Below are 63,563 nucleotides of genomic sequence, written 5' to 3'. Positions count from 1 at the left end.
AGAAGAAAAAGGAACAGGAATTGATGTTAAATTATTGAAGATGTAGTAATAGAAAATGAGGTGAAAGTAAGAGAAAGAACAGGTACTCCATGGTAAACACAAGTGTTCTTGGCTTTTACGGCTAGCTAAAGGTTGTAAATAATTTAAGGAATGGGAACTAAAACTGTGATTTCACTGATATATATGGGAAATTCCTGGGTGAAGAGACTCCATCCACTAATACAGGTTGGCATTTTCCCTGGAACATGGAGTTTTAGAATTATCAAGAAGTTGTGACTTGCCTAGAATTATTTGATGAGTGTTTGAGTAAGGCTTGAATCCGAGGCCTCCTGGCTCCAAGAACAATTTTGCCTCTGTCAGAAAAGTGAAGCCTTATGTGAAAATCACAATGAAAATATATTTTGTCATTAGTCATTTTACTTATGTTCGATTCTTCGTGACCCCATCTGGGACTTCCTTGGCCGAGATACTGGAGTGGTTTGCAATTTCTTTCTCTGTTTCATTTTGTAGATGAGGAAATTTTAACTGGCAGGGTAAAAAGACTTAACCAAGGTCACACAATGAGCACAAAGCTGTATTCTAACTCAGGAAGATGAGTGTTCCTAACTCCAGGCCTAAAACGCTATCCATTGCACCACCTCCCTATCCAAAGCTAAACCCATTTCAAAATTAGAAGAAACGCTTTCCTTCCCACCCTCCCATCCCCATCATAAGCCAAGTCTGGTGTCAAGAGGAAGAACAGCATGGGGGGGCTGAATAATTTGCATAACCCCCATGAAGTTCAGGACTGGCTGTTTTCTTGACATGGGGTATGAGGGAAGTCAAGGTTCCCCCCAATTCAGACAGCTTTTTAAGGAGATGCAGTCTTAAAAGCTACAGCAAAACCTACATAGGACGCAAGATTTGTATCCCACTTGAAAATGAAAACCTGTTTCAGGGTTTGGAATCTCTTCTGTATTTATGCTGGTATAAGCAATAATGCTGGGGCTGTGCTTCTTTTCCCCCTTTCTGGGAGGGATATAATTCCTACTGACACTGGGATGTTGGCTGAAATTTACTCTGATCTCAAGTGTATTACATCTCACCAAATGCCTGGAGGTAAGTATCACTCTCATGGGAGATAAAAAAATCCAGGCACGTGATTCATCCAAGGTCTCATATGGTGTCAGCAGGACGGCCAACAGCACAAGTGAGAGATCCTGACCCCCCGGGTCCGTTGCTCTCAAAGTGCAGACCACCCTGGTTAGTTCTGGCAATCTGGTAAACAGGGGAAACTATGATAACCTTGTGATGTAGTTTGGACTCATTCAATCATTTTACAGCTGCACATGAGTCATGGAAAACATTTTATTCCCAAACTCATCTGCTTCAGTTAGCCCGTTTCTGTACCTCACCCCTTGCCCTCCCTGCTAACCCCTACGTGTTCTCCGTTACCATCGACAGGGCAGGAAAACAGGATCTCTCTTCCTGGGGCTTCCCGAGCACCTGCATTCACACCAGCCTTTGTTTAGATGGCTCACAGTGATCAGAGATCACAGGGCATTTTCAGAACTACCCCAGGCATCAGCCACTCTGTCCTAGCAGAATGTTTATTTACTCTTTCTTGATCAAATTTCTACCCTTTTTATCTCCCCACTCTGCAGCTGCTATCGGATTTCCGGCACACACATGCATCAGTGTTTTCCCCCGACCCAGGAGGGTATGGGAAGAAAAGAAATAGAAAAAGGCTCACTACCCCAGAGGAAGAGAATTGCTGGCCTTAGACTAGACAGGCTGGTAGAGTGAAAAGTCCATTCAAGTCCCGTCTGGGCCAGACCATACAATGGGTTCTAGCTAGAGCGACCTATCCTTTCCTTCCACACTTAATACCTTCCTTCCAAACAAGCATTTGCATGGCTTCTTCAGCTGTGAGCACAGTGAATCACAGAAACTAAACTGGCTAGACTCCTTGTGGTAGGATTAAATTCTACCCACCTAACCTCCCAGCTGAAGACCGAGTTCTAACTGTGGATTTGGGAAAATTTCAGCCCCACAATAAGCCACCAGAGGACTGGAGTAAAATAAATGCGAGTTGAATGCTGCAGGGTAAGTGGAGGTCAGGACACTGCCAGAATGGCACATTCAGTGATAGGTGACCCAAGAGAGAGACCAGGGAAGTAAGAGTCTGTATCTGCCAACAAAGCCCTTGGGGTCAATTAAGTGGCCACAAACCAGCTCTGACTCTGTAGCTCTGATTGTGAGACTCAGACGACCACCCAAGGAGAGGAATTAGAGATGGGGGGCCCCCACAACTAGGACTCACTGGGAAGTGCAAGTATTTTCACTCTCACTGTCTTTAGTATGGAGTCAAAAGACCTTAGAGAAAAAGAATCACATCAACTCAAAATAATTTCTGCAAGCTTCTTAGTTGTTTAAAAACAAGACTTTAATTTATATAAAACAAAACATGTATATCACAGTTGAATTACATTTACTGTACAAAGAAATAAAGTCAAATAGAACACAGGAATGGTACAAGTGTCAAAACAGCAGCTAAGAATAGTGTTGATATCATAAATGTCAAAACCATTCCTCAATCCCTTTCTCCCCACACCACCCCACTCCCAATCCCAAGGTCAATTTGATTTTGTTTCAGATTTTCAAAGAAAATAGATTCCATTTTGTCTAGACGTCTGCAGGATCTTCCAGGTTTGACTTGTAGCATAGAAAGGCTAGGGAGAGCATTAGAAATGAGAGAAAGAGGTCATAATGATCCTTAACCATCATCTCATTTCCCCTCTGCTGCTATAAAGGCAAGAAACCCAATCCCTGTCCTCACATAGAAAACTGCAATCAGTTAGTAGATGGGTGTTCCCCCAAATCATAGGATGATAAGAACTCAGAATTCCCCAAGAGGCAGTGAGAGAATGTTCCAGAAAAGGCTCCCCAAATCCAACAACAATCAACTCCCATGACTATCCCAATTCATTCATCAGCCCATGCTTCCCTCAATGTTCGGTTTTGAAGATGATGATTGTCTTCTGCTCCACTGAATTTGAGTGAGTTGATGGCTATGGGGTTCTTAAACATCGATAGCCTTTATTTCCTAGGAAGGCTTAATAAAAAGCCATTTGCCCATAGAAACTAGGCCTATTTATTCTGTCCACGAATTCCATGGATTTCTATAAAGCAGTGGGACTTGATTTGGGAAATTCATGTTTGCAATTTGTTATGGAGAAAGGTAAAGGAGATGAAGATACAACTAGTACACTGAAGGAGGCTCCTGGCCAGCTACCAGCAGCTCTCTGTGGTTGCTGAGGGCAGTCTATGCTCTTCGAAAGGAAGGAGCAGCTGCCCTGTGTGGCCACACCAACACTGAGTTGGGAAATTGAGACAGGAAGAGGTAGAATACAGCACCGATGTGACTCAAGCCCAACACCCCCCAGGCACAGATGTAGATGAGACAGAACTCAGTGGGAAAGGCATAAGAGCAGTGGGAGGAATACAAGAATCAATCACAAGCTGAGGGCAGTGAATGTCAAAATACAATAGGATGGGTTTGGTTTGTTGTTTTTGTGGTCACCAGTCTTTTGGTGACTGGGACATGCAATTAGTTCTTAGAAGGCATCTTCAGTGGTCCTCATGTACCAAACAAAAGAAGCTATTTCTATGATGTTGTAATATTTATCTCCCAAATTCACCCCAGAGAATCTAAAGAGTTGATGTTGTTGAAAAGTGTTGAAAATGGGTGCTCTTTGTTCACAATGCACCAGATTACGTAGAAAAAAAATTTAACTTGCCTGTAAACCAGCGCCCAGAGCCTTGTATACACTCGAGTATTACTATACTATTCGCTGATTTAGGACTGTTTCAGATGGTTGTTAAGCTTATTCTATCGTTTCTGATCAGCAGCAGAGACAAGCAAGTTTTTTTTAGGGAAAAGGAGTGATAAAAATATTAGATTAGTATGCTGAAGCTGTTGAAAAAAACCGAGTCAATTTTATGCATAATTTACAAAGAAGAATGTGTGGCAAGCACATTTACAGTCACAAAGATGGACACTGTCTATATCTCTAGGTCAGATGGGAGTCCAGAATCCAGAATCATGGATTCACTATCTCTGCAAAAGACTAAGCATAAAAGTAGCTCTACTACTCCTAGGCTTCCCCTAATCAAGTATTTAACAACTTTTGAATAGCTTAGGACTTTTCATTCTGGCACAAATTTCATCTAACAAGCAACAAATATGAAGCAAGATTACATTTAAAGAGGGAATGATTTCCATAGCCAGTTTGGAAGCAGCACATTTCTGTAGCCAAAAAAAAAACAAAAAAAAAAAAAAAACACGAGGTCATGGGAGCATATGAGGAAAAGTATGAAAGGTACATTGGAGTAACCCCCCAGATTTTTTCTCACTGTGAAACCTTTCGATTTGGAAACCTGCTGAAGCTCTCAAGCCTTCAGAAGCAGGGGGTGACACACGATGGGTGAAAACTGAGGACAGAATAGAGTCAATGGGATAGGGAAAACTGTAAACAGACGAAATCCAAAATGACTCCAGGATTGAGCCCTGTGCTTCTCTAAGTGCACACCTTCCAGAAAGGACAGCTTCAAGTAACTGTGCTTTTATTCTCTTGCCATGCTTGCATTACCCAATACTGTACGATAGAGGTGAAGAGACCCACAGGAACAAGTCAGTCCAAATGTGTTCAGCATAGTTACCAAAAAGCAGGTAAAGGATGTGCAAAGCAAAGAAAATTCCCAGTCAGCATTCCCCCCCACCCCACTTCCTATTGGCGTCTTCATCTAATCCACAACATTCTTCCTGTTTTCCCATTGGGGTGAAGTGTATTCAAAGAAAGAACATTTCAAGCTTTAACAGTAAATTCCTTATTATCTTTGTGGAAAGAGTACTCAAACATCAAAAATACTTGCCACTGCAAAACACCTGTATCAGTTCATAGCTTTTCTTAAAGTGTTTTCATTTCCCCTTAGCAGATGCACTAGTAATGAGTGCAATGCTTTATCACATGGCTGCATAAAGGTTTCCCTGACTGCTTTTCAAAAATTTACCCAAAAAAGTGAGATATTATATATACTTCTATATAAATAAGTGAAAAAGGCAGGCAAAGCTTCCTTTAAAATCCTTAACAGCCAGCTCCCCAAGAGCTTGTTTGTTTGTTTGTTTTGGCAACAGCAGTATGAGCCACCGCAAAATTGCCATACCCCCAAACCCTTTCAGTCTTTTTTTTTTTTTTTTTTTTTTTTAAATCAAGGACCTCTATAGCACCGGCAATTCATTTATGAGTTTATGGGTTCATGCGGCAGCACAGGTTCCCCTCACCACACTCTTTACTTCTTTAGTCTCCACTATTCTATTCCTTTTGAGACTATCTAAATTATTTTCCCTCTCAGCAATCATATTTTTTCCAACCTCTCTTTGTCTAAGTGAAGAGGCAATCCCAAAGCTTTCTGGGTAGGGTGTAGGGTCCAACACTTTCCTGCCAGTGTCATAAGAATTCAGCCAACCCAAGACTCCAAGCACACCATCAGGAACATTCCCTAAGTGAAATACCCTGGCAAGAGATTAACCAAGGAATAACAGTGGGATCCATTTTTTTCTTTTAAGAGAGTTGAATGTGCAAACCTTTGTACATGGGTGGGTGGGTGTGGGTGTCTTTATGCTCACTGAGTTCTTCATTTTGCTAAGAGATCTTGCAGTTGCTGCGTGAGCAGTTCTGTGGGGGACTCTGTGGAGGACGGATGGATTTAGACCTCTTCAGGCTATTGCCTTTGCTGCTGCTCCCACCCCCGCTGCTAGCTAGGGAATATGAGCGTCCATGCATCATCACTGCATTCATCCCATTGGCCATGGAGAAAGATTTCAGGTGACTTTTGATGGTAACAGGCAGCGGAAGCTTGTCAATAAGATGGACTGGGGTACAGGAGACAATTGCACGACAACAGAGGTCCTGTAAACTGAAGACTGGGGAAAAGCCAAAAGAGAAAAGAAAGTAAATTTCAAGCATCTGCAATATTATACCTCTGGTATGTAGCAAAGATGCTCTGTTTTTTCCGCTACAGAATTAGAAAATGAATGATAAAATTATCAAAGGGAAAGAATTTTTGGATAGTAAAAATGAAGCTTACAAAACACTTTAAAAAAAGAGTTTAAAACTGGCTTACTTAGGAGCAGTGATAATGTGAAAGCAACAAAGAGCAGAACCAGAACGGATACAGAAACACACTATCATATATTTGGAGGTAGCCGATGTGTTAATAGAGTTCTGCTAATCCAACCCATTTTTACAGGCAAGGAAAATGGGGCCCAAGTTCATAAATCAATTTATTTAGTAGATTTCTAAGTTCTTCTAAAAAGTTTTAATCATATCACCTAGTGGTAGAGCTAGGAGTTAAGTTCAGGCTCTCTGGCATTAAATCTCGTTCTCTAATTCCAGTCTTTTTTCTTTTCTTTTTTTTTTTTTTTAGTTAGTACTGAAGCAAAGTCTTCTGAATCTCAGACCAGTATGCTTTATACTACTCCATGCTGCCAAGAGACCATCCTTTCAGCCTACTTTCCTTAAAAGGAAAGTGTTTATAAAAATCAACAGGACAGCTTCAATTGTCCACTTGATGGCACCCCTCTCCTCTTGATCTGTCCAACAATAGAAGGGACTAATGAAAATTATTCTTGGTTCTGAGAAGAGCTGAGAATAACACTGAAACATCGCTTTGCTGAAACAAAGGCTTTTTTATGGACCTGCAGTGTTTTCTTTAAAAAATTAGCTTTCAGTCTTATTTTATTATTTGGGAACTAAATAGCTATAAAGAGATTATATAGATCTGAGCCACAAGAGGTCATAGAGTTTCTTTTCTAGACTTACTAGAAAAATAAACCAAGTATTTTTTCTTTACTAAGAAATAATTTGTGATAATCCTCAATCCTTAATAAATCAAGTATTATTTATAGAAAACCTGTGTGCTGCCACCCAGAGGACAATGGGAATACCTACTGATGTCAAGCAAAAAAGGACTGCTAAATTAGATTTTGTTTTTTGCAGCCTTCTTACAATTTAGGAGGCTTTTAAAGAAGACTGAAAATGCCAATCATTACAGATAGTCCTTGTTTTTTATAGTAACACATTTATGGCAAAAGATTAATAAATACAAAACAGATACTGTTTTCCCATGGGAGTAATGTTATATTTGAAGTTTATGCTCGGAAAGATTTGCCTAAATTGTCACGGGGTTTTCAAGCCAAACGGAACCTTAGCTTATTTACCTAGTTCAACAACCCCTTTTTGAAGCTAAGGAAACTGAAGCCTCAAGAGCTAAATTTTCTCAAAGCCACATTCATTGCTCTTTTTGCTACACTATTGAGATGTTTAAAAATATCACAAAAGGAAATGCGTAATTATAAATTTTGTATAATTTTAGATAGCAAAATACAAAAATGTACTGTATAAACAGATTATACTCAGGATGTCAATGTACTATAACATATGCCACAACTCTATTAAAAATAAGACCTAAAAAGAAGGTACACATTATGAATAAACATCAATCGCACTATTTTGTTTTCTTAAAAACTAGAATGAGTTGGGGGACTCCCTTAACACAAAGTATGAATAGTGGGCTCCATATCTCTCAAAAAAAAGGATTTTAACTGATAGTTTTTTTTTCTTAACAACTTTCCTTGTTGCATATAGAAACATTTGCAATTAGAGCACAGACTTTAGAAGTGTACTTAAAGTTAAGATTTTTTTTTTTTTTTGCTAAAGCAATTGGGATTAAGTAACTTGCCTGGGGTCACACAGCTAGGAAGTATTAAGTGTCTGAGATCAAATTTGAGCTCAGGTCCTCCCAATTCCAGGGCTAGTGCTCTACCCACTGTACCACCTAGCTGCCCCCAAGTTAAGATCATTCTTAAAGCAACCTTTCTAGACATTCATACTATCTATAAGATATAAGTAAAGGGACAAAAATGAAAAGATAGGATGAAAAGTATAGTTGGTAAAAGATAGCACTGAATAAGGTAATTTGTACAAAGCAAAACCACTGCTCCTATTAAAGAATGTGACAACCTGTCAACTAGAAGTTGATATAGCTAAGTTGCCCCTTCTTATGCTTAAGGAAAGGACCCCTTCCCCACCCCCCACCCCACCCCACCCCCGCTGCCCATTTTCAACTCTTATTAATATGATTAAACTAAAGTTCTCAAAGCTTTCCTCACCTCTGTTGGGCCTCCAGATCTTCTCCATGCCATGTCGCATGAGAACAATCCTGGACAGTTCTGTGAAAGACTCAATCACATTGAAGTTACACAGTGGGCTGACCTCAAAGAATGTCATGCAGTTCTTCTCAGCATAGGAGCGGGCTTGCTCAGTTGGTACCTGTCGCTTGAAGGCCAGGTGGAGCCTATTTCCCACTAAAATTCGGGGAACACCAGGAGCATGCTGTAAGAAGAAAACAGAATTCAGATCTGTATCAGGTAAAGGAAGAACTTGGCAGTGAGGCATAAAGAAAGCAGAAGTGATAGCTACTAGTACAAAGCATGGATATTTTTCTGCCATTTTCATTCTAACAGAAATTGATTTTTTTCTACTTTGGTTCTCTCGGTTAGATGGGTTGTAGGAGATAATAACATCTTAACAGGATGTCTATGCCAGACAGCTCCTATCACTGTTCTATGATTCATTTAGATTTTGCTTAAAGGAGGCCATTCTCAAGGGTGGTAGTGACAGCAGCATCTTCCCAAATTGACTATTTTAGAAAATAGTCTTTTCTTCCTGATATGTTTCTATATCCAAAAAACCACACATACTACTTACCTCATCGATTTCCTTTATCCATCGGTCTATGCCATCAAAGGACCAGCGGTTTGTGATATCATATACTAGGAGAATTCCCTAAAATGGGTGTGGGGGTGAGGTAGGAAGGGGAAAGGAGAGAGAAAGAAAAAAATTTTAAATTCCTGCTTTAACCAGCGTCAATACATAAAGATCCTTGGTAACTTACTGACAGCATGGGAAAGACTTTCCTATGATCCTTGTAACCAAAGAAAAGGCTAAAAATATAGTCAACTCTCAATGTGTAATATACATTTCTGTTAATTAGTGGCTACAGACTGGGAACCTTATACTCACATTATTTAATAGTAAAAAATAAGATTGCCCATTTGATTGCATGCTATATCTTCCTTGAGGGAAGGGACCATTGAGGTCCTTGAGGGAAGGGACCATTGTCTGTCTTCTCAGTGCTGTGCTCATAGTAGGTACTTAATAAAAATTTGTTCACTTGAATTGATATCCATGAAAAACTACGAATCCAAGTAAGGGAGATAATAAGCCCACTTTGCAGGCCAAAAAAAAAAAGACAAGATTTTCCTGAGGTCACAAAGCCAAATAATTGGTGAGTCTAGAATTAGCCAGTTGCAGTGATTTTTCCTCTATATTATTTTACCCAAACAGAGGTGGGTAAATCATCTGTGACTTAAACTTATCCACAACACCATTGCTCTATACTGATATATATAAGACTACTTAGGGGCTATTTAATTTTTTACTCTACCTTCAGCATCTAGCAGCATATAGAGAGCATTTTCTTTGCAGAAAGAAGGGAACTATAGTTGAGGAATACTACATGTACTGACAGACTTAAAAAATTACAAAAATCTTTATTTGGCTCAGTTTTCTCATCTATAAGATGTAAAAATGTAAAAAAATCTGTAATAGGACTTACTTTCCAGGATTGCTAAGTATCACAAAAAGATAGCCAAGCAGCATTGAGGTTCTTTTCTTTTTTTCTTTTTGGTGGCAACTGAGATTAAGTAACTTGCCAAAATCATACAGCTGGTATCTAGTTCTGACTCCATGGCTGAGGGAGCCACTGCATTATCTAGTTACTCCAGCAGTGAGGTCCTAATTGAGAATGGATTATATAAATACTTTTGTATGTTCTCATGACTTTTTTTTTTTAATAAGCAATTCTAAGATGGGGAATTTAGATGGATAGGAAGAAAAAGCTAACAAGGGGATAAACCAGTACTGGGATTTCATGGACAGCATGGCAGAATGTCAAAAGAGATTCTATTGTGCTGGTGAAGGCAAAGTTTAGTTTATCATAAAGTTTAGACTGAATAGGTAGAAAAGGACTGGAAGGGTAAGGGCATTAGGAAAATGTCTAAGGTCTAAAGTCTAGATGAAGATAAAGAATAAGTACATTGCCTATGAGGAAATGGTAGACTTGGAAAGCAAGGTTTTATGCAGAAAGTAGAAATCTAACATTAGTAGTTTAAACAGAAATTTTGGTTTCTAAGATACCTTTCTAGTTCTAAATCCTTTAAGTTAGAGAATTCTGAGCGATAATACACTGATGGGTGTAGATATGAAAGTCAGAGGAACTAAAAGCATAAAAGAATTTCAATGTCAAGGTGTTCAGTCACCGATTTAGCTATAGTTACCTCCTTTTCAGAAGTAAAAAAAAAAAAATTCCTAAGTCATATATCAAACCATTGAATGGTACCATCAGAAGAGAATTTTTCTAATTCCTGATTGTAAAGTATCCTAAGACCATGGTTTCACTGTTTGTGACATAAACCATAGTACCCTGAATCATTTAAAATTGCAATATAAAAATATAAAAAAATAGCAGTGTTAGTCCAATTTCTTCATTTTTACAAATGTAAAACTGAAGGGGGGGGGAGGGGGAGGAATCACTGCTAAGGATTCATGCAAGTTATTGGAAGATTGGCTGTCTTAAGTCGTATAATATGAACATAATGGAATATTCTTGTTCTATAATAACAACGTGAAATCAGCAGGCTGATTTCAGAAAAGCCTGGAAAGACTTACATGAACTGATGCTAAGTGAATCAGAACCAAGAGAACACTATACAGCAATAAGATTATGTGATGATCAACTGTGATGGACTTGGTTCTTTTCTTAAAAAGATTTTTATTATTTTTTAAAAACAAAGCCTTATTTTCAAAATACATGCCTAGATAATTTTAACATTCACTGTTGAAAAACTTTACATTCCAAATTCTTTTTTCTTCCTCTCTTACCCTATCTGCTCCCCTATATATATATATATATATATATATATAAGCAATCCCGTATGTTAAACATGTGCAATTCTTTTATATATTTCTACAATTATCACGCTGCACAAAAAAATTATATCAAAAAGGAAAAGATGAGAAAACAAAATGCAAGCAAACAATAACAATAACAAAAACTCAAAATAATAGTATTTATAGTTATGAACTACATATATCCTCTCTCTGGGTAAAGTTGGCTCTCTTCATCACAAGAGCATTGGTACTGGCCTAAATCACCTCACTATTGAAAAAAGCCACATCTATCAGATTTGATCATCGTATAATCTTGCTGTTGCTGTATACAATGTTCTCTTGGTATTATTTATTTCACTTAGCATCAGTTCAGTCTCTCCAGCATTTTTTCAAATCATCCTGCTGATCATTTCTTATAGAATAATACTCCATAACACTTATATACCACAATTTATTCAGCCATTCTCCAACTGATGGGCATCCAGACTCATTTTCTAGTTTCTTGCCACTACAAAAAGAGCTGCCCACAAACATTTCTGTACATGTGGGTCCATTTCCCCCCTTTAAGATCTCCTTGACATATAAGTCCAGTAGAAATACTGCTGAATCAAAGGGTATGAACAGTTTGATAGCCTTTTGGGAATACCTCTACATTACTCTCTAGAATGGCTAGATCATTTCATAACTCTACCAACAAGGTATTAGTGTCCATTAGCACATCCCTTCCAACATTCATCATTATCTTTTCCTGTTATTTTAGTCAATCTGAGAGGTGTGTAGTGACACCTCAGAGTTGCCTTAATTTACATTTCTCTAATTAATAGTTATTTAGAGCATTTTTTCATATGATTAGAGATTCTTTTAATTTCTTCATCTGAAAACTGGAATCGGCTCTGTTCAACAATGAGATAATTCAAGGTAATTCCAATAGAGCTGTGATGAAAAAACCCATCTGTATACAAAAAGTGGACTGAATGTAGATCAAAGCATAATACTGTCACCTTTTGTTGTCTGTTTGATTGTTTTTTCTCTCATTTTTTTTTTCTTCCTTTTTGATCCGATATTTTTTTTGGCATAGCATGAAAAATATGGAATATGGAAAAGAACTACATATATTTAAAATTGTATTGCTTGCTGTCTAGAGGAGGGGGGAAGGGAGGAGAGGGAAAAAAATTTGGAATACAAAGGTTTTGTAAAGGTGAATGTTGAAAACAATCTTTGCATATATTTGGGAAAATAAAAAAAAACTTATAAAATAAAAGAATTCATTTCTATATGAAAAGGAGCCAAGATGGATACTCCTTGGAGATAAAGAGTGCATCTAGTACCTCTTCAAATCCTCAATTCCTAGAACAAATACGTTGAACATAATAGTTGACGTGTTTCATGATGATGATTAAGAAAATGATGATGATGACATTTATGGGATGAAGCTCTATTTTGAGGCTTTGGTCAGCTTAGGCACATAGGTAGGGTACTCTAACTTGCTTTAATGCCAGTTCCAAAATGGGTTAGCAGAGTCACTCTGCAAGCCAGCTCCAAGTTCTTGGTAGCTTGGTCCACACACACTGAACTCTGCCCCCAGGGGCACTCTGGGGATATTTATGCAGAGGTGATCCTGGGTGTTCAAACTAGAAACTTAGAGGATGGGATGTCAGTCACTTCAGGAGCATTTTACTGTGAAACCTTCCAGTAGTTCAGTGGATTAAGATTTGCTACAGGGACTTTTCTGTTATATCCCTCAGAGACCAATTATTCTGAATTTCAGAACTTTGGGATATTTCTAGTCTACCATGGTATCATGTTCACTTCTCTTTTCCTATGCCCCAAATATCAGAAAATTTACACTGTGTCTCAGGAATAATTTTCTATGAAACCAGCAGTGCTAACAAGAAAGTCATCTATAGTTGGTGAAAACAGATGAACAAGGTCTTTATTATACACAGTTCAAGGAACAGTTTAGAAGTAGAAAAATAGGTATACTTTACAATTTTCTCCCATCTCATAATTCTACTTTGAAACAGAATTCAAGAAACAGAAATCAGAGTAAAAATTCATGCTATTTTATCCACAACTCCATTCAACACATATATAGTTTCAAAATTTTCATCTACTTAACATCTCTATTAAAAAGGAGGGCAAAGTAGAAAGTATAACTCAATATAATATTTTTCAAAGATGACTTTTTTCCTTTTTTGGAAAAAGATAATCTTCCACTCCTTTCTACTAAAGTATCCTTCAAATATTGGGAAATTCATGTGTACTTCCTGAGGTCCTGCTAAAATAAGAGAATGCACATAAATCTACCACTTTAGATTCTATTTTTCTAGGTGCTAGTACCAAATTATTAACTAACTACATGTATAGGTCACTTCTTAGAAGAAGTCCATTCAAAATAAGCTGGCTATAAAAACATTATTGCCTGGGTAGGGGTGTGGAAACCCTTGTGGCCTAAAAATTATTGAAAAAAAGAACAACTGGGTTAGTTAGCTCCTTTAAGCACCTCTCCTATATTCCAGATGCATTCTAAAATCATCTCTAAGTCTCTGATGTCCTACTTCTTAACCATACCACTCTATCTGCTTTCCCCTCCCTTCAGCAATCTTTTAGATAAATATAAGATTAGACACCAGGAGACAGACTTTGACACAACAATTTGGCCATCATTCAATAATGCTATTCCTCACCTTAATTCCCAAAGCCAGGCAAAAATGATAATAAGCCCTATTTTATGGAACATTAAGATTCCTATTGCTATTGAGGTTTTAAGCAAAAATATTTGTAAAAATCTCGAAGAAATAGTGATGGTTAAAACACATGAATATACATCAGAATAATACACTGTGGGATTACAGATTTCCCAAAATAATTAATAAATCCCCCCCCCCAAATTTTGTTGCCAGAAAAATATATTGAGTACCTTACCTTATAAACAATATAATCATTCATCTACACACTAATTCATTTATATTTTCTTTATTTTTCGATAACTAATAGAATTATTTATATTATTATAAGAATTATTATAAGTCTTAGGGAAAAGATTCTTTTTTAAATTCTTGATTTCTATTTTTCAAAGAATAGGCATTTATTTTTCTTCTTTCACTCTCCCCCTTCCTTCTTGTAACCAATATTCATGGTCAAAACCCACCCCCATCCCCAAATACCTGCACTGGACATGTCTAAAGATGCATGCCTCATTTTGCATTTGCGTCTCATTTGAAGTATAACAATATCTTCTAATAATGTGGCCAATTTAATTTTATAGCTTTATTTCATTTTCCTCTCCTGTCTGTACCCATGCTTAAAGCAAAATGTATTTACTACTCTTTAAACAATTTTGGTTCTAATACCAATCATTGAATTAGTTTTTCTTGAACAGACAACTTAAAATGTCTCCTACAAAAGATTGGTTTTAACCAAAAAAAATAAGATGGTTTAGCTAGTGGTGGTAGTGGTTTTTGTTTTTTTTTTTTAAATCCATACAGAGGGTACTAAAGAGTATTTAATTGAATTTAAAGCATTTTACTGGCATCTTTACAGATCCATCTGGTATTTATACATTATTTTTTATTACAGTTATATGTATATATCATATCCCAGTTAGTCAGCAAACATCATGAGAATAGATTTCCATTTTCTCTAGCCGTTGGCCCAAATTTTAATCACAGAAGAGATACTTAATACAAAAGTAATATCAGTTTTAATAACTCCTCTAAAATCTACTGCATTTTCCCCAAACATATCACTCTTTTCTGCAATATTAACCTTTCCTAAGGGTCTATAATTCAACAGTTTGTGACACTGACTTAGTCTCTGTGGAATGAGAAAGAAACCATACTTTTTGCTTTTGTCATTAATAACAAACTGGAGTTACAAAGCTAAACGTCCTATTTACCAGTAGCTACTATTCCTTGAACACTAGTGAAGTGTGTACCACTCATTTGAGAAAAAAGTCTCTACTTGTGAGAGACCATTTGTATATACTATGGAAAAGATAATATTCTTAAGTGCTTTAATTTTATCATGCTAGCAATTCAAATTTAAAAGAAAAAGCACTAGAAAATCAATGACAAGAGAAAAATATTTTACTTTTACCTGAGCACCTCTGGAGTAGGATCTGAAAATAGTACAAAATCTCCCCTGACCAGATGTATCCCTGAAACAAAAACAGAATTTGGAAAATTAACTTTATAGATCCCAGCCAATTCTTCCATTTTCATTGATGCTTAACAGAAATAGAAAGTCCATGAACTAAAAAGATCAGCAGTAGGTAAATGGCACAATGGAGATTACTGGCCTTAGAATAAGGAAGATCCGAGTTCAAATCCTGTTCTTGATACTTGCAGTTTAGGTGATCCTGGACAAGTTATTTAAATTCTTTCAGCCGCCATTTCCTCAATTGTAACATCATGTTATAATATTACCTATCTTACAGACTTTTTACAGGATCAAATAAGAGAACATTGTAAGGCACTTTGCAAACTGTAAAAAGTCTTCTATAAATGATACCATTTCATTATTATTATTAGAAATTATTTTACATTTAACTTCAAATTACATTCACAAAGGTGAAAGATTTAATTCAAGTCAAAGTATAGGAAGGATTAACATACACAAGATGGTCCCTAGCTTGTATATTTGTCAGTGATGACAAATCTTGACAATAGACAAATGCTAGTAATATTTGCACTACACCTACCTCACAGGATTGGTTTGAGCAAACTTTATAAATAATGCATATAATCATGATGAATACATATTTAGTGTATCTGCAACAGCTACTTACTGGAATACAGTTCATTAAAAGTATAGGTAACCCCATAGCTCACGTTCTCAGAATGAAGGTATTTGGTGTAATATAGCAATGCTTCTTTTAACACATACTATATGTGGCAACAGAATTGAATTCTTGCTCTTAAATTTTAATTTAAGAAATAAAGCTATTTTGTGCTGTAACCAAACCATCAAATAATTATGAGGATGAAAAATATAGCCTTTTTGGTGAATAAAAACTGTTTCTGGGTAATTAATAATCAATAAATTGATTATCAGTGATTTTTATTAGTAACCAAAAACTCCTAAGGAGATTATGAAAGACCTTAAAACCTTTCTGAAAGTCAACTCCCCTAACATGAAAAACCAACCCTGATTGGTGGGTATTTAAGGAGGAGATGGGCTAAAAATCTTTAGTTCTTCCTTTTGAGAACAAAGCTTGATCATGAGTCAAGTATCTTCATGGCACAGAGGTAAGGGCAGTCATCTACTTTGGGACCTTTCTGGCTAGTTTTTTCCTCCACGAGCTGGGTTATAGTGAACTCTATTGAAGGGAACCAAAAAACTAGGTGTTCCTCCTCCCAGCAAAGGCTCAACCAACCTGGATTCTGTTTATAAGCTAAATTTGGCCTCTCAGTTGGGTGTCTGGCCCAAAAATTAAGGACTAGCAGCAAATCTCATCACTTAGTCATATCCTTCAGAGGTTGACTGACCTTTTCAGGAGTTGGTTTTTTAACAGAAATAAAAGGAAAAGGGGTGAATCATAAATTTCTGTCAATCCCTTTCCTAATTAAAGACTTCTGGGCAACAACTGGTACTGAGCAAATGCTATCATATCAAATACAAATGTTTAGGAAATGTGATTGACCTAAATCAAGTTACTTAATTTTGCTGAAACTAGCCACTAACAATGTCCACTTCCTTAGCTGCTTAAAGACAACTCTTTGGAAATCCCTCTTAATTTTATAAAAATTATTACTTCAAGTCTCAATAGAAGTTTTCTCCCCCAAGAGGTGACACTCTGGGAAGGGTATAAAAGGATACCAAAATTTCTTGAGTTTTTTCTCTCTTTTCTCAAGTTGGATACTTAAAAATCTCTCAACTCTAAAAATCCTAGGATTTTTTTTTTTTGGGGGCGGGGGGAACAATCAGAAGTAGAGCTCTTAACAATCTAACTTTTGAAAACTACTTTCTATAACAAGTACTGGCATTACATATGATGTTTAAAAAACAAGGCCTCATTTTGAATTGCCTCATCTGTATATAAATAAATCTAAATGAGACATCTTATCACCTATGAAATTAGGCCATAAAGTCAAGTGTTATAAAGTTTTACTTCCTAACGTAACTCACCCAATCTTTGTAATGTTATAATATACAGAAGAGCTTTTAACTAACTTTTTTCAGCAATATAAACTCACCAAAGTTCCAGCTTGACCCGTCTTCCATCCAGTAAAATTGTAGTTGTTTTATAGTCTATCCCTGTAAAAAACAAAAAGGAAAAATACAAGTTTAAATGAAGAGAATAGAGCACAAGGGAATCAAGACCCAATGCTTACTAAAAGCATTCTTTATGGGTCTGCAAAAATGTGTGATGATGCAATTTTATATTAGTGGCCTTAGAAATAATGCTGGATTTGGAATGAGGAGAAACTAAATCTAATATTTACTATCTATAAGCAAGTTGTCTCACCTCTCTGGACTTCAGTTTCCTCATTTATATAATGAGAGTTTTTGAGTAGATAAGCTAGAAGCTTCCTTTTTAGCTCTAAATCTTATGAGCCTATTAACAGATATTTCCTCTTCTAACTTCAGATTCTCTCCAATGCACTAGGGAGCATAAACTGATAAAATGACAAAGTCTTACTGAAGAACGTTTTTTTGACTTGAATATTCTAACTATTTACTTTCAGTTACTTTTCTTCAAACAAGACTTTTTTTTTTGATACTACGCTTCTTTCTTAAAAAAAAAAAAAAAAAAAAAAAAAAAAAAAAAAAAAAAGTCAGTTCCAAAGACATTAGTGGGAACAGAAGTATCTGATAATTTACTAAACTAAAAATTAATTTATTGTCAATTCAGAAGTTTGAGTGTTGCCCTCTTACTTATTTCAAAGTTTAAAAGCTCACTTTTAAAAAAATCTTTCATAATATTTGATCCAATGGTCCAAAGGTCATGTTCATTTTCTTTGTTAACATTAATCATTTTTTAAGAACTATATAGGTGGACATTTTTCCTATGTGGCTGAAACCTTCCCTAACATTGGGACTCTCTAAGAACTTTCATATTACTTATTATCTGTACCACTTGTCTGCCACTTAGATTGACTTATTCTTTTATGGGTTTTTTTTTTTGTGTATGTGTCTAAGCTTCAGTTATATTATAAGTGAAGAATCTTATCTAATTTTTTAAGCTGTAAAAGATGTATCTGTTAAGAAGAATAATATATTTCAAATGGTTTCATTTTACAAAATAAGCAAAAAAAAAAAAAAAAAAAAAAGGTAAAAAACACATCATCTTTCTATAAAGGATGTAACTAACTGATATGACAGCCTTTCCTATAGTCTAGAGTTTATACTGAGATCATTATATGTCCAAATTTGACATCTCCCCCTATTGAACAATAAGGGAAACAGTCAAAATCTGTATGTTCACATTTGTCTTCCATATTAAATGATACTAGTTCCAAGTTATTTCTTCAAAATTTTTCACAGAATTATACATTTCATAAACATTTATATATGCCCTATTTACTAGGTTCAGTCACTCAGACTTATACACAGTAGGATACAGTAAGGATAGAATATTGTATTTTAATATGAAATCCTAGACTCTTGAGCCAAAAAAAGCCTTTTTTCTATGGTTCAAACAATATGAAAATATAATTCTTCAACACCAGTGCTATCTTTTTGTGATAAATGGAAGGTACTTAACTAACACTTCCGTTTCCCTCCTGACTCCCCCAACTTTGGTATATCACAAGTATTCAGATCACTGAATGTCCATAGCTAAGTAATTTGGAAGATGTGGCTTTTGTAGATGTAAATATAAGGGTTAAGTTTAAGGATCTACAAAACTCACCTTACACATCAAAACTTATGCTTCTAAGTGCACTTAAAACATTGTATCAGGTTAAATAACAACTTCTCACAGAACGTTAGACATCGATTTTAAATCATGTTTCATCTTGGTAGAGTGCTAGAATTGGAGTATGAAATTTCAGAGACAAGTCCCATAAACTCTCTAAGCCTGTTATATGCTAAATGAAAGTGCTGGACTAGATAACCTTTTAAGATCTTTGCAGTTATATAAATCTAAGATTTTATTATCACTTCCCCTACTCAATTAAGTTCCCAAAGCAAAATCTTTTTGCCAGTTTTTTTTTTAATTAAAGCTTTTTATTTTCAAAACATATGCATGGATAATTTTTAACATTTACCCCTGTAAAACCTTGTGTTCCAATTTTCCCCTCCTTCCCCCCCATCCCCTTCCCTGGAGGTTAAATAATCCAATATATGTTAAACATGTGCAATTTTTCTATACATATTTCCACAAATATGCTGCACAAGAAAAATCAAATCAAAAAGGAAAAAATGAGAAAGAAAACAAAAAACAACAAAAAGAGTGAAAATACTATGTTGTGATCCACACTTAGTTCCTACAGTCCTCTCTCTGGTTGCAGATGACTATCACAAGACCACTGGAACTCTGCCAAAGTTTTATTTTTATTTTACTAAATTAGCCCAACTTTTTGGGACCTAATTTGGGGTTTTCTTGGCAAACACATTGGAGTGGTTTGTCATTTCTTTCCTCTCATCATTTTACAGATGAGCAAACTGAGGTAAAGGGAGTTAGGTGACTTACCTAGAGTCACAGCAAGTAAGTGTCTGAGGACACATTTTTGAACTCAGATACTTCTGACTCCAGGGTTAATATTTGAGCTACTGAACCACCTAACTGCCCAGAAAAATTTTATTGTACCCTAAGAAATGACTATGAAGAACACAGAGAAACATGAGAAAATGTACACAAACTCATGCAAAACAAAATAGGCAGAACCAAAACCAATATAAGTATTAACAATAATTTATATATATAAAAACAACCTTCAAATGTTGTGCAACTATAATGACTTAGGTTGGTCCTAAAGAACAAATGCACAATCTCTCCCTTTGGAATAGAATATATTTAGAAAAGTGACAAAAACAAAAGATATCAATACATTTTAAAGAAGAGATATACTGTTTACAAAATAAATTTGCTAGGGGAAAGCAAACTTCCAATGTGAAGATTCATTTTGCCAACAGATTTAGCAATAGAAAATGTTTTAACCTTTTATTCTTGAATGGAGAAAACTAGAAGTTTTTGAAACTGTATCAAACAAATGTGTATGAATTTGCAGATATTCTCTATCAGGAAAAGTTGTGCAGGGAAACATTTATTTTACTGACAAAGGCTTTTTTTTTTTTTTTAAATGGACACAAAGGATATATTACTACACTACATTGAATGAGAGGCATTCATTAGCTTCAACTGCTTTAAACAGAGAAGTGGTTGATTAGAACTTATGTTTAAGCTTTCATTTACAACAAAACAATAGGGAGGCCAAAAGGTTTTGCCGGAAGGAGAGGGTATAATATATATAATGAAAGGAACCTAATGGGAAGTTCAGCAGGTCCACATCCACCAATTTGCTTTCTCCTTTGGTAGGTACTTGGCCAAGAAAATCTGCTTCCCTACATGCAGCTGGGTAAGGTCAGATGTGGGAAACCATGTTTCAAAATATTGTAAAGTATTTCGAGATCCTTTGACAAAATAGTATAAAATAAGCCTCTTCCTAGAATAGATTAATGAATTTAAAAAACCGAGAGAGACAATAACTACTATACCTTATTTTTGTTTTAATATGTACCTTCAACACAAAATCACTTAAGGAAATAAATTGATTGTATGTATTATAGGGGTTTTGTAAAAAAAAAAAAAAAAAAAAAAAAGATACTTTTTTTTAAATAAAGTAGTTTGGTGTTATCAAGCCAAATAAAATAAAATAAAAATTTAGCCAAACCAGTTGGCTAAATAAAATGGCCTGCTAAATTTTACCAAGAAAACTCAGTTCTGTTTAAGCACAGAAATAAACACAAAGTGACTTCTCCTTAACCATATATGTGCAAGATATTTTGGACATTTAACCCCATCTCTTACTTTACTTTGAAATGAGCACAGATTAGGTGAAATTCTAGTACTTAACAACATATCTAAAGAGAAGATTTTAGTTGCTAAATTTTGCAGACAAGTGGAATGTACGGTAGTAGTCACTAGGCTCCCCCACTAGATATCCTTTCTATATTTGGAATAAGCTTTTTAGAAGAAAGGCACTCAATTTTGAAAGAAAGATTCCTGAGGTTTTTTCGCCTATTGTTCTGACTAATACCCAGCCATCTACTAATAGCTATAAATTTTATTGTCAATTTAAAAAATGGCTTTTTACTTTTTAAGCAATATCAGGAGGGGTCTGCTAAAAGAATTAAAGTGAAGCCCTGTTATTACGCTATAAAAAGCCATGCAACCTATTATCTTAAATTCTAACTACTTCTGGCATTTAATCACAGAGATTGGACAGTTTAAACATTATTTTCAATAAGACAGATTAATCATGTTTTCCTATATAAAAATATATTATTCTTAGAATCCTGGATCCTACCAAAGCCCTAATAAAAGACATCACAAATAACTGCTCAGTTTCATCAATGAGTGCACCCAAATACTTTCTCAGGGAAGGTCCCTGGTCACTTCTCTTTGACAAAACATGTTAAATGAAGTATGAGGTTAGTATAAGAAAACTGTTCTGTTTTACAGAGGTGCCAAATAGGCACAAAAGCTTTCTGCTTTGGAAAGCAATAGAACAGGAACATTTCAGTATGTTCAAGGAATCTTAAAGTTGCTAAAATGCAGGCTACACTGGAACATTATTAGGATATACAAAAGCCAAACTGTTTTTGAAATGCCAAATCCAAAGGGAAAACCAAGGAAACTGGTTGTGGAGCAAGAGGTGCCTTATTGCTCCCACAAAGGCTGATAATAAAGCATAAGAGATTTAAGTGAAATAGAAAGGAGCACTTTCTAATGGTAAGGGCTGCTAAATATTATATTCAGTGAAGAAAGTAATGGCATCTCCTTTGGAGTTCTTTAAAATGGCTTTCATGTCTGTTATACTTATCTCCATACAAAGTATTTCTAGAAAAAGGTTCAAGTAAAATCGCAAAGAAATCTAAAACTCACTCTTTTAAAACATCTTGCGTTTCAAACTTCTCAGCAAAATGATTCAAGCTATTTTCCAAGTTAAAAAAAAAAAATTAGACAAAAAGACTTTTTAAAGCCTGTGATACATTCTCTAAAACCTTAGATTTAATTTCAGAATCTCACATCTCTAGCTAGAACTTGGTGAACAATTAACATATTCCAAGTCTGAATTACTTTTTCCCTTAAGTATTTTGTGAACCTTCTGACACTAAAACATATTTTATGGAATTCTCAAATCAGGCCATACAAAAAGCAACTAGATTTCAGTGACAACTATCACATTTTTCTTGGACAAAAGAGAAAATCAAGATTCATTTCCCAATTTATCCCATTATAGGTTAACACTGTAACATCCCCCTGATGTGTATGCTCAAGCACAAGATGACATTCCTGAAGAAGAGATTCAATTCATTTCATGACAACTGTATGGTCTGTCTGTTTTTCTCTTTTCCTATCCCTGTCTTACATATGGATAATTTGTAGGCAACTATAGAAGTCCCTTTGGGGTTGGAAAGAATGAGTTGAATAATTTAATCCACTAGTTAACCCTTACCAGTGTATCCATTCCCACCTCTTTCTCCTTACTTCTCATAGGAACAGCTGCACTGAGGATGATTAGGTCACTTTTTTTCCCCTCTAACATAGTTGACAAGGCAAGTAAAGTTTCAAACCCTCACTGTTGACATAAAATAAGAGGGTAATTGCTGTAACAGACTACAGTTTCTTCTCCCTCCTAAAGAGCTGCACTGTTTGTCACATAGTAAAACAAGCTCCATTTATAAATCTTCCAATAACTGCCCATAATCACTGTTAATGTACACATGCACCTTACACAATGAAATATCAGACTCCAGCCAAAGAGTACTCCCTTCAAATGAAGAGCAACTATGCTCTATTGTCTATAATTAGATGTTAATTTTCATCTAGCTAAATGCATCATTCACAACACCTTAACAAATCAATCCCTTTTTGCAGCTGTGTCTCAGAGAAAACCATTATGTTCTGCATTTATCACTAGATGTCGCTATTGGAAAATAGCTCAGCTCCTGCTCTATTTTCTCAAGTTTCCTCACAACATAAGCTTTTTCTTTCTTTCCCACCCCAACTCCCACCCAAAGTGCTATCTGCTTCTATTCTGGAGTAACTTTAAAAAAGAAAAATTGATCATTTAGGTGCTATGTTTAAAACATGCTTTTTCTGTGGTAGACTGAATAAGAAGTACTAATAAAAGAATCAGACAAGTCCAGAATTATAGCAAAAAGATACCTTAATCCTCAAATGTATTTTTTGTGAGGCAGGGCCAGACAACCTGAACTTGTAGGAAGAAACAGCTGTTTGCTAGGTAGCTCATGCTGTTCCTCACTGCATCACATTTCCACATCCTTTTCTGGACAAATTATCTTCTTAGACTATAAAAGAATGATGGTGCTATTCTAAATCATGGCAGCACTGAACACTACCAAATGGAGACACATAATATCCATGGGTGCCTCTTTATGTACCTCCTTTCTTGCAAGGTCCAGAGTTCAAAGGAAGAGGGAAAGGAAAAAGGTGGGTGCATACAATACTTGGGGAGAGGTCACCAATAACTGCCAGTTTGTCTACTATCTGGATCAGAGATTTCTAACTTTCAGTCTAGGAACTTAAAATGATATTTTGATAAATGTATTTCAATTTCATTGGTTTCTTTTGTAATGCTATGTACTTTATTTATGCATTTAAAGACACTATTCTGAGAAAGGATCTATACACTTAACCACAAAGGGATTCACAACACAAGGAAGGTTTTAAAATTCATGGTCTAGATCAGAAGCTATCATCAAGAAATGTTTAATGAATAAAAATATAAAACAGATAATATTAGTCTATAATTCTCTAAATCTGTAGACTACAGTACATAGCCAGTCCCTGCCCCCAAGGAGGTTACATTCTTTTGGGGGAAGATAACTTCCACTCTCCATTATTCTATTTCAGAGTCTGATTCTTTTTGTACAGCAAAATAACGTTTTGGTCATGTATACTTATTATGTATCTAATTTATATATTTAACATCTACTGGTCATCCTGCCATCTGGGGGAGGGGGTGGGGGGTAAGAGGTGAAAAATTGGAACAAGAGGTTTGGCAATTGTTAATGCTGTAAAGTTACCCATGCATATAATCCTGTAAATAAAAGGCTATTAAATTAAAAAAAAAAAAAAAAAAAAGATGGAAGGCCAAGATTTGGCAATGGATCAAATATGTGGGAAGTGAACAAGAATGTAAAAGATGACACTGGGATTGCAGAGAATGGTGGTGCCTTCAATAGTAATAGGGAAATTGAAAAGAAGGGAACATTTGGATAAAAAGTTATTAAGTTTTGTTTTGGATGTGAAGAGTCTGGGATGTAGATGGAATATCTACTGCAGGAAATACAAAAGTTGTTGATATGGAGTTGGAAGATTAGAAAAGAGATAGGAGGAGCTGGATACACAGTTCTGGGAATATTAAACTAAAAAAGAAATGGATAAAGGATTTCTTAAAAAAAAAAAAAAAGATAAAACAACAAGCAGATGTCTATTTCTTCAAATAGCAGACAGTAATTAGTCCAGAAGGTGTTTTGTCTAGGACCCAGACATATAAATACTGCAGTGGATTTGGACTTTTCTTAGCTACAGAGATAATAAAGATGAGGACGACCCACTAAGTCCCCAGAGAGGGAACCAAAAGACACAAAGGGATAGATTATTCTTGTTAAGCAACCTAGAAAGCTGCGTTCTTTTCTCTTTGCCAAAAGATAAAAACACTGTGTCTGAATAACTGAGCTACTACTTAAAAGTCAGACAAGGTTAAGAACCTGGAACATAAAGCATCATTTGTTAAGACAGAAGTAGTTCACTTAAAATAGAGCAATGACACACTTGTTCCCCTTAAGAAATGGGGAGAATCAAACTATAAGGATATTTACCTAGAAAAATCTGAAAAGCACAGATGGATACTTTAAATATCAAGATAGTACTTAAGTTGTTTAGGAGCTAATATGAAACATTTACTCAGAAATAAGGAAAATCAAATATGTTTCCTTTTTGCCTAAAATTCCTCTTTTTACCAAACTGGTATCAGTACTAATAAATTGTGCTTTAAATGTTTTAAAAGTTACTTTTTTGGGTACTCTAAAATATAAACACTAATTCCAAAGAGGTTGACAAATCTTTTGAAGATGTTAAGAAATCAGGTTTATGGTTTGCTTAAAAACCATTTGGGGAGAGAGCAATATTCATGATAAAAGTTCCCTTTAGAACAAGTTAGTTTAATTTTGTGTAACTATAAGTCAAAAGAGATCTCTCTCTTTCACTAAATTTAGAAGCATTAGCTCCATTAAATATTCCTTCTAATATAGGGGGAGGGTCGGGAAGGAAAAAAGGCAGCGGAAGAACTGCCTGAGCTCCCAACTCTAATAAGCCATTTAATAGATCAATCAATTCTCAAGCTATTGAGCAAGAATTACAATAATCAATTCCCTTTCTATTCTTTCCTTCTCTCCTCAACAAGTACACAACTTAAAATTCTTATACTCAATCCCTCTTTCCATAATATCTCTCAACTCCAATAATGGTTCTGAAAGAAAATGCAAATCTTTAATGGCATTTCTGAAGAGAGAGTAACAACAGCTGAGAGATGTTGAACTATAAATATATCTCTTGAAAATGTTTGAACATTTGCTTTATTTAAACATTACCTCTCATGAAAAATAAGATATGGGATATATTTAATTCTGCTTCAGCTAGCTGGTGACATCTCCCTTTCCATCTACAGAGTTGCCTTAAAAGAAAATCACATTATTCATTTTAAAAGTAGAAGGTATGTTCATTCTCGTTCCTCCATACTGGGAAGGGTAAATTCTTGACATAAAATTTTACTCATTAAAGAGTTGAAAATCTCAATCAAAATCACTTTTCAAAAAGAATTTTATAGGAAGAAGTCTGGGGAATTTTACTTCACTTCAAGAGAACAATGAATTCAGAGAAAAAAAGATAGGATAGGAAAATAATTTACATTGTAATTTAATAATATACACATTAATCTTATAAATAAAAATAAAAAATAAAAACAATGAATAACAGAACTGAATATTGTATAAAGATCAAAGTTGGCCCAGGGAAGAGGTGAGAAAAGGTTTCTTGTTCTCCCCTGTAGAAGTGGGAGTCTGTAGGTATATAATACTGGATGTACTGCCAGATACCAGAGATGTCTTGATTGGTTTTAGTGAACCGTTTTCCCCTCTTTTAAAAATCTTAATTACAAGGGAAGGTTTAGCTGCTGAAGCATATAGGTAGATAGATATAAAAAATAATATATATAAATATATATATATATATATAGAGAGAGAGAGAGAGATAAATAGATAATAGATATATAAATAGATATAATATATAATATTATAATATAATAATATATATAATATATATATAAATATATAATATATAAATAGATAATAGATATAAAAAAATAATAGGTCTCAAGAAAGAAAAGAAAGAAAGAAAACTACCAGAGGTAGGCTTTATTAACTTTTAAAATATTCATAAAGATTTTAAAGAGGGCAGCTAGGTGGTACAGTGGATTGAGTACCAGTCCTTTAGTCAGGAGGACCCCAGTTCAAATTTGACCTCAGATACTTAACACTTCCTAGCTGTGTGACCCTGGGTAAGTCACTTAATCCCAATTGCCTCAGGAGAAAAAAAAAAAAAACGAACAAAAAGGGTGTTAGTAGTGAAGAAACTACCAGCTTCTAAATTGGAAGGAAGGAAATATATGTGTGCTTGCTCATTAGAGAATAGGATAAAAACAATTCTGGATCTTACCAGTCTCTGCATTAAATAAATAAATAAATTTCTGCTTCGATTATATATATATTAAATATAAACTTTTTATCCCCCTTCAATAATCTTTTACAATCTTTTAAAATTTTATTTTCCTAAATTTCACAAATACCAAAAAGGAATATTTTCACAGGAAAAAAGGATCATATGTGAAACCAAAAATCTCTTACATACAGCTTGCTTTAAAAAAAAGAAGGCAAGCAGACAGGCAAACACTATCCTTTTAACAAATAAAGATAGTCAAGCAAACCAAATCCATATGTATGCCATATTCTAAATAATGTCTCATTCTTCAGACATCTTTCTAAAAATTATTTCTGAATAGCAATATTATAGTTTAAAAAAAAAAACACTAGTAACAGAAGAAATTCTAAATAGTAATATATCCATTCAAATCAGACATCTTCTGAAATATATCTCTTTAGTCCAATAGCCTTAATCCTATTTAGCAGCTGAGAAGGAAAACCACTTCTTGCTGAACCCAGACAGGTCCAGCCTATGCCCTCTGAATGAATACCTAATAAAAAACAGGGCACATATGCTCTACTTGGAAACATGCATTCTCTAGGAGCCAAATCTTCAGGGAAAAGTTGCTGTAATTATATGCATTCAATTCAAGCTGCTACAAGGTTTCTCCTCCTCCATTTTATGTATAGTACATTTATTAAAATAAAACTCTCTCATCTTTATATTGAATCGGTAGTTACAATTGTACTCTTTGCATGTTGAACTCAGATTGGATTATAGGGTTCATTTCCCACCTGCATTCTTTTTTACAGACTGCAATCTTTTGTCACATTCTCAAACCTCTGATTAGAAGTGCTAATTCACTATACCAGCTAATTATAAAACTGGGAAGATCTATTCCGAAAGTGAAATCTGGTAGTTAATAACATTAAGCATGGGTCACTACCTAATTCTGTATAATATGAGTTTATAGACAAATGTCAAAAATTTGAATGTTAAGAATGGATAATCACTTGGAATTCTTCCTTGGTGAATGCTGACAATAGCATGCCTGTCATTTAGAGGTCACTTGTGAGCCATTTGGGTGCCTGAGGCAAAGGATTTCAGAAAGGAGCCAGATGGTTCTATGATACACTTGGATTGTCCAACTCCCTAAAAAGAATGTGCAATTGCAACCACAGCTTAATCACTAAAGACAATATTATTCCCTTCAAATTTCAATTCAATTTATTATTTTACTATAAATAGAACCATTTCTTACAAAGCATGAGATGCCAAGTAGCAAAACTGAGTATCATTCAGCAACTTAAACTAACACTAATTAAAGCTTTCCAAGATTATCAAGGATCATCTCCCCACAAAGTTTGCTGTACTGTCCTGCTGATTAAAGGCACAAGTCTTCTCTTTGTATTGCTGCTCTTAGAATCCCAAAAGCAGGCAGTTACTAAGGTACTGTCTAGAAACAGGCTTCCACAGATACTATTTTGCATGTTACATAAAAACAGCTGAAAACATCCCCCAGTGACTGTGAATGTATTACTAACGGTATTAATACCAGCAGAAGCTCAGTCATCAACAATAAAAGACGGGAACAAAAAAATCCTGGGGGAGGAATAAGTAGAATATAACAATGTCAGATCTGCATATAAATAGGCCTGGAGGTTGGAAAAAGCCCTATTCTGGCATACAGGTAAACTGATAAGTTAGGCCTTTTCTCATCTCTGGTCCTTACATCTATTTCCATTTTGTCATATCCTAATTAGATTTTACGTTTAATAGTATTTTATTTTTCCAAATACGTGTAAAGATTTTTGTAAAATTCTATGTTCTAAATTCTTCTCCCTACCCTCTACTTTTTTCCCTTCCCAAGACAGCAAGCAATTTTATATAGGTTAAATATCCTTTCAACCATAGTTCCATATCTGTCATATTGTGAGAGAAAACTCAGACCAAAGGAAAGGAAAAAAACACAAGAAAGAAACAAAAAAACAAAAAGTGAAAATACTCTTATGCTTTGATCCATATTCAGTCTCCACAGTTTCTTTCTCTGGATGTGTATGATGCTGAATTAGATTTTAAAAACAATAAGAAACTGAAGGGTCTTAGAGCAAGCACAAGGCTTTTTTGTCACAACAAGCTCTTTCTAGATGAATCACATTGTGGCAGTAATCCACCTCACCTTCATCAAATGCTTATCAAATGTCTCAATTTTCTAAGAGTACTTGAATCATTCTGCTGTACAACAAAAGCCGATTTTTAAAATTGATATTTTTATTTTTTTGAGTAGCCTATAGGATCTAACTAACGAAGAACCCTGAAGAATAAGAATAAAAAGAATCAAATAATAGTTAGACACAATAGAGTGGTCATGCAGAAAGAAAGATAAAAATTAAATAGAGAACCCCACAAAAACAGGAAGAAGAAATGTCTCCAGAGCATTACGTAGAAACCCTTCTGACCAACTTTTGGGAAACATGGACAATATTTAGATAGGGTGTGTAGTTTGTCACCTACATTATTAGTGGAGGTAACTTCCAATCAACGAATTCACAGTTTTGTTTTTCACATCAACTCTACCCAAAGGGGCAATCCTTTGCACTAAAAAGGAGAAGTGAGAGAAAAAGCACTTTAAATGCAAAAACACATCAACTGAGTCTGACTGTATGTTTTGTGTCCACAGTCTCCAAGTACTACAAAGATGTGGAAGATATATTTTTTTAAAATCTTGTCTTTGGGTTTTAGCATGGTCATTTCCCCCCTTCTTTTTCATCCCCTCCCCCCTTCCTTTTATTTATTTTTATGTATTGTTTTCTTGGTTCTAATTACTTCATTCTGCATCAGTTTATATTAGTCTGCATATCTATATTTTTCTGTCATCACTTCGCATCATGCAGCATATTACACAAAAAGTGTGGTTATTATTAATCTTTTGGTGTACATGAAGCTTTTCCTTCTGTCTTTGAGCTCCTTTGGATACATCCCTAAAAGTATGATCTCTAGGGTATCAAAGGTTATGGGCTTTTTTTTTTTTTTTTTTAGCATAATTCCAAATTGTTTTTCAGAATAGCTAGACCAATTTCACAATTCTAATAATAGCTTCTCAGTGTGCTTGTTTTGCTACACAGTCTCCAGCGACTATTCTCAAGTTTTTGTTATCTTTGCCAATTTTGGGGGTATGAGGTGAAACTTCAAATGTCATTATTAATGACATGGGGGAAGAATCATACAGTTAATAACTTACAATTATTTTGAGAACTGTCTGTTCTAATCCTTAGACTTCTTGTCCAAAGGGGTATAGTTTTTGGTTTTTTATGTTCTGTATATATAAGTGTATATAAGTATACATACATATATATATACACACACACCCCATCATTCTTTTTAACTAATTCTTTTCCTTTCAAATAAGATATACCCTTAAAAGCTATATTCTAGATATGGGTCTTATACCAAGGCTCATTAATACCGACGAAGTCATATTTGCTTCCTTATATTTACTATGTTTGTTATTTATACTTTGTACTTTTGTGTAAAGATACAAGCAGATTTGAATTCTATTGCTAGCTCTTTTCTTGGATTTTGTTTTTGTGATTTATTGGATTTCTACTACTATTTTTCTTCCTACATTTTAACTACTCTAAAATATCTAACTTGATGAGCAATTTTTTCCTTCCACCCTCCTTTTAAGTTTAAAGTTCTTTTGATTAGATTTTTAAAATACCAAATATGCCACAGTATGACCACAAGTCCATCTTTCCTATATTTTAAGCAATAATCTATTAACTGCAACCATTCCCAATAAGATCTGGAGTGAAACAAGGTTGCCCACTATCACCGTTACTATTTAATATTGTATTAGAAACGCTAGCTATAGCAATAAGAGCTGAGAAAGAGATTAAAGGAATAAGAATAGGCAATGAGGAAGCCAAATTATCACTCTTTGCCGATGACATGATGGTATACTTAGAGAACCCCAGAGATTCTGCTAAAAAGTTATTAGAAATAATCCACAACTTTAGCAAAGTTGCTGGTTATAAAATAAACCCACATAAGTCATCAGCAAAATCCAACAGTCAGAGTTACAAAGAGAAATTCCATTTAAAGTAACTACTGATAATATAAAATATTTAGGAATCTATCTGCCAAGGGAAAATCAGAAACTTTATGAGCAAAATTACAGACCACTTTTCACACAAATTAAGTCTGATCTAACCAATTGGAAAAATATTAAATGCTCTTGGATAAGGCACAAATATAATAAAGATGACAATATTACCTAAACTAATCTATTTATTTAGCGCTATACCAATCAGACTCCCAAAAACTATTTTAATGACCTAGAAAAATAACAACAAAGTTCATATGGAAAAACAAAAGGTCAAGAATTTCAAGGAATTAATGAAAAAAATCAAATGATGGTGGCTTAGCTGTACCAGATCTAAAACTATACTATAGAGCAGCAGTTACCAAAACTATTTGGTATTGGCTAAGGAATAGATTAGTTGATCAGTGGAATAGAGTAGGTTCAAGGGATAAAACAGTCAACAAATATAGCAACCTAGTCTTTGACAAACCCAAAGATCCCAGCTTTTGGGATAAGAACTTACTGTTTGATAAAAATTGCTGGGAAAATTGGAAACTAATATGGCAGAAACTAGGCATTGATCCATACTTAACGCCGTATACCAAGATAAGGTCAAAATGGGTTCATGACCTAGGCATAAAGAATGAAATTATTAATAAATTAGAGGAACATAGGATAGTTTACCTCTCAGACCTGTGGAAGGGGAAGGTTTTTATGACCAAAGCAGAACTAGAGATCATTACTGATCACAAAATAGAAAATTTCGATTATACCAAACTGAAAAGTTTTTGTACAAACAAAACTAATGCAGACAAGATTAGAAGGGAAGCAATAAACTGGGAAAATATTTTTACAGTCAAAGGTTCTGATAAAGGCCTCATTTCCAAAATATATAGAGAATTAACTCTAATTTATAAAAATCAAGCCATTCTCCAATTGAAAAATGGTCAAAGGATATGAACAGACAATTCTCAGATGAAGAAATTGAAACTATTTCTAGTCATATGAAAAGATGCTCCAAGTCATTATTAATCAGAGAAATGCAAATTAAGACAACTCTAAGATACCACTACACACCTGTCAGATTGGCTAAGATGACAGGAAAAATAATGATGATTGTTGGAGGGATGTGGGAAAACTGGGACATTGATTCATTGTTGGTGGAGTTGTGAACAATCCAACCATTTTGGAGAGTAGTTTGGAACTATGCTCAAAAAGTTATCAAACTGTGCATACCCTTTGATCCAGCAGTGTTACTACTGGGATTATATCCCAAAGAGATTATAAAGAAGGGAAAGGGACCTGTATGTGCACGAATGTTTGTGGCAGCCCTTTTGTAGTGGCTAGAAACTGGAAACTGAATGGATGTCCATCAGTTGGAGAATGGCTGAATAAATTGTGGTATATGAAAATTATGGAATATTACTGTTCTGTAAGAAATGACCAACAGGATGATTTCAGAAAGGCCTGGAGAGACTTACACGAACTGATGCTGAGTGAAATGAGCAGGACCAGGAGATCATTATATACTTCAACAACAATACTAGATGATGACTAGTCCTGATGGATCAGGCCATCCTCAGCAACAAGATCAACCAAATCATTTCTAATGGAGCAGTAATGAACTGAACTAACTATACCCAGAAAAGAACTCTGGGAGATGACTAAAACCATTACATTGAATTCCCAGTCCCTATATTTATGCACACCTTCATCTTTGATTTCCTTCACAAGCTAATTGTACAATAATTCAGAGTCTGATTCTTTTTGTATAGCAAAATAATGTTTTGGTCATGTATACTTATTGTGTATCTAAGTTATATTTTAATTTATTTAACATCTACTGGTCATCCTGCCATTTAGGGGAGGGGGTGGGGGGGGTAAGAGGTGAAAAATTGGAACAAGAGGTTTGGCAATTGTTAATGCTGTAAAGTTACCCATGTATATATCCTGTAAATTAAAGGCTATTAAATAAAAAAAAAAAAAAAAAAAAAAAGAACATTTTGCCTATATTTTTCAAGCCATGCTCCATGTAACACTAATTTCATGGGATAGCTCTGGGGCAGAGATTCTTAATCATTTTTGTTTAAAGAAAAAAACAAAACTTTGCCATTTGTTAAACCTATGGTGCAGTTCTCTGACTAGTATTTTAGAACATATAAAAGACATTTTCTTGGTCACACAATCAACAAGATAGAAAGCTAGATATTTTCTCTGATGCTGACAATGAAGGGACCTTGAAAACTCTCTAAAACTCCTTGAGAGATTTTCCTTGAATCCTGTTTATGTGGGACCCCGCCCCACAGAGGAAACAAGATAAACAACTCCATTCTGTTAATCTAGGTGGGATTGGTTTAGTCCTGAGCTAACCCTATAGAATTGAAGAGACTCATTCAATTCTATTCAAATTCAGCTCCAGCTGAAAGCCAGGTTGTAGCCAAAACTCCTATTACAAAAGAGCCAATTAAAAACTCATATCTTTCTGAGGTCTTGATATGCAATGCCATGCTATGCCAAGGAAATCTGCCCATTGGCATAATATTCTTTTCCAGTGCTACCCTCTCTTCATCCTCACCTATTTTTGCCTTTTCTTTTGCTTTTCTGTTGGGATTTCTCTAAACACTTCACTTCTCTGCCAGAACTCCTCCACTGAGGAATTCAGCCTTTCTATTCTTGCATAGTAAAGGCTGACTTCCAATGCCAATAATAAACCTCTTTTATCAGTCTAGCTTTTTCGGGTCTATAAATTCCTTTACAGAGAATTTCTGTGCCGCCAAAAGGGGATTCCCTCAAACTTCTTACCCTTGTGCCAAATCCCAAGGGGGTGTAAGTGACTCAAACTTCTCCATTTGCTTCCCTGTACCCCGAACCTTGCCTGATCAGCAGAAACCCTAATCTCATTTTGGTTCCCTAAATCTAGACCTCATCATTTGGTTCCTGAAAGAAAACCCCAAACCTAAACCTCATCAACAACTTCTCAGTTGTCAAGGTCTAGGACACTAGGACCCAAGAGACAACAATTCAATGAACAGAGAAGGCTACACATATCTAATACATTCAACTCTACATCTTCTCCATGACTGCCGTTACCACACTATAACTGACCAGGGGCTTCAAAAAGAATCCAATTAAATACTCTTGCTTCCCTTCCCTCTCTTATTCCTAGTTCCTAGAATTTAAACTCTGGGGATAGGGGAGGAATGGGGGGGAAAAATCACATATATAATGACTATGCTCTATAAATGCAAACATAATGCCATTTGATTTTCACAACAGCCATGTGTGAAGTTGTTTGACTAGCCCACAGTCATAAATCTAGTAAGTTTTTGAACAAATGAGGCTAGATTTGCATTAATGTCTTGCTTACTCTTACCCCAGGTCTAGCACTAGCCATCTAGCTAGCTCATCTAACTACAAGTCTGCTCAGGCTGCAGGCAGTGTTCTGACCCAAAATAGCTCAACTGGTGAATTGAGGAATAGAAGGAACTGGGAAAGACACAGGTGTAAGGTTGTGTGGTATTCCACTATATCTAAAAAAGCCCAACATACAACTAGGGGCAGTTTTGTCTGCCCATAAGTCACATCTGGTGAAACACAAATTACCGAGCAAGGGAAGAGGCTTGAGATGGCTTTGAGACAATCTTCAGAGAAAATACCATAAAATACCATAAAAAGGTACATAAGTGATGGGGGTGAATCCTGAAACTGTGTCCCCTTAAATCTGTAAAAGAAGAGTGATTCAGGCTTTCAGGCTCTCCCCTGGGAAAAGCATACCTTTCCCAGACAATGCCCTCCCCAAGTTAAGTGGTCTCATTTAGTTGGAGATCTTGGCCTGATAGTCCTATTGAGTAGTTCAAAACTCCAAGATAAATAATCTCTTTTTAACTGGAAATCTAGGCCTGGGGCATTGACAACATTGAATGAAATCTCATTCCATTTTGAATGAAAGCCCAAGCCTCAGACTGCTAATAAAAGACAACTCTGAACCCCAAATCTTTGCAGAAGTCCGAAACAGGATTATGCTTTGCCAAGGAAGCTCTCTTCTTGGCAAAGCTCCGCCAGAATTTTTGCCCACTGTGAAGCTATTCTCTTCCCAGTGTTAACCTTTGCCATTTTCCTAACAGGACCTTGCCACTAAATTGTCCCTCTTCCTAGCAAAACTGGCTTCTCAGCGCCAATAAAAAAATCTCTTTTGTCTTATAGATTTTCCGGTTTGCTTTCACATTTGACATGCACCGACCAGAGGATTTCCCACCCCAATTTTTGCACCCCTTCATTACCACTGGCCTCATCAAAAAGAGCAAGTTAGGGAGCGGGGTGGGGGGGGAAGGGGTGAAGAGGAAGGAGAAAAGGACCGAAAATATCTTAGAAGGAAGAAAACTTACTTCAATCAGATAAACAACAGAAGACATTAATACTTGAAGGAATATGACCTCCAGATCAGGCAAAAGAATTTAAATTTCTATGAATAAATATTGCAAGATAAAGGAAAATTAAACAACCCCTAATAAGGAAAGACTATGGATTCCCAAGACAAAACACAAAATCAAAGTATAAAAAAATCATAGTGACAAATCTTAAGAAAAAAAAGGATTATTAGAAATGCAAATATACATGGAAATGAAGGACAAAGAAAATGCAAAAAGCAATTAACAATAACCTGAACATCCCAATATAAGAAATACAAGAAAACTACCTAGTGCCAATCAACAGAATCAATAGATGGTCTTCAAGAAAAAACCAAAATTTAATGATTCTACTGAGAAAGAGCAAATCCTAAAAACAGCAAGGAAAGACTTTTTATGTATGAAGAAAAGGAAATATGGGTAACACAAGATTATTCTGTCTTCACCAAAAACTGCAATAGGGAACAGAATGTGTTCTGAAGAGCAAAGTAGCTCAAGATGCAACTCAAGATGATTTACCTTGTTACTAATGAAATGAAAAAAAGTTAGAGATGTTTAAAATATTCCCTAAAGCATAAAGTACATAAGATTACAAAAGAAGTCAATTATATTGAAAGTTAAGAAAAAAATTTCAAGGGGCAGCTAAATGGCGCAGTGTTTAGAGCAGAGCACTGAACCTGAAGTCTGGAGAATAAGTTCAAATATGGCCTCAGACACTTCCTAACTGTGACTCTGGGCAAGTCATTTAACCCCAAATGCCTCAAACAATGATAACAACCAATTTCTTTAAATTTATAGATATTGGATTAAGAACCCCTGCTCTAAGGGATTCCAGTGGAATAAAAGTGTTATTAATATAATTGGCCTATTTCCGAAAGATCAGCAGGAAAGGTTTGTCAGTAGGGCCTGGAAACTAGCTAACCAGGGAGTAGGCGTAGGTAGTGGCAGCAGCTTCTGGAGCCTTCAGATCACAGGAGGTCGCTTTACTAGAACTGAAGAAAGACACTATTTGCTTTAGCACACTAGATCTTATACCTATATTTGTGTGGAGACACTCCTCAAAGTTCCAGGGCAGAAGAGTGCTTGTGATCCAAGTACTAAAAGGATCTCTGAAAAAAACCCCTGAGGTGTAGGATGGTACATTCTCCACCCTGGAAATGTTGCTCTACTGGGACAGCTAGGTAGCATAGTGGAGCACCAGCCCTGAAGTCAGGAGGAACAGAGTTCAAATCTGGATTCAGACATTTAACACTTCTTAGCTGTGTGACTCTGGGCAAGTCACTGAACCCCAACTGCCTCAGCAAAAGAGAGAGAGAAATTGAGCCCTAACTTTCTTAAAGTAGAGTTAAAAGTCAAGTAATAAGCTGGGGAAATGATTAAAAATGATTAAACAACAAAAAAAGATTCTGACCACAGAAAGCTACTATGGGAACAAAGAAGATGAAAACACACAATCAGAAGACAACAAGTGAGAATTTCTACATCCAAATACTCCAAGAAAAATAAGAACTGATTTCAAAAGGGATTCTTAGAATCAAGTGAGAGATAGAGAAATAAATGGGAAGAGAAATAGAAAAAATAACAACAAAATTCATATGGAATAATAAAAGGTCTAGAATCTCAAGGAAATTAATGAGAAAAAAAAAAATCAAATGAAGGTGGCCTAGCAATACCTCATCTAAAACTATATTATAAAGCAGCAGTCACCAAAACCATTTGGTATTGGCTAAGAAATAGATTAGTTGATAAGTGGAACAGGTTAGGTTCACAAGACAGAATAGTCAACTATAGCAATCTAGATTTAGAGGAACATAGGACAGTTTATCTCTCAGACCTATGGAGGAGGAAGAAATTTGTGACCAAAGATGAACTAGAGACCATTATTGATCATAAAATAGAAAATTTTGATTACATCAAATTAAAAAGCTTTCGTACAAACAAACAAGATTAGAAGGGAAGCAACAAACCGGGAAAACATCTGCACAGTTAAAGGTTCTGATAAAGGCCTCATTTCCAAAATATATAGAGAATTGACTCTATATGAAACCAAGCCATTCTCCAATTGATAAACAGTCAAAGGATATGAACAATTTTCAGATGATGAAATTGAAACTATTACCACTCATATGAAAGTGTTCCAAATCACCATTCATCAGAGAAATGCAAGTTAAGACAACTGAGATACCACTACACACCTGTCAAATTAGCTAAGATGACAGGAAAAAATAATGATGAATGTTGAAGGGGATGCAGGAAAACTGGGACACTGATGCATTGTTGGTGGAGTTGTGAACGAATCCAACCATTCTGGAGAGCAATCTGTAATTATGATCAAAAAGTTATCAAACTGTGCATACCCTTTGATCCAGCACTGCTACTACTGGGCTTATACCCCAAGGAGATACTAAAGAAGGGAAAGGTACCAGTATGTGCCAAAATGTTTGTGGCAGCCCTGATTGTAGTGGCTAGAAACTGGAAAATGAATGGATGCCCATCAATTGGAGAATGGTTGGGTAAATTGTGGTATATGAATGTTATGGAATATTATTGTTCTGTAAGAAATGACCAACAGGATGAATACAGAGAGGCTTGGAGAGACTAACATGAACTGATGCTAAGTGAACTGAGCAGAACCAGGAGATCATTAAATACTTCAACAACGATACTGTATGAAGATGTATTCTGATGGAACTGGATTTCTTTGACAAAGAGATCTAATTAAGTTTCAATTGATCAATGATGGACAGAAGCAGCTAAACCCAAAGAAAGGACACTGGGAAATGAATGTAAACTGTTTGCATTTTTGTTTTTCTTCCCAGTTATTTTTACCTTCTGAATCCAATTCTTCCTGTGCAATAAGAGAACTGTGATTCTGCACACATATATTGATCCAGGATATACTGTGACATATTCAACATATATAGGACTGCTTGCCATCTAGGGGAGGGGGTGGAGGGAGAGAGGGGAAAAATCAGAACAGAAGTGAGAGCAAGGGATAATGTTGTAAAAAATTATCCTGGCATGGGTTCTGTCAATAAAAAGTTATAATAAAATAAATATCTGATTTAAAAAAAAACTGTTTTGCATAAATTAATAGAAACTAGCTTGGTAGCATTGGAACTAGCATGATGCTTTTTAAAAATATACTTTATATACTTTTATATATACTTTTAAAAATTGAATGTTAAAACTATTTAAAATAAAAAAAATAAATATGGACTTACTTGTTAGATGTTAGATGGTTAAGTCACCAAAGGCAGAGCTCTTGACCCTAAGTCCAACCATCTTTTCTTTTTTTCTCAAGAGTATTTTATTTTTCCAAATACATGTAGACAGTTTTTAACATTCATTTTTGTAAGATTTTGTTCAACAAGAGAATTGTATAAATATATTTACACATTGGATTTAACATCTATTTTAACCTGTATAACATATATTGGATTGCTTGCCATCTGGGGAGGGGGTGGGAAGGAGGGGAAAATCTGAAACACAAGGCTATGCAAGGGTCAGTGTTGAAAAATCATCCGTGGGCAGCTAGGTGGCGCAGTGGATAGAGCACCAACCCAGAAGATTGGAGGATATGAGTTCAAATTTAGCCTCAGACATTTAATACTTCCTGGCTGTGTGATCCTCAGCAAGTCACTTAAGTCCAATTGCCTCAGCAAAAAAGAAAAATTATCCACGCGTGTTTTGAAAATAAAAAGCTTTTTTTTAAAAGTAAGATTTTGTTCTCTCCCTTACAACTCCCAAGATAATAATCTGCTATGTTATACAGCTACAATTCCTTTAAACATATTACCATATTCATCATATTATCCAAGAAAAATCAGACAAAAGGGAAAAAATCATGAGAAATCAAAAGCAAGTAAACAAACAAAAAAAGTGAAAATCTTATACTTCAATATTTAGTTTCCATAGTTCTCTCTCTGGATATGGATGGTACTTTCCAATCCAAGACTATTGGAATTGGCTTGGAGCACTGAATTGCCAAGAAGAACCAAGTCCAATCATAGTTGATTATTACCCAAGTTTCTTGTGCACAATGTTCTCCTGATTCTGTTCACTTTACTCAGCATCAGTTCATGGAAGTCCTTCCAGGTTTTTCTGAAATCAGCCTGCTCATTATTTCTTATAGAATAATATTCATATATCATAATTTATTCAGGAATGTCCCAAAGAATACCCATATATTCAATTTTCAGTTCCTTGTCATTATAAAAAAGGGCTGCTACAAACACTTTTGCACATGTGGGTCCTTTTCCCTCTTTTATGATCTCTTTGGGATACAGAGTCAATAGTGACACTGCCAAATCAAAGGTTAATACACAGTGATTATAGTCCTTTGGGCATACCAACAACATTTTCAAACCATAAAGATGCCTCGAATAGCTATAGCATATTCATTTAACTCTACTATTTAGATATCTGAAAACAGACTGGGAATCTGGGTTATAAACCATAAAAATCACATCATTAAGAATAGTATTCAATGGGACTACTTGTCATCTAGGGGAGGAAGGTGGAGGGAGGAAGGGGAAAAGTTGAAACAGAAGTTTTTGCAAGCGTCAATTTTTTTTTTAAATTTTAATTTTATTTTATTTTTTATTTAATAGCCTTTTATTTACAGGTTATATGCATGGGTAACTTTACAGCATTAACAATTGCCAAACCTCTTGTTCTAATTTTTCACCTCTTACCCCCCCACCCCCTCCCCTAGATGGCAGGATGGCTAGTAGATGTTAAATACATTTTTTTTAATAGCCTTTTATTTACAAGTCATATGTATGGGTAACTTTACAGCATTAACAATTGCCAAACCTCTTGTTCCAATTTTTCACCTCTTACCCCCCCACCCCCTCCCCTAGATGGCAGGATGACCAGTAGATGTTAAATACATTAAAATATAAATTAGATACACACTAAGTATACATGACCAAAACGTTATTTTGCTGTAGAAAAAGAATCAGACTCTGAAATCAAAAATGCAGGTGTGCATAAATATAGGGATTGGGAATTCAATGTAATGGTTTTTAGTCATCTCCCAGAGTTCTTTTTCTGGGCATAGCTGGTTCAGTTCATTACTGCTCCATTAGAAATGATTTGGTTGATCTCGTTGCTGAGGATGGCCTGATCCATCAGAACTGGTCATCATCTAGTATTGTTGTTGAAGTATATAATGATCTCCTGGTCCTGCTCATTTCACTCAGCATCAGTTCGTGTAAGTCTCTCCAGGCCTTTCTGAAATCATCCTGTTGGTCATTTCTTACAGAACAGTAATATTCCATAATTTTCATATACCATAATTTATTCAGCCATTCTCCAACTGATGGACATCCATTCAGTTTCCAGTTTCTAGCCACTACAAAAAGGGCTGCCACAAACATTCGTGCACATACAGGTCCCTTTCCCTTCTTTATAATCTCTTTGGGATATAATCCCAGTAGTAACACTGCTGGATCAAAGGGTATGCACAGTTTGATAACTTTTTGAGCATAGTTCCAAACTACTCTCCAAAATGGTTGGATTCGTTCACAACTCCACCAACAATGCATCAATGTCCCAGTTTTCCCACATCCCCTCCAACAATCATCAATTATTTTTTCCTGTCATCTTAGCCAATCTGACAGGTGTGTAGTGCAAGCGTCAATGTTAAAAAATTACCCATATATATGTTTCGTATATAAAAAGCTATAATAAAAAAATAAAAATTAAAAAAAAGAATAGCATTCAACTCTTATGGTGCCCCCAGTTTCCACTTCATGAATACTAATATTAAGTTTCCGAATATATAATGCCATGAAATCATCTTTAGGAGTTGACTAGTTTAAATGTCCCCGGAAGGGAAGAAAGTGAACACAAAACAGCTCCCAAGTTTCAGGAAGGTGTGGAAGAAATCAAGCTATCAAATTGCTGACTGAACCTTAAAGGGCAAGAATATCATTACCTACATTGCTGACTCAGTCACCTTTAGAAATGATTTTACAGAGTACAAAAGAAAAGGCAACAGGGAATTAAATAAAGAGGAAATTTCAAATTTTTATCTTTTGGGGAGTAATATTATTCTCCACTAGTCATCATTTCAGTAATTTGGAGTATGAGAAATCCATTTTCCTACATAACAATTTGATTGCACTGGAAAGTAGAACCTATAAAAGAAGGCTGTTCTAAGAAGATGGAAAAACAAAAAAGATGGCAATGCTCAGGGCCTAGAGTAAAACATCAAAAAGCAGTGTCTGCTGTTTTTCTACAAACTCCATTTTTGGCAGCAGGAAAAGATTTTGTTATCTTCTCTATGAAAATTTAATTATGTTTTCAGGTTTCAACTTAGAACCAAATTTTCAAGACCAATTTGGTCATGAGACTATCAACATCTCCATTTGTGATTTCACTATTCCTGTTAATTCAATGATTACTTCTCAAGCCTATATAATCGGCTATCACCTCTCTCAATTCTAGTACTGTGCCTTTGAATGTCTGTGGGACATTTTAATTTTTTTTTATTTGAATTCCCCACTGGCACCAGGATCCCAGCTTATCCAAAACTGAATTTTATATAACCTTACCCCAAACCTTTCCGCTGCCTTCAAATTTACCAATTTCTTTTGAAGGTAACACTCATTACTCAGATTTCTTTGAGAGATGACTCCAGCACTTAGGTTCATAACCTGGAAATCATGTCATCTGGATCTTCTGCCTCTTTTGTCCCTCCCTCTCTCACCCTATTCCAAACAGTTGCCAAGTCATTATGGTTCTTATATCTACCTCCTTTTCAAAATGAGCATGATTACTACCCTAATTCAAGCCTTTATGACCTGTCACCTAGGCTGCTGTAATTGTCTAACTATTCTCTTTGTCACCTTTCTTTCCCATTTTCAATCCATCCTCTTAAAAAAACTGTTTACGCATAGAACTGACCATTCCCTGATCCTCCTTTTAATGGAAACTGCTCTTTCCAAGATTATCAATGCTCTCTTAATTACTAGATCCTGAGAAAAAGCTGTTGAGTATATATAGTAATCAGATCAGAACCAGACATGAGACGAAAATTCAAGAGACTCAAAAAGTTACCAAAAGGTAAGAAAGTAGAAGCAGAATATGGATTAATTTTGGAATAACAGGGTCAAGTGAAAGTTTTTAAAAGCTGAATAAACCTGAATATGTGTTTGTTGGAATTACTGAAAGAGTAGATAAGGCAGGGGATGATCAACATGAAGAAAGGTCATCTTTCCCTCAATAACAAAAGGAGGAAACTATATGAGTAAAGATTTAGAGAAGTTCTGAGACATCAAGTGAAGACATCTGTGAGGGAACAATGGAGACATGGGAAGTTAAAGGTTTGAAATAACTGTTGAGGGGACTGAGGGTCAATTAAACTTGAACTGTAGAGCTTATCTAGTTTCAATATTCTTGATTTTGCAGATGGGGAAAACTGAGGCTCACTAGAGTTTTTAAAATAAGTTGCTAATGCTACAATTGGAGACAGAGGTAGGACTAGAATTCAAGCCTCGTCTCCAGTACAATATTCTTTCCATTTCACTATTCTGTTTCTCAGAAAGGAGCAGAAGACAAAAAGAATTAGAAAAGAAGCAAAAAAATTTAACAAGTGGTAGTGGTAATAGTAGACCTGGTTTTTTAAAAAGTAAAGTCAACTGGATACATGAAAATACAACCACACAAGTCTTCAGGGAGACCATATCCCTCATATGTCTGACATGACAGTTACTATTCTCCCACGGAAAGCTTATCAGGGAGTGCTTTGGTCATTGATTGATAGACTTGAAAATGAAGGTGGCCTAGCTGTACCAGACCCTAAACTATATTATAAAGCAGCAATTATCAAACCCATTTGGTACTGGCTAAGAAATAAAGTACGAATAGGTTAGGTTCACAAGAGATAATAGTCAATGCCTATAGTAATCTAGTGTTTGACAAACCCAAAGATTCCAGCTTCTTGGATAAGAACTCACCATTTGAAAAAAATTGCTGGGAAAAATAATACAGTATAGCAAAAACTAGGCATTGACCCACACCTAACATCCTATACCAAGATAAGATTGAAATGAATTCATGATTTAGACATAAAGAGTTATATTATAAGCAAATTAGAAGAACAAAAAAGTTTCCCTCTCCAAATCTGTGAAGGAAGGAATTTGTGGCAATGAAGAACTGGAATACATTATTATATGCAAAATGGATAATTTTGATTATATTAACTAAAATTTTTTGTAGAAACAAGACTAATGTAGGCAAGATTAGAAGGGAAGCAATCAATGGGAAAATTTTTTACATTCAAAGTTTCTGATAAAGACCTCATTTTGAAAATGTCCATAGAATTGACTCAAATTTATAAGAATTCAAGCCATAATTGACAAATGGTTAAAGGATATATACAGACAATTTTCAGATGAAGAAATTGAAACCATGTCTAGTCATATCACCATGAATCAGAGAAATGCAAATTAATACAACTCTGAGGAACTACTACACACCTCTAAGATTGGCTAAGATGATAGGAAAAAATAATGATGAATATTGAGGGGGATGTGGGCAAACTGGGACACCAATAATACATTGTTGGTGGAACTGTGAATGGATCTAACCATTCTGGAGAGCAATTTGGAACTATGCCCAAAGGACGGTTATCAAACTGTGCATACCCTTTGATCCAGCAGTGTTTCTACTGAGTTTATATCCCAAAGAGATCATAAAGGAGGGAAAGAGATTCAGATGTGCAAAAATGTTTGTGGTAGCCCCTTTTGTAGTAGCAAGAAGCTGGAAACTGAGAGGATGCACATCAGTTGGAGAATGGCTGAATAAGTTATGGTATATGAATGTTATGGAATATTATTGTTCTGTAAGAAATGATCAGCAGGATGATTTCAGAGAGACCTGAAGAAATTTACATGAACTAATGCTAAGTGAAATGAGATGAACCACATCATTGTACACCAGGAGATCCACCGAGGGTGGGATCACAACATAGTATTTTCACTTTGTTGTAGCTTTCTTGCATTTTGTTTTCTTTCTCATTTTTTTCCTTTTTGATATGAATTTTCTGGTGCAGCATAATTGTGGAAATATGTATAGAAAAACCGCACATGTTTAACCTATATTGGATTACTTGCCATCTAGGGGAGGGGATGGAGAAGAGAGGGAAAAAATTTGCAGCACAGGGTTTTGCAAAGGTGAATGTTGAAAATTTATCTATGCATGTTTTGAAAATAAAAGCTTTAATAAGAATAATAAAGATACTAGCTTGAACATTTTATTGCTCTTTCAGTGACCAAACTTGACCAATAGTGAAACATATCACTTCCAAGCAGAAATAAGATGCAATGGGGGGAGAGGAATGAGGTATATACATTGTGAGACACTATCAACATTCTCCTTACCTATACTGTGCATTCTGTTTAACTATACTCTGCTAAAAGGTAAAGTACTTTGAGAAGTGTATCATTAGGAAGTGGCAGTGAAGTAAACTAGGCATTAAAATTGTTTTTTTAATTCAAGAGGGAAAAGGACTTATATATGCAAAAATATTTGTGGCAGCTCTTTTTGCAGTGGCAAGGAACTAGAAATTGAATGGATGCCCATCAGTGAAGCGGCTGAATATTATTGTTCCTTAAAAAATAATGAACAAAACAGATTTCAGAAAAGCTTGGAAAAGACTTATATGAACTGATGCTGAGTAAAGTGAGCAGAAATAGGAAAACGTACACAATAACAGGATTATGTGATGATCAATAGTGATGGACTTGGTGGTGATGGTTGTTTTTAAAGAGTGAGGTGATTCAAGGCAATTCCAATAGACTTGAGATAAAAATGTCTTTCACATCCAGAGAGCGAACTATGGGACTGAAATGTTGACTTAAGAATAGTATTTTCACCTTTTATTTTCCACCTTTGTGATTTTTTTCTCTTTTGGTCTGATTATTCTTGCACAACATGACAAATATGAAAATGTTTAAAAGGATTGCTTACTGTCTTGGGAATGGGGAAGGTAAGGGAGGAAGGGAAAAAAGTTTGGAATACAAAGTCTTATAAAAATTGATGTTGAAACAATACTATATGATGACCAATTCTGATGGACCAGGCCATCCTCAGCAACGAGATCAACCAAATCATTTCTAATGGAGCAGTAATGAACCGAACCAGCTATGCCCAGAAAAAGAACTCTGGGAGATGACTAAAAACCATTACATTGAATTCCCAATCCCTATATTTATGCACACTTGCATTTTTGATTTCCTTCACAAGCTAATTGTACAATATTTCAGAGTCTGATTCTTTTTGTACAGCAAAATAACGTTTTGGTCATGTATACTTATTGTGTATCTAATTTATATTTTGATATATTTAACATCTACTGGTCATCCTGCCATCTAGGGGAGGGGGTGGGGGGGTAAGAGGCAAAAAATTGGAACAAGAGGTTTGGCAATTGTTAATGCTGTAAAGTTACCCATGCATATATCCTGTAAATAAAAGGCTATTAAAAAAAATTGATGTTGAAACCTATATATATATATATATATTTGGAAAAAATAAAATAGTATTGAGAGGGAAAAAAGAGGTAATGACTAATAATAGCATTTTTCTAAATTGGAACTTTTGTGAGTCAGCAAAGCAGAAATTATCAACCTTTCCATGACTACTTATCCTGTGCAACATCCATGCCTTCCTATAAGATCACCACAGGGAATCCACACTATACATTGTAGACACATTAGGTGGAAATTATCAACTGAAGACCACCAGTAGCCCTAAGTGGTACAATGACATTAAAAAGCTCTTTTTTTCTTTCTTTTTTTTATTTTTTTTATTTAATAGCCTTTTATTTACAGGATATATACATGGGTAACTTTACAGCATTAACAATTGCCAAACCTTTTGTTCCAATTTTTCACCTCCCCCCCTCCCCTAGATGGCAGGATGACCAGTAGATGTTAAATATATTAAAATATAAATTAGATACACAATAAGTATACATGACCAAAACGTTATTTTGCTGTACAAAAAGAATCTGAAATATTGTATAATTAGCTTGTGAAGGAAATCAAAAATGCATGTTGTATAAATATTAGAGGAATTTTTCAGAATCTCAATCTCAATGGTTTGGTTTATAACATCTCCCAAAGTTCTTTTATACAACAAATAAAGCACTTTTCACATATTATATCATCATCTCCATCATGGTTTGAGGTTTATAAAATTTCGTACAAAGTCATTATTTAGTTTTCAACAAGATTAAGCATGTCTTCTATCTCCTTTATATGATCATTGCATCTCTTCATCTGCTTGTGAAACATAGAAATTTACTGATCATTTTCTGCTTAATGGTATATAAGCTAGCTTTAGGTTTCCTATTAAAAGATTATGTACCTTACATCTCCTTATATGATCAAGGTTGACTTCTTAATATTAAAGATAACTATGAAAGCATTAGGAAAATAATGATCTCAGTTCCATTTCAATTCTATGATCTGGATCTTAATGATAGTCTATTTCAACTCAATTCTGTCTCATGACTTCCTTATGTAAAAGGATCTCAAAACCATCACTTTCCTCACAATATATATAATAAAGGTTAGACTCAATTTTATTATTGTAAAATACTAGGTAAAACTAGTATGACAATAATAATTTGATACTTCACAGTACATCCTCACCTAATTAGATCCTGGGATTCAAAATTTTCAATGCTCATAATGTCCTGAATTTTAAACAATTCCTTTCTAAACTCCTAAAACATCTACTTTCTGAAGCATATTGAAATAAATATTGAGACTGCAATTTTATTTTGTGAAAAATACAGGTAAAACTCAGTATGACAATAAACATTTTATACACATATAAACACATACATCCCCCCAAAAAATCTGAGGTGTTCAATATATTTTCATATTTGTTCATAATAGTTTGGATAATGTTTAAAACTTCCTAACTCTTTCTATAAAATTACAAATAGTACTATATTAAGTGCTGTTTCATCTATCTCTGCATCAATTATTCAGATTAGGCACACAAATAGGGAAATATGCTAAGTTTAGAATATAATTTATGCATTCAAATTCTGCTTCTACCACAATATTTTGGAGAAAATCTCTTCATTTCTCTGCACTTCAATATGGTTGCTGGATTGAATGGCTTCTAAACTCTCTTCTAACTCTGTATCTATAAAATACAAATGTTTATTAAGTAGCCATGTTTCATCTATCTCTGCATCAATTTTTCAGTATTGGGCTACACAAATAGGGTATACTGTAATTTAGAAATATAATCTTGTTAAGATCCCAGAGAGAGTTAAAAAAACATTCAAAATCAGAATTCCTGTTGACAGATTAATTCAGGAGAGAAAGGGCTAAAAAGTACCATATACAATTAACTCAGAGCTATTTCCCACTCTTTAACGAAGTATGAAGAAAAAAAAAAATCAAAACACCAACTGACTGCAAATTAATTACCAGGGCCAAAAGTGAGTCACTAGGGCTTTATTTGCTTGATTGCCTGTCCTTCCCATCTCCCTTTTCCCATTAATTTTCCTTTACCTCCCCAGCAGAATTTTTTTATAGTGGCAAATAAATGGAAGCTATTAAATAAATGAATATCCATTTCCTAGAAAACCTAGCTAAACAATTATGGCATGAGAGCAATGGGTTATACCATATGAAATTTTGAAAAGGATAGTTTCAGAGAAACTTGAAGACTTATGTGAACTGAAGTGTGTGGAGTAGAAGCAGAAGGAAAATTTATAATAACAATAACATTGGAAAGACAAACAACTGTGAAAGACTTGGCTGGCTCTGATCAATGAAATAACTGGTCACAATTCCTGAAGACCAAAGATAGCATTTCAAAACAAAGTATGGATTTGTTTTGTATGATTACTCAAACTTGTTACAAAGAGGGAAGTATCTGGGAGAAGAAAGAAAGGGAAAATGAAGGGAAAGGGTAAATGATAACAATTTCACACATACATACACACACACGAAAAAATATGTCAATGAAAAAAATAAACAGTACAGGAGAGAGTGGGCTTCTGCTGAACTGACGGAGGCTCCCTTCTTCAATCTAATTCAGCTGAACTCAGTGTTTTCAGCTCAACTCCTCGAGAGCCTCTGTCTGTTTCTTATATAGGATCTCTTCTGAGAGAGAGGGATTATGGGTTATCTCCCAGGGTGCTCTCTGGCCCTAAGGGAGGTGTGAATTCCGATCTCATACTAAGCCCTGAACTCTCCCAAAAGTGTGAACTCCATTGAGTACTTAGATACTTATGATACCTCTCTAAAGGTATGAACACAAGCATTGTTTCCATCAGTATTAGCAACTTATCACCTTGTAAGGATTTGCTTTAAGGTGTGAACCAATAAGCACGGTATCAATTCTATTGAGTTAACACCAGGATTCTAACATCACCCTTGAGTTTTCACCTTGTTTCAAGTTGAGTTGACACTAGGATTCCAACAATAGGAGAACACAACAGTTTTAGAACCCGCCAAATTGAGACAAATTTACTTAAAAAATAAAAAGGAATACATAAAACTCATAGGTTTCACAATAATCATCTTTTTTTTGTTAAATTCTCAGGCCTTAGTTTCTTTATTTGAAAAATGAGTAAAGTCTTCCAAATTAGTATGATGATGGCTATGTCACAATTTAGTATTCTGCTACAGAGAATACATATCCAATACAGATAATCCAAGTCATAGGAGATTCACAAGCACATGTTTTACAAAAGGAAGTATCCAAACAAAAGGTATCTCCTTACTCTGCAGAGTTTCTTTCCTATGAGTCATTATGGCTCCCAAATCTCAACACAATTCATTTCCTAGAGAAAAGTGAGTGAATCTGGCTATTCATTAGTCACAAAGGCCATTTCACAATATAAAATTGCTTGCCCTACCACTATGCATCCAATTTACACATACCCCCTTTAAGGTTATCTCAAATTTATTGATTCATTAATGTTCCGTTTTTCTAATCTATATACTCTTTGCTAGATTATATTGTTACATTATTTATAACTGTTCAAGTAGTTAATTTAATATAGAATTTGTACTCAAATTCTGAAAAAAAGAACTGTGATCAGAAACATTATCCCTCACGATAACATTATTGCAATGAAAATAGGAAATTGAACATGATTTTGAACTTTTCTTTTTTTAAAAAAATAAATTTTTATGGTATTTTTTGTTTTTATATAACAGTAATTCTCAGACACGGACTTCTTGGCTCCCTGCTCTCCCTTAAATTGAGCCCTTTTTTGTAAAAGTAGTAAAGCAGTTAGGCAAAAACACCACCAATACAGTGAGCCTTTTAAAAGAAAAACCCACTCTAAATTCAAGAGCTATTTATACAAGACAAGGTTCACAGAATTATAGACTAAGGGTTAAAAAATTTCAGGATATATAGTCCATCTCACACTCCAACAAAAATCTTTCTTACAACATATCCCTCAAAGGTTCATCCCACTTTTGCTAAAAGATCCAATGACAGAACCTACTACCTCCCAAGGTAGCCATTCTGTATTCTGTATTACAATTCTTAAGACTTTACATTAGATGAACATAAAATCTGTCTTCTCTTAAATTTCCACCCATTGTTTCTTACTCTATCTTAGGGAGTCCAGCAAAAACAGTCTAATCCATTTTTGTTCCTTCAAATGTTAAGGATAAAACACATTTCCTTAAATCTCTTCTTCAGGCTAAATATCCCTAGTTCCTTCAATTAAAATTCATGTGGCATGGTCTCAACATGTCACCACCCTGACTGCCCTCCTGTTGATATTATCTTGTTCATTGTGTTGTCCAAAGATGCAGTCCCAGGCATGGTTTCAACTTTTTACCAGTCTGAGAAGCTTTGGGCTTCCCTTATCAAGTGGAGTGGAATTACTTCCCAAGTATCTCTGCCTTGATTCAGACATCTTTTCAATATAAATGTTCTCTGGCCAAATTATATATGGTTGATAAATCTGGAATATACCACAAAATGCCAAGGAATCTAAATTACTGGGTAATGAAAGAGCAATGAATGGGTTATGTGGGTAGGGGAGAGAACAGGCTGCAGTATCATTCTAATAATGACATGTTCAAGAAGTGACACATGAAAGCTAATTAAGGAAATATATGACTAGAAAAGGTAAGCCAGTGATGAGGTGAGAGTGAAAGACAAGAGATAGATGGCATATGCCATTTATTAGTCTGCACAAAATATAATTTGCCTTTTTTAAAAATGTAATTTCATTGTGGTTTTTATTTGGGTTTCTTTTTTTTTCTTCCACTAGATTATAAACTCAATAAGGACAGAGATGGGAGTCTTTTCCCTTGATGTTAGTCCACAACATCTAAAACAGGCTTTAAACATACTGAATGGATGATTTCAGAAAGGCCTCAGAAAGGAGAGACTTACACGAACTGATGCCGAGTGAAATGAGCAGGACCAGGAGATCATTATATACTTCAACAAACAATACTATATGATGACCAGTTCTGATGGACCTGGCCATCCTCAGCAACAAGATCAACCAAATCATTTCCAATGGAGCAGTAATGAACTTAACCAGCTAAGCCCAGAGAAAGAACACTGGGAGATGACTAAAAACCATTACATTGAATTCCCAATCCCTATATTTATGCCCACCTGCATTTTTTATTTCCTTCACAAGCTGATTGTACAATATTTCAGAGTCTGACTCTTTTTGTACAGCAAAATAACGTTTTGGTCATGTATACTTATTATGTATCTAATTTATATTTTAATGTACTTAACATCTACTGGTCATCCTGCCATCTGGGGGAGGGAGCAGGGGGGTGAGAGGTGAAAAATTGGAACAAGAGGTTTGGCAATTGTTAATGCTGTAAAGTTACCCATACATATGACTTGTAAATAAAAGGCTATTAAATAAAAAAAATAAATAAATAAAATAAACATACTAAATGCTCAATTAAATGATCATCTTTGACTGATCTTTTACTAGACCTATGACAGTTTATGATTAGTAATCAATTTAGAGTTGTAAATGTTTGCAACTCAGAAGCTAGTCTTCTAAAAGCTGTTTTTATCTTAACGATGCTCTTTTTATCCAATTTAACTTTTGATAATTCTTACAAAGAAACGATATATTTATTCAGCCATAATTTTGAAATGCCTTTCCTCCCATAGCCAGCATCTAAGTCTGTGTCTTCACCTTATTATGGCAGTAACCTCTTAACTGGTCTCATTGCCCCTAGTCTCTCTTCCCCAGCTCCATTATTTCTTTTAAACCAATAACAGAGTATTATTATTATTATTCTACTCTGGAAGGAACCCTAAAGATATTCTCTCATTTAGTCTCCCTTTCAAAGTAAAAATCCCTTTACCGCATCTTTTAAGGATGGTCATCCATTCTTTGATAGAGCATTTAATTCTACATGCAGTGAAAAGAGCTCTGAATTGAGAATCAAAAACAGACCTTTTTCACACCATACTTATTCAGTATCTATTCCTGAACTGTAGAACAAAACAGGGATTGTACAAGTATATATTTCTGCCTAAACAAGATTCTCCATTTAGTTGTCATTTAAAATTTTATGGTTTTTTAGCTCATAGGATCATAGATTTAGAACTGGAAGTACTTCCCAACCCTTTATTTTACAAATGAGGAAAAAAAGTTTAGTGACAAGTAACAGGCAGATTTTTTTTTTAAATACTGTCTTATCTATCTGAGTAAATAGGGGTAACTTGGCATCTTATTGGGTGGTGGTGGATTTTTGGTTTTTTTCTTAATTTAAATGTTTCAAGAATATTCACTTCAAATTGCCTATCAGGTGGCTGAGGATGTAGAAGTATATGCCAACATCAGTCATTCCATATGTTTTTCCCCATCTTATTGATCCGTGCTTCATAGCTGCCGAATCCTTTTTTGCCCACATTTTCCACAATGCTCTTGGAGCACAGTCCTCATATAGTTAAAACCAGAGAGGATCAAGATCAACCATTTGTACCAGCAAATTTACCTTTTGCATCTGCTTTAGAACTAATTTGTTATTGGTTTATAATAAATGTATATATGTCTCCTAGGTATAATTACAAAACAACTGAACAACAAATATTCTCTACCTCTCCCCATCCCCAAGAGAAAAAGAGCTAATATGATGAACAGATTTTTGGTTACAATTATTCACTTATATAGCACTTATAATTTTAAAATTATATGGTGTACATAATGTGTTTTTATATTTATTACATCATTTGATCTTCACAGTCACAGAAGGGCAGATCAGAACTAAAATTTTACAACTGGAAGGAATCTTAGAAATTACCTAACCTAGGCTCTTTATTTTGATTATTATTGTATTATGCTTGTTTCAGTGATTATTTTGACTACTCCAGTGTGTTAGGACTCTATGATATGGCCCCTTATATATATATATATTTAATAATATATATAATAAATATATTTAATATTTAATACTTACTATGTACCAGACACTAAAGTTACAAATATAAGCAAGTTAACAGAACCGTTTCTGCCCTCAAGAAGTTTACATTCCAATATGGAATACAACACTAAAAAGAGAATTGAAAAAAGAATAGATTTGGGGGAGGTGAGGGTACCTCAATAAGGGGCATAAGGATACCAAAGGAAATTGCATGGAAGGTTTGGCCTTTCTTCCCACCCCACCTCCAGTAAAATAAGGCATAGAGCTAATCTAATAGAGCTAAGGGAGCCAACAATAGAGTACAAATTTCTTGAAAATAGTCTGGACTGTTATGCTTTTTGAGATACCACCGTGACAGAATCTGGGTGTTAACCATACTCCTATGTTACCTACATAGAAAGTTTCCGTGTCTTCCCTCCTATGCTTAAATATTAAATGTTATTTGCTGTACAACTTATTGTAAACAATAATACAAAGACAAAAATATTTGTAAAATTTTTAGCTATGAAAAAGATCATACTATCACTAGTCTTACCTTCTTTCTGGAATACAGTGTGCCACCATTCAATCAGTCCCTCAAGAATTATTTATTTCCAGTATAAAGATTAAACTCATTTTTTTTTTCCAGAAAATTCTGAAAGAAAACAGTTCTCTGTCCTCTCATAAACTATTCTCCAACCATAGCTAGTAACCCCTCCAGAATCATAATCAACACTCTTCTACCTACTTATAGACACAAAAAAATTTTCTTGATATTTTCTTTCCAAGATAGGACTTAAAACATCTCTAAGGAAAGATTTCTGCAGATGCTCTCTGTCTTCTGTTTCAATGAAGACACCATATAACCATCTCACCAGAATAATAGTTAAGTTCGGACTTCTTCAACAAAGACAAGATCTAACTTGGTTTCAATTGATCAAGGATGGACAGAAGCAGCTACACCCAAAGAAAGAATACTAGGAAATATATGTAAACTGCTTGCATTTTTGTTCTTCCCAGGTTATTTATACCTTCTAAATCCAATTCTCCCTGAGCAACAAGAAAACTGTTCAGTTCTGCACACATATATTGTATCCAAGATCTACTGTAATCTATTTAACATGTATAGGACTGCTTGCCATCTTTGGGGAGAGGATGGAGGGAGGGAGGGGAAAAATCGGAATAGAAGTGAGTGCAAGGGCACTGGCATAGGTTCTGTCAATAAAAAGTTATTTAGGGAGTTGGTTAATAGCTTGTTCTATTTCTTTTTCTAAGATGGGACTCTTTAGGATATTTACTTCTTCCTCTGTTAATCTGGGCAAACTATATTTTTGAAAGTATTCTTCCATTTCATTTAAGTTGTCGAATTTATTGCCATAAAGTTGGGCAAAGTAATTCCTAATTATTGCTCTAATTTCCTCTTCATTAGTATTGAGTTATCCCTTTTCATTTTTAAGACTAACAATTTGATTTTCCTCTTTCCTTTTTTTAATCAGATTTACTAAGGGTTTGTCTATTTTGTTGGTTTTTTCATAGAACCAACTCTTAGTAATAAAAAGTTATTTAATAGAAAAAAAAAATAAATCACCAAAAAAAATTAGTTAATGAAGCTACATTTCCATTTTTAGGAAAACTTCAGTCTTTTAAATTCTCTGAATTATAATGTCCTCATTATAAATAGGGATTTACATTCAGTATTACCATCTCCTTTCTATTCCAGATCCTTTCCTTTATACAATTGCCTCCCAAAATGGTTTTTGTAAGTGCTTAAATTAACTTGTTTCTATTATAATTAGAAAATATATTTTAAAACTAAAGTATAACTATTTAATATTAAGCTTAAAGAATATTATTTTTGTTTAAAAACTTATCCAGTCAATTTGGATTATATATATGTCTTTTTGTTTACCATTGCTTACTATTTTTTAAACAATATGATCATGCCTTGAGGCCATGAAATGTGAAGACTGAGGTTTATGTCTTGAAGACATGCACATTTTTGCAAATTTTTGTTTTAAAAAAATCTTGATATTATTTTAATAGATAATTTTAAACATTTGAATTATTATTTGTCTTTCAATAATTGGAGGTTTTTTTCTCTTTGTAATTCTATAGTTTAACAGTTTCAGGAAATCAAGATGAAGATTCTGCTACAATGCTTATTTAGAATGAATGAATTTGTTCCATTGAGACAGTTTTATATTAGGGAATGATGTAAATTAATAAAAATTCTTTATTTGCTTATACTAGATTTGTCTGTGAGAAACATGGAGAGAACAGAGAAAACTGTCCAACTTATTACACAATTTATTAAGTATTCACAACCACTGAATATAAACTATGTATAAAACTGTGCTACTGTTTTTATTAGGTTCCTACATTTTTATGTGTCACTGATGGTTTTGAATGTTGTGTTTTACCCTTAAGACCATTTCTCCAGAAGGTCTGTGGCCTTTATTACACAATTTTCCATGGCTTGGTGATTTCTAGGAACTCATATGTTCCCCTATAGAACTGAATGCATATGCTCTCTACTTGTTTGCTTGATCTAGTCTTACTTGGCAAAGTTTCTGCCAATTAGCTTCTCAGCGTTTAGCTTGTTTTCTTTTTCAGTGTCATCTCAGATTATGATAAATTTGTCTAACCATCTTCTAAATCTGTCATTTTATCTAGCATAATATATGTAAAGTGCTGCAAACCTTAAAGTACTATATGAGCTGCTATTATTACATGAATCAGTTGCTTTTTTAGTTCCATTACATCTTAGATTTATCCTTCAACTTAAAAAAAAATCTACTGATCTTTGCTTACATCATTTTATTATTTGCTACTTTCATTGTTGTTTTTAAATGATGTCACTTCATAATTACCAGTTTTTTCAATAGCAGATTTTTATCTGAATTAGTCTTATCCTGATCCCTTTAATTTAAAAAAAAAAATGTCTTTATTAATAGCTTTGGGTTTTTATATCATCACTGTCATCTCAAATATTCTTTCCCCTCCTGGAAAGTCATCCCATATTACAAATAGTAATTTTTACAGGGGGGAAAAAAAATCAGCAAATTGACCAATACATTGAAAAAAAATCTGAAAACTGTGGGCCTGAACTTGGGGTGTCCTTTTATATAAATGAGTCCAGCTTGAATTTTATAATTTTGTTACATTTACTTTTTTTCCCCCAAGTGTTGTCCTTTCCATTTCCATTTTAATTCATGTATTGTTTTCTTAAGACTGCTTACTTCCCTCTGCTCAGTTTCCATAGGTTTTTCTAACCTTTATTTTCATTATATAATAAGATCAGAACTGGAAAGGACCGGAGAAGCTAAGAGCCCATCCCCCTCACTTTTAATGTTGAAAAAAACAATACCCAAGGAAATAAAGGGATTTGTCAAGGATGACAGAAGCAATGTCAGATGTAGGATTTGAATCCAAACCCTCTGATTCTAGGGCTATAGCTCTTCCCAATGTACCATTCTATCAATGCTTCAAAGTGAAATAGAAAAACCAATAAAAGAAGTAAACCTATTGACTGTGATTAAGTATAAGGTAGAACTACAGAAGGGTGGAAGAGATTTTCAGAAACTTTGTTCACGCTCTATACTAGTACTGGAGCCAGATTCCTTCTGATTCAGGTGGTGAGGTGGTACAATGGAGTCTAGATAACCTGAGTTTGAATTTCATTTTAAATAGTAATAGTTTGTGGCTCTGGAAAAGTTACTTACCTTCTCTCAGCACCAGGGCTAGAACTGGCAGGGTTACAAAGGCTCAGGACTTTGGAACAGGCTGGCTTAGTAGTAGTAGGGGAGTTTTCAACATTTTTTTTTCTTTTTTTGGTGTGTGTGTGTATGTTTATATAGTGGTAGAGTATTGAAATGAATAGTAATTCTGTTCTGTTAAAAAACATTTGGGCAGAGCTGGCTCCCTTAGTTTCTTTCTACTAAGCCATTTCATAAGTTCCCATTAAAAAAATTATTCTCTTGCACATGTTTGACCAATATAGGATTATTTGCTATCTGGGTTGGAAGAGCAAATGGGGAAGAGAGGGAGGAAAAATTGGAATACAAGGTTTTGCAAGGGTGAATGTTGAAAACTATCTTTGCATGTATTTTGAAAAATAAAACTTACTATTAAAACAACAACAACAACTTTATTCTCCAACTTTACCTAGATAACAGACCCCCTATTTGCACTGTCATTGCATCAGGTTCTAAAAAGGATGATCAAAGTGACTCATGCATTTGTGAAGCAACAAAATCAAAACATGCCTGCATATCTACCTGTCTGAGTGAACAAGCTTGACAAGGTTCAATTTTTAAAAGTTATCTGACTTCAATAAAAGAAAAAGGATTGGTTTCAGACAGCAGTACTATTTGCCACACCTTTCAAAGAAGTCAACAACAACCTTTCTACTTTCCTGGTTGCCTTTTGCTCTCCAGGTGGGAGGGCACCCTATTATGTTTACACACCAAAAAAAGAAACCTACAAGTATATAATCAGCTTTCTTCCCCTGCTCACTCTTAACTGTTCTGATGGCAATGAAGCAATTACAGTAATTCTGAAGAAATAAGTGTTCAGAGGAATAGGAAATTCAGGTTCTTTTCTCCACAATTTTCTATCACTTCATAACTTTTAATACTTCTGGGATCAGCAGTATAAAACTTTATGGTTTAAAAATCTACACTCTACATATGTTATTTCATTTCCATCTCAAAACAATCCTGTTGTGATTCTATCACATGCATTATTACATTTTACACATAATAAAAGTGAAGCTTAGAACGATTCAAGTGATTTGCTGAGTCACATGTTTAAGAGTATTAGACAATGTTACTATTACAACATATGATCTATCTTCAATAGATAAGGGAAAAGAAATACAATATAATACTGAACAAATTCTCACCCCACTCAGTTATTCAGTCAATGACAAAAGAGAGAAAGCACCATAAACAAGCACCTCTAAATAAGGTAACAAGGAAATAAGAAGGCTTCCTAAAAAAAAAGGTCATAGTGATCCAAATAAAAGCCATGCCTTAATAGAAACCATACCTCTATACAGAATCTCTTTGAAAAACTACATATACACAGAAAAATGATAAGTGACTCTCAAGGTTTTTCACAAGCCTAATTTGAAGAAAAGGTGTGGCCTATATTCACAACAGTATGGTACACCTCTCTCAAAGACAGCCAGTCATCTTGCGTGAAACTAGAATTAGACTGTTGCCATGCTTCCAGACAGACAGCTAAAAGACAACAAAATATAAAGCAGACATCCTTACTGGACTGGAATACATCAAACCTAGGGCTTCTATTTTTTCTAAAGAATTGCTTAAATAATACCAACAGCAGAATCAGTTGCTCTATACTATACTTTTCACCCAGTTCAGTGAAGCTCATGACATATATATATGTCTTTTCTGGTATGTGCCAACAAGGAGACCAACATTAAACATGCTATCCACCCACAAAATAGTCATCATTGCAACACAGCAAGCCTTTTTTACCTTTTCTAATAAAGGCAACTTTCTGTTGGAAATTATTGAAAACATTTACTTTTTTTGTCCCTTACTATTAGTCTGGGCAGGCAGATCTGTAAATTTTACACAAGATCCCTTCCACATTTCAGTTTAGGGTTTCATAGGAAGTGTGGTAATTAGGCTTACAATGTAAACAAAAAAGACAAATGAGGAAGGCTGGATGATTCAAGACTGAAAATGCTGTCAAATCTACTTAGTTCTAAAGCTACAGCATGTTACTCATGAAGCTAACATTGAGGGTCTTATTCATAAATAAAAAAACAATATGCTGCAAGGAAGATACATGCTCCGGTCGGAATGTGTGAACTCTTAACTTTCGAATACTGCCAAGATTCTATTATCTTGACCCTATAGCCAGAAAGAAAACTTGGGAGCACTTATCATATAATTGACTTTCTATCATCGACTTTCTAAGCCCTGATCATTATAAATAGTTCAGTAAAACCCTTCACCACCGCTGGGAAAAAACTTAAAAGCATAAACATTACTATCTGAATCAGGAGCATCACCTATGAACATGAAGATCATATCATAAATATACATTTTAATTGATCAATTAATATCATGAACTACCAATCCCAATTGAGACTCTCCTAAGCTTTCTGAAGAGCTTTTCAGTAGTCTTAATATTTATTTCTCTCACCTAAAAAAACAAAAACTTATGCTGATTAAATCAGAAAAAAATGATTTCCCTTCTTATCTTCCAAACTGTTTCCTCCAGGATAGGTTTAAAAATACATTTTCTGGAAACTCTTTAGAGGAAATCTGTTGCTGCAGAGGGATATTTAGCTCCAGTACAATCAATCCCAAAACACTGATTACTACTACAAATAAAGAAATAAAGACCTAGTAGGCAATATAATCTGTTATTTAAAGGCCGACAAATTAACATATAGTCAATGCCACTGTTCATAAAAATCTCAAGAAACAAAATTAAGAAAAAAGGTAGGTTAGAAAAAGCAGGACTTTTTTTTTCAATAAAATGGTATTTTTAAAACACACAAAAACTCAACATTTGGAAAGATTCAATAATGACTTTTAAACTAAGTCAATATAATCGAAGAATCATTGGGAATTTAATGTACCCACTCCAGGTATTAGTGGTTACTTTGGCTTTCACTGAGCATGTTAACAGGGTTTTACTGAGTATTTTAAAATACTTAAATTAACAGGGAGGACAAGCATTGACTGAATTAATGAACTTACTCATAAAATTTAGGGCTGAAAGGAATTTAAGAGCACCTACAATAAGTAATTCGCCCAAATTCAGTAAAGTCACAATTCTAATTCACATTGATTTGAAATCTTTCCATAAGACCAAATTTCATTTAAACATTTCCTAGTCCTGAAATCTTGTTTAAAAAGAGTGCTAAAAATACCACGAAAGGAAGGCGTTTTATTCAAGGCACAGCAGGCTGATTTCCTGAACACTAAGTATTTTCACACCTGATGGAACAGTTTGTCAGCATCCATCTGTCATCTGTATCAAAAAACACCCAACAACAATATGCTGATAACCAATTCTACACTCTGGTACAATCATGTCATATGACCCTAACTAATGGACGACAATAATGCTACCATGGAACCTGGGCCACAATCAAATGACTGACACAAGACGAAATTCCATCTGACATACTCATACCCCTTCACAAATTTCTAACCATTCTCCTTTTTTTCCTTAAGTTCCTTGAACCCAACTTTTTAGAATCTAGAAATCCACTGGACAGGTACAATATCATGTTTAATATGAGACTCAAAAACTCACCTTTTGCTACCCAAAAGAATACTTACAGCAAAATTTACTTTCATATCATATCCTGAATACTTTTAAGGGACCCAAACTGTTATTTTCAAGAATGTAGTTTGCTCCAGACTCTAGTTGTATTTAATCTCTCTTCAAGGTTTAGGACCTTACTTTAAAATGAAAAAGATGGAAACAGATTGCAAATTACCATGGACCCATACCCTTCTTGAGTATAACATTTTAACTACTGTGAAGGGATGAAAGAAAAAGGCAGTACCAATTGTCAGTTCTTAATTATAGTCTTCAAAACCATGATAAATGGTCTGTCACAGTTTCCATTATAAAGCTTGATTTAGCAGGAGGTAGACAGATTAAGCTTGTATTAATGTATAAAAGAAAAGCTTTAGATGGGACCTACTTTTAGAAGACTGATTATACAAGGTATCCCGAAGTCTTTTACAAATATATTTGTCCGTACACAGCAGGAAACAAATGCTTTTACTGATTCCCTGCTTACATCCCTTACCAGCATATATAGAGCAGATAAAATAAAAAGTAATTTTCCTGAACTGAAAGTCTATTATGGAAGTGTCTACTGTGTCTGTGATGAAGGCAAAGTTGTAAGTAAAGTTAATATACATCAAGCACCTATTGTGTTACCAAGCTTAATGCTTAATGAGTTAAGATACAAATTCGGACAAAAATTCACTTTTGAACTGATCTTTAGGAAAGAAAGGGTTAAAAAAAAAAAAAAACTCAGGAAGACGTGCTAATTCTAGGCCCTGATAGCTAAAGCAGCTTCCTGAATGGCTACAAAACAAAATCTAAGCCAAGATTGAATAGTTCAAAATTACATAAACAACAAAGATCTGGAGCTGTAACCTGAGCACAACTAAATTTAACTGTTTTTATACTTCCAAATTACAACTGCAGTGCAGTTTGACTAATCCTCCCCCTTCCTCAAGTCCTTACCATTGCTGTAGGCATAGGGGGATTCAGAAGCTCCATCTTGAAGACTCTCCAGGATTTCTCCCTTTCCAACATCACTGTCTCCTACCAGCAGGAATTTGAGCAGATAATCATAGCTCTTCACAGGGCTGCCCTGGGTCCCCATTCTCCCTCTCATTAGCAAAGAGGCAGGATCTGCATACTAAACATGCAGCACACAGACACAAGAGCAAGGTTCCAGCTTCTGATCTTCAAGAGATGATCCCCTGAGGGGGTTGTTGTTGTTGAAGAGGGAGGGTGAAAGTCGAGGAAAGATTCACCCTCTCAAAAGGAACTCTGTGTCCAGTTCACCTTCCATCATTGATCTTCCGGGTAAAAACACTCCTCCATCCTGAAATAAAAGAAAATGCCAACTAAGTTATTGATTTCCTTTAGAAGACACCGCAAATGTTTTGCCAAACTACCAAACCCAAACATGGCCCGAGAGCCATGTGTAACCTGCAGTGCTCTTTGCTAAGCAGGGAGTTAAGGGAGGTAAAGATGACCACAACCAAGGTAAGAAAAGCAGTCAAATTTATTAGCCTGTATTTCAGGTTTTCACTTTCATTGCTCTCTCCTTAAAAGGGGATAGTCCCTGAAATGATTCTAACAGGACAACAAGCAATATCTTGTTAATACCTCTATGCAAAACAAAAACAGTCTAGAACATCTGGGAAGAAACAATCCAAACCATTACTAGATAGATCCTACCCACCTTCTTTACACTTTTATAAGGTTCCCTCTTCCCTCACTCTCGGATCTTTGCTTCCTTTAGTTTTTTGGGGGGGGAAGGGGGATCCTCTAATACAAAGACACGGGATCTACTGAGATTTGGTCTCAGCGATCGATTTAGTAGATAATTTAAATTCACGCCCATCTTCCCGCAGCTGTGCCCCCCCCCACCTCCCGGTTCATTGTTCATCCCCACCCCACCTCAGCGATTCCCCTCCATCCGCCGCAGGTCCCTTCCTCCAGAGCCCCGAGACCCTAGAACTCGAGGTAGTAGGGGAGCGGAAGGAGCCCGCGAGCTGGCGGGGGAGGGGGGTAGCTACGGGATGGGGGATGGGGGCGGCTCCCGAGCTCTTTTCCCCGAGGCGGGTCGGCGGCAGAGGGGTCAGGAAGGTTGCCTCGGCCCAGACGCACCTGCTCCTCCTCAGGAGAGCCCCCGAGGCACGGTCCGGACCGACCCGGCCAGGCCCACCGCTGATGTCGCCACCTCCTCTCAGGCCCGCGCCGGCTTCCTTCCCTCCCCGGGCGGCCGCCGCCCCAACGCAAGCCCGGGGCCGAGCGCGGGCTGACTGGGTGGGGGCCGCCCCCTCACGGCAGGAAGGACGACGAGGGAGGGGATCCCGCCAGGAAGGGGCCAGGGAGGACGAGGCACCCGGGGAAGGCTGGACGAGATATCTCCAGGCCGACTTAGGAGCCGGTTTAAAAGCAGCGAAGAGGCTGTTCCAGGGCGGCCTCCGCTTCCAGCACCCACTGCCACAGAGACTCGCCGCCCCGCCCCTCTCCTCGGCCAGCTCTCGCCCACAGGCTCTAGGCTCCGCCTTCTAGAAACCCCGATTGGTCGCTCGCCACCCGCCCTCCACGAGCCATTGGCTTGCCGACCCCTCCATCACAAGCCGCCCGCTCCCGCCCAACCTACTCAGTATGCTCCTCCCTCTCCATACCCACTCAGACGAGGCGACCAACCAGAAACTTGCGGCTTTAGGATGATTTTTTTTTTTTTCTCAAGCTTCCCACTGCGACCAGCGGAGGAAGGATGGCTCTCGACGTAGGAAGACGCCCTCCCTTCCCGGAAACTACAGATCCCATCAGAAAGTCAAATCTCCTTTTTCTCGTGAGGGATCGGAGAAGAGCGAGTTGCATTGCTTAGTGGGAATTGTAGTCGTTTGCAGTCATCCTATCAGAAGCCGCGCGCTCGGCCTGACCAATCGGCCTTCACAGAAGTTCCGTGCGGCGGGACTTCCGGGATCTGCTTATGCGCTGTGGAGAAGAGGTAAATAGAAGGGGCGGAGAGCCGGAGAGTGGTCTTGCAAACCTAGAGGGCAACTCTGAGGAATTAGTTGGGTGAAGAGGGAGAATCAACCCCTATCCTGGAGTAGGCCTCATGAGGTCTTCTGGGAGAGGGCACCTCCTCTAATCCAGGATTGCTGAGGTGAGAGACCCCAGCTTTAAAGGAGCAAGATGCAAAGGAAGAAATCAATAGCCATCAGTCATAAATCATGCATTAATCTCCTACTATGTGCCTCGCGTTAGGCTAAGTATTTGAGGGTGATACAAGACTGCTCTCAAGGAACTATGCAATCACCTGTTTACCAGCAAGAAATAGAATACATTGGAGATAGTCAGCAGGGGAAAATGCATTAAGGCAGAAATTGATCAATAAACGTTTATTTATATAATGTTTGTATTTTTAGGTCTTTAATACAGTGTTTCTACCTCTCATTTGTA

General features: G+C 35.5%; 1 protein-coding gene across 2 annotated transcripts; it reads right to left on the bottom strand.

Moving 5' to 3' along the window:
* Nucleotides 1–5,215: 5,215 nt before the first annotated feature.
* Nucleotides 5,216–62,801, bottom strand: RAB40C (RAB40C, member RAS oncogene family). 2 transcript variants are annotated; one of them, XM_031945717.1, is made up of 7 exons: nucleotides 62,780–62,801; nucleotides 61,095–61,461; nucleotides 17,252–17,312; nucleotides 15,153–15,213; nucleotides 8,811–8,888; nucleotides 8,213–8,435; nucleotides 5,216–5,965 (listed from the first exon to the last, which is right to left on the bottom strand). In XM_031945717.1, exons 2-7 carry the CDS (start codon nucleotides 61,246–61,248, stop codon nucleotides 5,685–5,687), a joined length of 858 nt encoding a protein of 285 aa, XP_031801577.1. In that variant the 5' UTR covers nucleotides 61,249–61,461; nucleotides 62,780–62,801; the 3' UTR covers nucleotides 5,216–5,684. The 2 variants fall into 2 exon arrangements, with proteins under 2 accessions (XP_031801577.1, XP_031801576.1); XM_031945716.1 differs by lacking the exon at nucleotides 62,780–62,801 and adding an exon at nucleotides 62,253–62,613 and having other exon boundaries at nucleotides 5,224–5,965.
* Nucleotides 62,802–63,563: the final 762 nt, after the last annotated feature.

This window comes from Sarcophilus harrisii, chromosome 1 (assembly GCF_902635505.1).
Source record: "Sarcophilus harrisii chromosome 1, mSarHar1.11, whole genome shotgun sequence".
NCBI lineage: Eukaryota > Metazoa > Chordata > Mammalia > Dasyuromorphia > Dasyuridae > Sarcophilus > Sarcophilus harrisii.
Note: the sequence above shows the minus strand (reverse complement) of the source record. Positions and strands in the feature narration are given on the sequence as shown.

What these genes read in the sequence shown, in the direction of transcription:
- RAB40C (XM_031945717.1), bottom strand. Translation starts at nt 61,248, where the DNA reads ATGAGAGGGAGAATGGGGACCCAGGGCAGCCCTGTGAAGAGCTATGAT. An exon ending in CCCCTATGCCTACAGCAATG is followed by an intron (nt 17,313 to 61,094) that starts GTAAGGACTTGA and finishes TGTTTTTTACAG; the next exon opens with GGATAGACTATAAAACAACT. An exon ending in CCTACTCCAGAGGTGCTCAG is followed by an intron (nt 8,889 to 15,152) that starts GTAAAAGTAAAA and finishes CACCCATTTTAG; the next exon opens with GGAATTCTCCTAGTATATGA.